At 48.0% G+C, this 63,570-nt stretch overlaps 2 protein-coding genes and 1 non-coding gene across 3 annotated transcripts; 2 read left to right on the top strand and 1 right to left on the bottom strand.

The window, feature by feature from the left end:
* Nucleotides 1-3,137: 3,137 nt before the first annotated feature.
* On the top strand, nucleotides 3,138-13,061 carry MPO (myeloperoxidase). Its single transcript, XM_052658309.1, has 12 exons — nucleotides 3,138-3,213; nucleotides 3,363-3,456; nucleotides 3,758-3,933; nucleotides 4,122-4,245; nucleotides 4,343-4,472; nucleotides 4,544-4,750; nucleotides 5,590-5,908; nucleotides 7,995-8,155; nucleotides 10,117-10,372; nucleotides 10,821-10,991; nucleotides 11,892-12,129; nucleotides 12,854-13,061. Exons 1-12 carry the CDS (start codon nucleotides 3,138-3,140, stop codon nucleotides 13,059-13,061), a joined length of 2,160 nt encoding a protein of 719 aa, XP_052514269.1.
* Nucleotides 13,062-15,706: 2,645 nt separating this feature from the next.
* Nucleotides 15,707-44,839, bottom strand: LPO (lactoperoxidase). Its single transcript, XM_052658342.1, has 13 exons — nucleotides 44,803-44,839; nucleotides 40,234-40,311; nucleotides 38,808-38,895; nucleotides 34,003-34,163; nucleotides 32,344-32,461; nucleotides 31,803-31,932; nucleotides 30,856-31,062; nucleotides 29,080-29,404; nucleotides 27,316-27,476; nucleotides 18,776-19,028; nucleotides 16,956-17,129; nucleotides 16,102-16,339; nucleotides 15,707-15,914 (listed from the first exon to the last, which is right to left on the bottom strand). The coding sequence occupies exons 1-13, from the start codon at nucleotides 44,837-44,839 to the stop codon at nucleotides 15,707-15,709; spliced, it is 2,178 nt and encodes a 725-aa protein (XP_052514302.1).
* LOC128065799 (U6 spliceosomal RNA) lies at nucleotides 36,210-36,316 on the top strand. The gene has a single exon (XR_008201169.1). It is a non-coding gene; the product is annotated as a U6 spliceosomal RNA (small nuclear RNA).
* Nucleotides 44,840-63,570: the final 18,731 nt, after the last annotated feature.

Here is a 63,570-nt window from a genome sequence, read left to right as displayed (position 1 = left end):
AAAATGCTTCAGTTTTTCAAAATTCACTGACTCATCGCCACGTGTGTGTGAGAAATCAGGGCAGGTCTCTTGATGTCTATGAATCACTGCAATGCCTCAGGCTTGGCACTGGGCCTCTGGGCTGGTCCCTGAAGTGCCCATGTGAGCTTTCTAAAATGAACCCTGACCAGGCACTTCAGGGCCTCCATGGCTCCCTGGAGCCTTCAGAACAAGGACTTCTCAGGAGGTCAGCAAGAGTGTTGTGTCCTAGACCTGCTTCATCAGCCTCTGCCTGCCCCAAACTCTCCCCATGTTGGAACCGTCTGGATGAAGCCCACCAGTGTCAGGGCTTTGCTGTGTCATTCTCAGGGGCCAGAGCACTCTTCCTTCCTGTGTCCAGCTTCTAAACATTCTTCAAGACAATCTCAAATACTAATTCCTCAGAAAGGCCTTCTCTGATGCTCCTGAAGAATTCTGCCCAGGGTTGTCGGGGTACTGTTGGTCCGCATCCTCCTGTGCTCTTGGAGGTCAGGGTCTTTGCTCACTAGAGGGCACGGTACCTGGCATGTGCAGTGGCTTGGTAACTACTCATTGAACAATCCTGGGTGAAAGATCAGAAGTAAACCTTCAGAGGCCACTGGGTAAAGAGCACTTGTTTGTAAGTCAAGAGATCTGACCAGTAGATTATTCCGAGCTGTCACATTGCTGCTATCGGCAAAGTCATTTCCTTCCCAGACCTCCGTCTTCCTCATCTGTGCTAAGAGGAGCTTGTATTAAATGTCTCTCCCCTCTTGGGCTCTGACCATTCCCTTAAAAGGGTAAAAGGACACTAACTGTCAGGGCTAAGGAGGGTGATGGGGTGCTTCCACGCACGACTGGAAGGGTGAACGCTTTAAAAATGTGGCTACCCAGGTATGCGGCGATTTTACTTTCAGGACTTTTTACCTAAGGAAATAATTGAAGAGGTGACTGGAGATTTACATGGATCATGATTCTAGTACTGCTTCTAACAGTGAAAATAGGAAATGACCCAAGTATCTTAACAAGAGAGGATTAGTGAATAAGACATAGCATCTCTTACAAAATATTATGCAGACATAAAAGAATGAAATAAATCCGTTTGTTGACACAGATGTCCAGGCTAAATTAAGTATTGAAAGTCACATTATAAAATAATATTTAAAGTGTGTTCTTTTTTTTTTTTTTTTGATTATACCTTGCATCTTGCAGAATCTTAGTTCCCTGACCCGGGGTTGAACCCAGGGCACAGCAGTGAAAATGCCAAGTGCTAACCGCTGGACCATTAGGGATAAGTAAGTTCTTATCACTGTCTGAAATACATATTGGACTTCCCTGTGGTCCAGTGGTTAAGAATCCACCTGCCAATGCAGGAGACATGGGCTCCACCCCTGGTTTGGGAGGATTTCACATGCCAAGGGGCAACAAAGCCCCAAAGCCACGATTACTAAGCCTGAGCTCTGGAGCCTGTGTTTCACAAGTACTAAGCCCACGTGCTGCAACTACTGAGGCCTGCACGCCTAGAACCCATGCTCTACAACAAGAGAAGCCACTGCAGTGAGAAGCCTGTGCAACGCAACTGGAGAGTAGCCCCTGTTTGCCGCAAGCAGAGAAAGCCCACAAGCAGCAACAAAGACCCAGTGCAGCCAAAATGAAGTAACAAATAAATAAAATACACATTATATCTACATATAAATATCAAATTATGAAATGGGATGATTAGTCAGTGCTAGGAATATGGGAAATTATTTTCCTTCTTGTTTCTTATTTATGGGAAAGATGACAAAGCTGGAAAGAAAAAAATTACCCTAATCTCACCTGTCTGTAAATAGTTTATTTCTTTATTCTATAACATTTCAAGAATGGAAATACATTACAGGATTTTTAAAAAAAGTATTTTTCAAAAGCCTATAAAATGCTAGAACCTGACTCACAAAGAGCCACCTGTCCAAGTTCACACATAGCAAGCCCTGGAAGAACAAGGCTGGAAGAACTTCCTGGCAGGTGGGGAAGGAACACCGGGAAGATGTCGCTATCCCTTGTTCCTCGGCCAAGAGGTGGTCTGGGGATAGATGGCAAGAGTGAGTGCAGGAGGGTGTCTGGAGGTAGGATGTGTGGGTAGACCGAACAGGACATGGGGGCCATGGTTGGCATGTGCCCAGCCTGATGAGGGCACAGGAAGGCGGATGAACACCGTCATGAGTTGTAGGGCACCTTTCCCACTGGCACTCCCTTTGCCAGCCGTCCTCTGGGTCTGGGCTGCGTCACCCAGCTGACCACTAACCACAGACAGCTCTGTTCTCTCCTGGTTCCTGAAATCTGGGAGCAGATGGAGGGGGTGTTGGAGGTAGTCCCCTACCAAGAGCCAAGAGGAAAGGCGATGAGGAGAGGGATAGAGGAAGTTAACTTGGTCCTCAGCCCGTAGCCCCCATGTTCCTCTTTCCTGTAAAGCTCAACGATCTCCAGTCAGATTTCCTGTCCTCTTAGCCTGCTCCAAGAATGAGGGGCTGCCCACCACGGTTGGCCCCAGGGGCCTGGTTACTGTTGAGCGTGGGGGAACAGTGTCTGGAGGCAGATCGGGCCATCATCACTCCAATTTGTTTCCCGTTATTCCCTGGGCTGTCGGTTCCTAACTTCCATCCCTTGCAAAGGAACCCTGGATACTTAGTTGAACCAGAATTTTGGAGAGGGGAGATAAAATTTTACACGCTTTGGGGACAGCACTGGTCTAGCACACATGGGGAGCTGAGATTCTCCGGAGGAGTGCCAAGGTCACGGGCTGGAGATGGTTTTGGTCCCTCCTCCACTGCCTGTTTCTCCCATACGAGGGGGCTCTTTCTGTGCTCCCTGGGCCCAGTGGGGGAGGAGAGAGACTTGAGTCTCCAGGGGCGGGACCCACCTGCCTCAGCCCTCCCCCAGCCTGGAGAACATAAAAGCCCAGGTTCAGCTAAGAGGTGATGCCAATGCCAGGTGGAGCCCTGGAACTTCAGAGGTAGGGTCCTAGACTCTGTAGGCAGAACCCACTGTGGGGGCACTGGGTGAGAAGGAGGGGGCCTGGGTGGAGGTGGCTGTGGGGCGCTCGTCTCCCCAGTGCACTGTGGGCTTTGCACACTTCACGGGCACGCAGTCTTGTTGCAGAGATGAAGCTGCTCCTGGGCCTGGCGGGACTCCTGGCAGTTCTGATCATGCTCCAGCCCTCGGAGGGTGCCCCTCCAGGTAACAGTTCAGAAAGAAGGGAAAAGGTGGCGTGTTAAGGGTAGTTCTGAGTCCCCGGGATTCCTTTCCTCCTTGTAAGCCACCCGGGCTCTGGGGTCTGATGGGGACTTTGGGTCCATTCCTGACCTCCTGACCTCTGTTCTGGGCAGCTGTCCCAGGGGAAGTGGAGACCTCAGTGGTGTTGACCTGCATGGAGGAAGCCAAGCGGCTAGTGGACAAAGCCTACAAGGAGCGGCGGGAAAGGTGGGGCTTCTGAGTGAGACCGTCCCCGGCATTTCAGAGAAAGAACAGGCAGCAGGGAACGTGCGGCTGGAGGCTGGAGGGGGGGCCCTCTGCCGGGTGGTCTTTCTGTCTTCGGGTGTGAAAACATCTTCAAGACCACACCTCCCACTTGTCTTTGGACTCCCAGGTCCAAACCTTTGGTGTTTACAAAGACAAACCTGCTTCCCGGCTCTGGGTCCTTCGAGCCCACAGCTCTGGGCTGGGGCCCTGCTGAGCGTCTCCCCCTTCTTCCTCTGGGCTCACCCCTCCTTCCCTCAAGCAGCATCAAGCAGCGGCTTCACAGCGGCTTGGCCAGCCCCATGGAACTCCTGTCCTACTTCAAGCAGCCAGTGGCGGCCACCCGGACCGCTGTGAGGGCGGCTGACTACCTGCACGTGGCCCTCAGCCTGCTGGAGAGGAAGCTGAGGGCCCTGTGGCCAGGCCGCTTCAATGTCACAGGTACAGTTCCCGCTACTCTTCCAGTGCCTCACTCAGTCTCTGTGGGTCTCCCAGTCCCTCCTTCCGGGGGGTATCCTAGCATCCCCCCGCTATGTCCTCACTCCACATCCCCCAAGCAGGTCTCCCCAGCAGTGGGTGGAAAACAGGGGCTCAGCTCCCACTTGCCTCCTACTTTGCCCGGCCCACAGACGTGCTGACCCCGGCCCAGCTGAACCTGCTGTCCAAGACCAGCGGCTGCGCCCACCAGGACCTGGGGGTGAGCTGCCCAGAGAAGGACAAGTACCGAACCATCACCGGGCAGTGCAACAACAGGTGCGGCCGCTGGGGGCCGGCCCTCGATGCGCGGGCGGTGGCTGGAGGCTGGGGACTCTACCAAGGGGTGTCAGCGGCCGTGTTCTCGCCCCTGCAGGCGCAGCCCCACGCTGGGGGCTTCCAACCGCGCCTTTGCACGCTGGCTGCCGGCGGAGTACGAGGACGGCTTCTCGCTGCCCTTCGGCTGGACGCCCGGGGTCAAGCGCAGCGGCTTCCCAGTGCCCCTGGTGAGCCCCGGCCGGGCGGAGAGGGAGCAGCCCGGCCAAGACCGCGGCCCCTGACGCCCGGTGTCCCACAGGCTCGCGCCGTGTCCAATGAGATCGTGCGCTTCCCCACGGAGAAGCTGACTCCGGACCAGGAGCGCTCACTCATGTTCATGCAGTGGGGCCAGCTGCTCGACCACGACCTCGACCTCACCCCCGAGCCGGCCGCCCGCGCCTCCTTCCTCACCGGCATCAACTGTGAGACCAGCTGCCTGCAGCAGCCGCCGTGCTTCCCGCTCAAGGTGCTTCCTCCCGGCCCCGCCCTGCAGCCCGCCGGGTCGGGGGCGGGGGGCATCGTTCCTCGAAGAGGCCACCTCCCTTCCTGCCCAGCGTTTCTTCTCCGGGTCCCAGCAAGCCTGCCCTGACCGCTCCCCACGCCTCCACCACCCAGCATCTCCCACCCTGTCTGTGCTGACGACCTTCCCGCTGCCCCTCAGACTTCTGTGTGCAAGCGCCGGGGGGCTCAGTCGTCTTCCCTCCCCACTCGGGGGGCCCCGACCCCCAGCGCACATCACACACAGCCTGGTAGTGGGGTTGGAGCGGGGGTGAGGGTGGACACGTGCTGAGTAGCAGGGGAAGGAAGGAAGGAAGGAGGGTCCCAGAGAGAGGCGGACAGAGGCAGATAGGGCACGGAGGGAGGGACAGAGAGACGAGGGGGAAGGGAAAGAAGAGAGGCCGCCGGGGAGGACAGAGAGCCAGCCAGGGACCCGAGCAGAGAGGAACAGAGTCAGAGGAGAGGAGAGAAGGGAGGTTGAGGGGGAGGGTCGGAGGACCGGCCAGCGCACCTCCAGGGGGCCCAGGTCCTCCATGCCAGCCCTCCAGCCACCGCCCCTCCTGCTCAGAGGCGCTCTGCCGGTGGGACCTTAGGCTCATCCCTCGGGGGCCTTGGGAAACCTTCCTGTCAGCTGAGGGGCCCCGAGAGGCTTTGTTTACCGTCTGGGTTGCCCGCTCTGGTCCTCGGTTCTAGACGGCTTCCCTGGCGGGAATTCAGGGCCTAAAACGGCGGGTGGACCAGGGCGAGCCACTCCTGACCTCTGTCCCTGGCCGCGGCGAGCCCGCGGGGCCTCTCTCTGCACCTCAGATCCCGCCCAATGACCCCCGCATCAAGAACCAGCAGGACTGCATCCCTTTCTTCCGCTCCTCCCCTGCCTGCACCCACAGCAACATCACCATCCGCAACCAGATCAACGCGCTCACCTCCTTCGTGGACGCCAGCATGGTCTACGGCAGCGAGGACCCCTTGGCCATGAGGCTGCGCAACCTGACCAACCAGCTGGGGCTGCTGGCCGTCAACACCCGCTTCCAGGACAACGGCCGAGCCCTGCTGCCCTTCGACAACCTGCACGATGACCCCTGCCTCCTCACCAACCGCTCGGCGAACATCCCCTGTTTCCTGGCAGGTCAGTCCTGGGCAGGGACCTGGACTGATGCAGGGCGCCCCCTACTGGAGCCATGGCGAGCCTATTGCAGAGCCCGTTGGGTTAGCATTGAGAGAGACTGCCCTCACCAACTTACAGGATGTGAATCGAGTTGCCTTGGTAACAAGTTGGATGGAGCTGGAAAGGCAAAACAAAAACAAACCCCCAAAACGACAAGAACAAAACCCCCAAATTTAAGAAGGAGACTCAGGGATGGCCAAGGCGCCTGGCTCCATCCATCTAGCCCTTTCTCTGTTGCTCCCTTTCCATCTGGGCTCTGCGAGAGGGGAAAGCTGAATCCTCCAGGGACAGGAAACCAAAGAGAGAGCAGCATGGCGCCCTCAACGCTCTAGAACAACAGTATCCAATATGGCAGACACTAGGCACACGTGGCTATTTTCATTTATATGTAATTTAGCTTAAATTAAAAACAAGCTTGCTCCACTGTGCCAGCTACCTTTCAAGTGCTCATTTCAAGTGTTCAGTAGCCCCATAGGCTAATGGCTTCTATACAGGACAGCTCAAATGTAGAACGTTTTCATCAGTGCAGAATTTCTGTGGGACAGAGCTGCTCCAGAACATTGCCACCTACCCACCTTGATTTCCTGTAATAAAAGAGGGTGGGATTTTCGATTTAGACAACTGGCAGTCCTGGGGATAAAGTTGGGGCAGTGATGGTGGCCATGCCCAGAAATTTTACTTGATACAGTGTTTTTAACTATGAACCCAACAGTGGGTCTGGCCCTTCTCTCTGGCCTCTCAGCCTCTCCTCATGATGGCTCTGCTGGCTGGGCCCTGGGGAAGAGAATCAAGGTCAGCCCCACTGTGGACTTTTCTGGGCTAGAGGAGAAGGAGCAGCAGTCCTCCGCCTCCACATGGTGTTGAGTCACGTGTCCCCGGCCCGGATGGTCTTGACCTCTTGTCAAGTAATGAGAAGGAAAGGCTACTCTCAGGGAATTTCCTTGCCACCGACTTTTAGAGCTGGGGAGGACGGAACCCAGTGTCTTGCAGAAATGGGCCTGGTCCTGATCCTCCAGAGCAGGGTTAGGGGAGGACTAGAGGGATCAGAGGGTCACTCCTGGTTCTTTTGAACAGTCTCAGGTGTGGCCTTCAAACATCCTGTGCCCTGACTCCCTCTCCCAAGCAGGCTGCAGAATTAGCATGTAGTAAGGTGGGCATGGCAGCTCTGAGCAGGTGGTAGTGGCTTTCTAGAGTCCTGTGGTAAGAAGGATTCTGAGGTTGCATCCAATTTCTGCTTTTATATTAATTTTTAATTTTAATTTTTGGCTGTGCTGGGTCTTCAGTGCTTCACTGCTATGTGCAGGCTTTCTCTAGTGGCAAGTGGAAACTACTCTAATCACAGTGCGTCGGCTTCTCACTGTGGTGGCTTCTTTTGTTGTGAAGCACAGGCTCTAGGGCATGCAGACCTCAGTAGTTGTGGCACACGGGCTTAGTTGCTCCATGGCACGTGGGATCTTCCCAGACCAGGGATCACACCCAAGTCCCCTGCATTGGCAGGCAGATTCTTAACCACTGGACCACCAGGGAAGTCTGCATCTAATTTTATCAGGAGTAAAGGCTGTGATCATTTGCTGTGTCTGACATGGGCAGGAAAACAGGGAGAGCCAACATGCATGCTACTTTTTTGGCCTTCCCTGAATCAAGAAAATGTCAATCAAGCAGTGCTCATGGGTCTCCTATTTTGTCCCAGGCAGTGTTAAACCCCATGTGTTTGTGTGTACGTTGGGTGGGAGGGTCAGATACAAAAAGGCACAATCCATGGTCCTTGTCCTCCAGGTGCCAGCAGTCTCAGGTATGGGAAGGTGGCAAGTCTTGTGTCAGGTCTGATGCTTAGTAAATGAGCATCCCCGGCCAGCACTGAAGAGCTGCTAAGGCGGACCAGGGAATCAAGGGAGGCCTCCTAGATGGGGTGCAGACTGAGCATGGCATGAAAAGTTGAGTGGAGATAAACAGCATTTGAGGCCTTGGCCCCAGAGGGAGTTTCAGTGGAGCAAGTCCTTTCCAGGAGGGAGGTCTTAAGAATGACAGTAGCTTTTGCTTCCCCAAGGGGACTCCCGTGCGAGTGAGATGCCTGAGCTCGCCTCCATGCACACACTCTTTGTGAGGGAGCACAACCGGCTGGCCACAGAGCTCAAGCGCCTGAACGCCCGCTGGGATGGAGAGAGGCTCTATCAGGAAGCCCGAAAAATCGTGGGAGCCATGGTCCAGGTAGGCAGTCCTGGGCATCTGTGATGCCAGAGGTCGGCAGACTTGGGATGCCAAAGTTCCTCTGCTGCATGTTGCTTGCTTGCTTGCTTGCTAAGTCACTTCAGTCGTGTCCGACTCTCTGTGACCCCATAGACAGCAGCCCACCAGGCTCCCCCGTCCCTGGGATTCTCCAGCAAGAACACTGGAGTGGGTTGCCATTTCCTTCTCCAATGCGTGAGAATGAAAAGTGAAAGTGAAGTCACTCAGTCGTGTCCGATTCTTGGTGATCCCATGGACTGCAGCCCACCAGGCTCCTCTATCCATGGGATTTTCCAGGCAAGAGTACTGGAGTGGGGTGCCATTGCCTTCTCTGCTGCTGCATGTTAGCTGTGCAAATTAACCCTCATGAGCTATGTGAAAACACCTGGCAGAGACTAAGTGCCTGACAAGGGTCACTTGCCTTTCATTCCCTCTTTCCCAGGCTTGCTCTCCTTTCGACTTTCCTGTCTACCAGGAATGATACTGACAGGTTTAAACAGGTGGATCTAAAATGCTTGGTGCCCAGTGAAAGTGGAATTTGCTCAGTCGTGTCCGATTCTTTGTGACTCCATGGACTATACAGTCCGTGGAATTCCAGGCCAGAATACCGGAGTGGGTAACCTTTCCCTTCTCCAGGGGATCGTCCCAACCCAGGGATCAAACCTAGGTTTCCTGCATTGCAGGCGGATTCTTTAGCAGCTGAGCCACCAGGCGTACAGTAGGTGTTCAGTAAATTCTTCTTTCCTTCATCACATTGTCACTCTTGGCTCCTTTACACACTCCCTCTTTTTCACGGCTGTATCCCAGCCCACCCACTCTTCTTATCCTCGCTTAAAGGGGTGTTCTCCCAATTTGGGGGGAAATATTTAAATGCTTTATTTATTTCTTGGCTGCGCTATTTAGCTTTTGGGATCTTAGTCCCCCAACCAGGGATTGAACCTGTACCCCCTGCAGTGGAAACGCCGAGTCCAAATCACTGGACTGCCAGGGGATTTCCTTTCTCCCAAGTTTTGACACTCCAGCATCCTCATCCTCTCCCAGGTCATGAACACGCACTCAAGTGCACACACCACACACACACACACACACACACACACACACACACACACACACACTGCTTGTTAATACTCCTCAGCTTTGAAGTGGAGAGAGTTGCTGGTGCTGAGGGTGACCAGGGTGACCAGTTGTCCATTGGCACTAAGAACTTAAATGAGATTTGTTTAATTAACTCTGAGAGGAGATTCCAGAGTCTAGAATCTAGAGTGTGTCTGTTCCCTCTCCTCTCTTTTCACTGCGAGAAATCACCTAGGGTGGCCCTTTTCCATTTTGCCTCCCCTCTGTCTACAGACACTAGATTGAACCCTACTGTGAGCCAGGCACTTTGTTGCCTACTGAGTAATTTCAAGAGAAATGAGATCCAACCCTTGCCCTCAAGGAGTATGCTAGTTAAGAGAAATGCTGCTGCTGCTGCTGCTAAATCGCATCAGTTGTGTCCGACTCCTAGCCACCCCATGGACTGCAGCCCACAAGGCTCTTCCCCGTCCATGGGATTCTCCAGGCAAGAGTACTGGAGTGGGTTGCCATTGCCTTCTCCCTGTAAGAGAAATGAGACAGGAATAACTCAAGGGCAAGGGAGCTATGAAAGGACTCACAAAACCTTTTATTATTTAATCCTCTAAGGCGGAGTGCAGCATAATTACCTGTAATTTACATTTGAGGAACTGGGGCTCAGAGAGGTTAATAACTGGCCTAGGGTCACACAGCAGGCAAGCACTCGAGCCCTGTTCATGCCACTTGGTCCCACTCTGTGGGACCCAGGTCCAGTACTGTGGAAGGCAAATCCTTGGCCTTAGGCGAGGGAGGGATCCCTCCGAGTCAGGAACAGGTGAAGAATCCGCAGGGAGGGGTGAGTGGAGAGGCCACTCTGAGTGACTTTCCTTTAGATCATCACTTACCGGGATTACCTGCCCCTGGTGCTGGGGCGGGAGGCCATGCGGAAGTACCTGCCCCGGTACCGCTGCTACAACGACTCGGTGGACCCGCGCATCGCCAACGTCTTCACCAACGCCTTCCGCTACGGCCACACCCTCATCCAACCCTTCATGTTCCGCCTGAACAGTCGATACCAACCTATGCAGCCCAACCCCCGCGTGCCGCTCAGCAGGGTTTTTTTTGCCAGCTGGAGGGTTGTGCTCGAAGGTGAGCAAGACCCTGTCCGGGAGTGAGGGAGTGAACTGGCAGCCGAAGGTGGGGTGGGCGTGGACTTGGTCGCAGGGAGCTAGGGCGGAATAAATTGTCTTTCCTTCGGTCTTCGGGGCATCTGATTTCCGGCCTGGTTCACTTGACTCTGCTTGCACATCCAACAACAGAGAGTGGGGTGAGACAGCTTCTAGGGAGCTGGCTCCTTCCTGTGCATTGGGATCCTCAGGGACCTAGGAGGGCTGGGAGCATCTGAGCCTGACGAGTTTGAATGGCTTTATCCCCGAGGCCGCAAGAGCCTCAGTGAGGATCTGCCCACCCGGGGACCTTGGCGCCAGGAGCCACATGCGCTCAGCGCTCTTCGCCACTGCCCCCGGGTCTGGCTCGCTGCAGTCTGAGCTCCGATACCGAGCTGGACCCTTCCCCCGGCGTGCTCCTCTTGCTCCAGGTGGCATCGACCCCATCCTGCGGGGCCTCATGGCCACCCCTGCGAAGCTGAACCGCCAGAACCAAATCGCGGTGGACGAGATCCGGGAGCGGCTGTTTGAGCAGGTCATGAGGATCGGGCTGGACCTGCCCGCGCTCAACATGCAGCGCAGCCGCGACCACGGCCTTCCTGGTGAGGGGGCTGCCCTGGCCTCCCGGGCCCACCCACCTCCCAGTCCAGTGCCTGTCCTCTCCAGTGCCCCCAGCTACCGGGGCACCAACCCCCCCCCCCCCCCCCCCCCCAACGCCAACCCTCAGAACCTTGCTCTTAGGGTGCGGCCTGAGGTCAGGACCTGGGCCCCTCTGCCCCGTTTCCAGCACCTTCTACCTACTTTGTGTTGCTGGAACCCCCCCAGTTTTAGTGCATCGCCATAATAACGAGCCCCTACTGCCCTGAAAACCTACCTCCAATCCATTTTGCTTCATTTTATGTGGATTCTGAGGCGGAGAGATTATTATCACTTCCATTTTACTGATGTGGAGAAAGAAATGGCAACCCACTCCAGTATTCTCACCTGGAGAATCCCATGGACAGAGGAGCCTGGCGGGCTACAGTCCATGGGGTCGCAAGAGTTGGACACAACTTAGGGACTAAACCACCACCATTTTACTGATGAGGAAACTGAGGCTTGGAGAAATTCAGAACCTGCCTGGGTTCTCCAGCCAAGTCAGGGACAGAGCCAGAATGGGAGCCCAGATCAGCCTACCATCCTGCTGATGCCTGTACTGTGGGACAGCTGGTATGGGGCTGATCCTTCCAGACACACTGCACCCATCACAGGTCTGAGATCTCCACAGGCGGAAGGAGATGCCCCTGTTCTTGGACCCAGCGGGAGTGATGACAATTTAGGATTTACCTTAGAGTGGGAAGGGTAGGGGAAGACAGAGAGGCTCCTGGAGAGACCCAGCTGCACCTGGAGAGACCCCTTCATGCCCTGCTTTCCTGCATGAACCTCTGTATGTGGCCTCACTGTGTTGGGAGGGTGGCCTTTCTGCGACCCACCCACAACCACCCTCCGCTCCTCCCATACAGGGTACAACGCCTGGAGGCGCTTCTGTGGGCTCCCAGAGCCCAACACGGTGGGTGAGCTGGGCACAGTCCTGAGGAACCTGAACCTGGCAAGAAGGCTGATGGCCCTGTACCGCACACCCAACAACATTGACATCTGGATGGGTGGTGTGGCTGAGCCCTTGAACAAAAATGGCCGCGTGGGCCCGCTGCTCGCCTGTCTCATTGGGACCCAGTTCAGGAAGCTCCGTGATGGCGACCGGTGAGGACGGAGGCCTCGCAGCTCTGGCCCTGCCCCTCGGGTGACCCCCGCTTCCTCCTGCTAGAAGGAGTCTGTGGTTTTCCAGTGTGTTCTGGGGAGCCTCAAGGTCGTCACTGATGTACCCTGAAGCTGTTGAGGGTGCAAAAAGGAGGGAATCTGTGGTTGTCAAGGAGAGGGACGAGAGAAAATGCTACCCTAGGTCATGCTTCTCCAGGTCCCGGGTGTGGTCACGGGGCCACCAGTCTCCATTAGAAGGTCCCATCCTTGCTTCCCCCCGGCCGCCGCTCCTGTTTTCATTCCACTGTGGGCCTGACCTCTGTCACACCCAGTTCTCACCTGGCCCGAACTGTGCCTTGGGGAAACTCTTAACAAGGTGTCCCTCTCTGGGTGGACAAATGAGACACACTCCCTAGATCCCATCTTCCCACCTGAACATAGCCCTGTCCAGGGCCCAGGGTCTCATGGGAGAGTGGGCCCGTCTGTCATTAGTGATGCCTGGAGGCTGCTGGGGTGGGAGCGGGTTGTGGGGGGCACCTGGGCAGCTGTGAGTGGGGCTCTATTTGTTTGAATCCCCCCTTGGGCTACCCGAGGGCCTGGAGCTCTCCTGTGCTGTGGGGCCGCTGTCCACTGTGGTCCTCTGTCACCCAGGAGCAGCTCCAGCCAGTGGGTGTCCTCCCAGCCTAGGAGGGCCTCAGGCACAGTGGCCGTGGGTGTTCCCGTGCAGGTTCTGGTGGCAGAAGAAGGGCGTGTTCAGCAAGCGGCAGCAGCGGGCCCTGGCCAAGATCTCCTTGTCCCGCATCATCTGTGACAACACAGGCATCACCGTCGTGTCCAAGAACAACATCTTCATGTCCAACACATTCCCTCGGGACTTTGTCCGCTGCAGTAGTCTCCCGGCATTGGACTTGGCTCCCTGGAGGGAAAAGAGCTAGAGACAGGGTAAGGGGGGCAGCGGGCAAGTGACGGCTGGGCATCTCTGGGCTGGCCGGTTGGGCCCACAGAGCCCTCCCTTCTCTAGCTGAGCCCCTCCCTAAAGACACCACTAACAACTGGACATTTGTGTGTGTGTGTGTGTGCGTGTACAGTGAATCGAAATTGCATTTTGTGTGTGTTGCATGTGAACGTGGGTAGTGTTTTGTGTGCTGTGTATACATGAGTGTGTATTTGCTGATACTAGGTGTGTGGAAGGCAGCAGAGTGGATTGGTGAGACGCACAGGCTAAGGAGCCAGACTGCTTGGGTTCAGATCCTGCAGCCTACCAGCTGTGTGACCTTGAACAAGTTCCTCAACCTTGCTCAGCCTGAATTTCCTTTGCAAATAACTGCTGTCATGGCTCCTTAGAGGGTCTGTTGCATCCTCTAGTATTGGGTTGATTGAGCACCTGCCAGGCAGTGTGGCCCGCATGGGAAACACACAGAAAAAGTCAGACACCATTTCTGCCCTTGTGGAGCTTACACCTTGACTGTGTCCTGTTAACAGAGGTGAAGCAGCGACCCTGGAGGAGTGACGACCCCGGAGGAGTGGCTATTAGAAGTGGGCTGCACGTGGGTTGAGTTACAGGCCCAGGCTCGCCAGGCTCAGTCCGTGGCCCCCCTTTTTCTTCCTTACTCTGTTGTCTTACTTATTCAGAGGAGCTGCTTGGAGAGGAACTTGGCCCTTTTATACCATTCGTTTATATCTGATGATTATGATAATAAAGCACCACAGATGGGGATCTTTGCTCTGTGTCTGCAGTGGGGCTGGACCCTCAGCAAGAGGCTTGCTCTGGGCTCTGAACCTGAACCAGAGTGGTCTGTGCTTCAGGGCCCTTTCTAAACTGGGGGTCAGGATGTCCAGGCGTTCTCCTTGGGCTGATTCATACACGGAAGGCTGTCATCCTTGGTCAGCCAAACCGAGCAGACCCTCTTCCCTCACCTTCCCCAGAGAGCGCGAACCGTGGGCACCAAGCCCTTCTGTTGGCGCCCTGCCCCGGGAAGTATTATGCTTGCTGCATGCTCACTCTGCATCGGGCCTGTGCCAAGTGTTGGGAAACAGAGGGCACTCAGGAGAGGAAAGAGCAGGAGGTTGGTGGGAAGGTGGTTCCCTCCCCAGGTGACAAGACACCTGGGGACCCTGTCAGCCGGCCCGGTGGGTCAGAGGCCCCAGGACGGTAGATGCCTCCTCAGTCTTGCCTTCGCCGGGGGTCCAGACCAGGACAGCAGGTGGGGCTGAGGGAGGGGAAGGAGCAGGCTCCCCTGATGAGCGTGCCTGCAACTTGATCCCTCTGCCTGCGTGGTGGATTCCCTCCCATTCTCTCCCTTCTTCCCACATTTGGGGAGGGGGGCACCCACAGCTGGGGCCTGAAAGGATGTGAGGCTCAGGTACCCACGGGAGCCCCAGACATTAGCACCTCCCCCAAGAGCGAGAAACCCTGCTCAACCCCCTCTTATGGCTCCCAGGCTTTCCTGTAGAATGGCTGCAGGTCTCCTGCCCCCGCCGTGCCAGTCAGGGGGCCTGGGGGTCCCCACTGGGCTGACCTTACCCAGGAGGGTCTCTGAGGAAGAACTCATGAGTGTGTATTGGGTGGCAAACTAGGAATATTCTGGAGCTGCTGGTCACAGGCCTCACAGGCTCCCCAGCCTAACCTAGAAAAGAGGGTATTTCCCTAAAGGACTCCTGGAAAAGAAATTAACTTTTTTTTTAAACTGCACATCATGGTATGTGGGCATCTTAGTTTCCTGACCAGGGATTGAACCTGTGTCCCCTGCAGTGGAAGTGTGGAGTCCTAATCACTGGACCACCAGGGAATTCCCCCAAATTAGCTCTGGGGGAAATCCAGGCTTGGATCTCTCTGCCTCTGTGGTGATGCCCTGAAAGTTCTCCTGCCACCCCACGGCCATGCCTTCTTTGTGCAGGAGCCCCTTCCCTCCTTTTCTTTGGGAGCGCTTTGAAGCTGAGAGCACCAAACTGGGCCCTCTCACTGCCTAGACTCATGCACGTGACCCCTTTGTGGTGAGACACGTCCGAACTGTAAACACCGTTGCTCATTTGGCAGTGATTCCAAGGCCTGCCTTCCAGAGGGGAACAAGGTCATCGCCAGCATCTGTAGTCAATCATCAGGTGTTTATTGAGCATTCACTGTGTGCCAAGTACTACGCTGGGGGCCCCAGGACACACTTGGAAGCATGCTGAAGGCCGAGCTCAAGAAGTTTACAATCTACTTCAAGGGGAGGAGAGATACGGGTGTCAAGGCCGCAGCCTCAGCCAAGACTTTTTTGGGGAAAGGATGGGTGACATCTGGCAAGCAAGATCGGAAAGCATTTTGGAGGGTGTAAGTCTTGACAGAAGGAGGGTTTCCAAAGATGGAGAGGATGGGGGTGGAGAGGTGGGATTCAACAGAAAGAGCTGGAGTGGCAAGGAGGCTGCCTTGGGCTTGAGCAAGGTGTGCTTGGGGGGCGTGCAGAGAGACTCGGCTGGGCAGAAGGCCTGGGATGGGGTAGGGAGCCCGAAGGGGCCGGGTCACTGAGTCTACTTGAAATGGCATCGTGGCCAAGGGGAGCTCTACTGCACAGTGTGGGGGGCTGTGGAGCCCAGGCCCCTAATTCTCCCTGGAGGCCCAGGGTGAGAGATCCAGCTTATCAACAGCTGAGCAATCCACAAAGTCACGTGGGTAGTTGTTGGCCTGGAAGGCATGCAGCGGGACCTTCGTGATGTGGGTGTTGTCACAGATGAGGCGCGAGAAGGATACTTTCTGTAGAGAGTCCCGCTGCTTCTCAGTGAAGACCCCAGGGTTCTCCCACCAGAACCTACAGAGACACAAGCAGGGTCTCCAAACAGCCCAGCTGCTGGCCCCTTCCCACTCTGCCAAAAGGGAAGGGAGGAGGTCCCCGGGAACATGCCGAGGTCTGGCATCGGTCCTGCAGGACGCCCACCCCAATGCCCACCTCTGAGAAGGGCCTCCCCCGCCGCCCTCCCCGCGGAGGTCTCACTCACCTGTCCCCATCACGTATCTGCTGGAATTGCCTCCCTAGGAGGCAGGCCAGGAGAGGCCCCACCCGGCCCCTTTCTACCATGGGCTCGGCGTTGCCTCCGATCCAGATGTCAATGTTGTCGGGGGTCTTGTAGAGATCCAGTAACTTCTTAGCCAGTATCTTGTTCTTCAGCACGGCCTGCAGCCCCTTCAGCGTCTTGGGCTGTGAGAGGCCACAGAAGCCCCTCCAGGAGTTGTACCCTAGGGCAGAGAGGTGGAGGCTGTCTAATGCCCTTTGAGGACATGCCCACTCCAGCTCCATCAGCCCTAGGCAGTCTGCTTTCCCAGCCTCTGGGAATGGGGAGGCAGTGAGCCACTGTTTCACCCTGTGGCACTTGGGCTTCAAGGGAGCTAGCAGTATATGTGGTGCTTACTGTGGGCCCAGGCACTGCTCTAAGCCCTGCACACATATGTAAACTGAAGAACAGAGATGCTAAATCACTTGTCTAAGGTCACACAGCTAGAATTTGAACCCAGACAGTCTGGCCCTCAAAGTTCTACATTTAGGAAGGTCCAGTAGCCATTGCTTTCTCTCTATTCTCCTTTTCTTAATATTTTCTGGATTTTTAAACTGCTTTCACAAGTCAGTGGTTGATCGCTTTCATTTGAGGAGCCCAGGCATAGTACCAAATATGTTCTCTGGTCTCTGTCTTAGGGAGACTGGAAGATGCCATTTCACAGGTGTGTTTTAAAACAGGCATCTCGGCCTTCTGTTTTAGAATTGATCAGCTCCTCGGGGCTATAGAGGAGAGTCCCTGAGAACCCCAGAAAGTGGTGAAACATTCCCCAGGCCTGGCTGGACCCTGGGCCCACTCACCAGGCATCCCATGGTCCCGGCAACGCTGTAAATTGATAGCAGCCAGGTCAAAGCCGTGGATTTTGTGAGTAGGCTGGAAGAGCTTGTTGCGCAGCTCACTCGTCAGCATTTTATTCTGATTCATCAGTTTGGACTTCTTGGCCAGCAGACCCCGCACCAGGGGGTCAATTCCACCTGCAACGGAGACCCAGAGGCCATGCTGGGGGTGGGGCAGCTGGGGACATCTTCCATTGCTGGGCACGCCCTCCTCCTGACAGTTTCTCTTTCTCAGCTGAAAGATGGGCCAACTGCCCCTCTGGGGCTGGAACTGGGGAAAGAAGAACACAGCGCAGCCCACAGGGTGTGCTGGGGGTTGGAAGCCCATCCGCACCACCTGCCATCCTGTGGGGATGCATGAGCATAAGCTTCAGGGTTTCTTCCAAGCTCCAGTTCAGAGAGCTGGCTCCTTCTCCTCCATATGGTCCCCCAAGGAACTGTGCACCATGAGAAGAGATGGCAGAAATCTCTAGAAAAATGCCCTGACTTGTCAGGCCTTAAGAAAAAGCCAGTTTCAACACAGCCCAGCTCAGGATAAAGGGGAACAGGGGTCCAATCTTTGGCACTTAATGGAGGTGGAAAGCTGTAGAGAAGAGCAGAAAAGAGCAATTTATTTACTGTGTGTGTGAGTCAGCTGCTCAGCCATGTCTGACTCTCTGCGACCCCGTGGACTGTAGCCCCCCAGGCTCCTCTGTCCATGGGATTCTCCAGGCAAGAACACTGGAGTGGGTTGTCATTGCCCTTCTCCAGGGGATCTTCCCGACCCAGGGATCAAACCCAGGTCTCCTGCACAGCAGGCAGATTCTTTACCTTTTGAGCTGATTTATTAGACACAGGAATTCTTTCTGCAAGGGTTAGGGAAGCCTGAGGGAGGGAAGGGAAGCAGGGAAAACTCAGCACCTTAAAGGACAGTGGAAGAAAGAAAGAATAATAACTAATATTTAGTGATCACCTCCTGTGTGTCAGGAACTACTGTATATATGTCTTTCATTTTTTTTTGGAACAATCTTCCTATAAAATTAGTTTATTGGCCATATCCAAACAAGCACATACATATTTCATTTTATATGAATAAAATACAATATTAATGTTTCAAACATAGTTGATACTCAGGAACTAATGGCCAAACTTTTGAAAAACCTAGATTTTAATGTCAATTAATTTCAATATATTAAATACAATTAAATTGCATAAGTGCACTATTAATTTTCCTAGCATTATGATTTGGTAAACAGATTACTTATAATCTTACAAGTATAATCAAGGCTGTAATGAGTACCGTTGAGTTTACATATACATTCGAACACTCCTTATTATGTCCTATAGGTAAATTTCTAAATATAAAATTGCTTGTCAAAATGTGCTAATTTCCATCTAATACATATTTTCACTGTCTTTTGGACAGACTAACACACAAGGAGTTCCAAGTTCTCCATAGTTTGCTAATAAATGTACCATTAATCTAATAGGTGAAAAAAGTAATTGCTGATTTATTTGTGTGTTTGTGACTATGTTTAAAGAGATACACAAATATTAATTTCATTATATATTTATAATAGTTGATAATTATTTAGTATATAGTTATTTCATTTTAATATCCTAGTGAGAGAGATATTATTAGTGCCCCCATTTTACAAATGAAGAAACTGAGGCTCAGTGAGGTGAAGTCACTTGCCCAGGGTTGCATAGGAAGTGGCAGGAGCCTGACTTCCACGCCAGGTTTTTCTAGAAGCAGGCTGCAGAGTGAGACAGCCAGGTGATAGTGCATCCCCAAAAGGACATACCATCTTTGATTATCCTCCAGGTGTTGAAGAAGAGGGTGTGCAGGGGGAGCTCTGCTTCCGGACCCCACGGCTGGTAATTCTCATCCAGGCGGGACACAGTGGAGGGAACCTCCATGTGGCCAAAGCGGAGGGCAAAGATGAAGACATTGGAAATTCGGGGATCCACAGAGTTGTTATAGCCTTGGTAGGGCGGGATCCACTTCTGCATCTCACTACCTAGCACAATGGGTAGGTAGTCCCTAAAGGTGATAATCTGCAAGGAAACACAAGTTATGAAAAAAAGGCATGAGAAGACTCAAACCTTTGTGGAGTGAGGTTGGAGCCAAGGAGGAGTGGTCAAAAATCAAGGATGGCAAATGGACTGCATATGTGTCCTACGCGTTGCATGTGTCCAATTCTCCTTCCCATAACCCTAGCAGACATTACTGATTGATCATGACATAGTTTCTGCTGATCTTCCATGATCTGTCTCAATATAGGCTCTACTGATCAGTCCCTTGAATTTGACATTTGAAATGTACTCTCTTGGCCATCTTTGCTCTAAATTTATGATGAAGCTAACATCACAGTCTCCGTGTATCACTTTAACCTAAAATTATACTATTAAACTTTTTCCCACAGGCCAGGGCAAGAGGAATGGAGAACCACAGGAATGAGTCACAGGGTAACCAAGGGGAGTTCATTCAGTCCCCCATTCTGAAAGAAGTGCTGCTCCATGGAGAGGTCAGTTTCTCGTTTGTTTTGCTCAGAAGAGTGAACTAACATAAACTGAGAAAATTTTGAAAAAATATAAAGTCATGCCATCCCACAACACGATAATTATGTTAATTGTTTATTCTCTCTAATTTTTATGGTATACATATTGTAACTTGGTCGTAATCCTAGAGAACACGTCGTGAAATGCATTCTGCTTTTTTACCTAATATCTCTCATGTTTCTACCTAGCTCACGATTATGCCACTGACCGTGTATAATATTCTCTTGCCCTCAGGGGTCCTTCCCATTCCTTCAGCAGCACAGACTCTGGAGACGCCATCCTTGGAGCGGGCCGCCTGCTCCTCAGGCTCTGGGAGGCAGCAGGAGACGGAACCCTGCCCCTGGCCACAGTGGACGGGCTTGACCGGGGCCCCAGACTAAGCTGGTTAGTCAGAGTCTCTTGCTCAGGAATTTAGATTTCAGATGCAGCTATCCTAGACTGTTTCTGATGGTGCTCGATAGAGGGGACAGATGGATTGTCATTTTCTACCGTGAGCAGAAATGCAGAGAAAACCCGTCTACAGAGAAAGAGAGATGTGAGGGGAGGAGAAGAGGGGAGGGAGAGACAGTGAAAATGACTTGCCTCAATTCCAAAGGATTTTCAGCCTCTGGCAGTCACCCTTGCTGAGGCCCGACTGCGTTACAGTCACTGCCCTGGGGTTCCAGGAGAAACCCTTAGGAGCTTCCATGTGATACATGTGTAGGGTGAACCAATACTGAACATCTTAATTATCCCGAGTGGGTTTCTTTTTCTTGTAGTCCAAGAAACCCTATGCTGGAGCTCTAACTCTCTCATGGGACTGTATTTGGAGATAGGGCCTGTAATTAAGGTTAAATGATGTCATAAGGGTGGAGCCCTAATCCAGTAAGACTAGTGTCCTTATAAGAGAGAGACGCACACACGTGCGTGAAAACCACGTGAGAAAAACATACAGCGAAGGTGGCCAAGCCAAGGAGAAAGGCTTCGGGAGAAATCAAACCTGCTAACTCCTTTAAGCTTGGATTTCCAGTCTCCAGAACTGTGAGAAAATACCCTTCTGTTGTGTAAGCCTCCCAGTCTGCGTTACTCTGTTATGGCAGCCCAAGTAAACTAATAAAAGGCTCAACTCAGATAGCCTTCAGGTAGATAATTTTTATCCTTTGATTTCCTATACACATCTCCAGCAGCAAGATTTATGGGTCTACATTTTCTTAAAAAATAAGTATTGAACTGTGGAGATTTTGCTAAGAAATGAATCGAAATAGTTCTCTTTGATGGTTAAAAATATGCACATGGGGCTTCTGGTTCCAAAACAAGATGTAATTCACTCAGTTTTCCTTACTGACTGTAACTAAATAAACCTAAATGTATCCTCCACTAAACAGAACTAAATGCCCTGGAAATTTTAGCCAACAGACAGCACTAAATAGACTCCAAAAGCTGGAAAGATGGACTAGCTAAAGACCTTGTCAAGGAATGACAAAATGGTGAGTTCCTACATACCCCAGACTAGGTCCATGAGAGGATGGCAGTCTTCAACCCTCAACAGAAATAGACAAAAGCAGTTAAGAAAAACCTTCTCTCTCATTCTCCAGAGGACCTGGCTAGGGGGAAGTTCAGCAAAAACCTAGTAAAGAGTCCCCACATCTGCTTCACAATTCAAGCCATTAGCCATCTCAACCCTTGATCCGCAACCCAACCCACGATCTGCCTGCAGCAGTGAAGCCCTGTGTCTCTGTTCTTCACCCAGTGGCATAGAGACTCAGGCATAGTGGCTTCTATAACTCTAGAAGGTTAACCCATAACTCTAGAAGGTTACTCAGCAACAGAAGGCAGCCAGGAGAGTACCTTCCAGCCCTGCAGACAGAGTCAGCAGGGATTGGGTGGGGACCCCAGAAGAATGAAGAAAAATGAAGCAGACCAGAATAGCATTGCAAGGGCTCAGAAAGCTAAACTCTCATTGGAACTAAAGCTTGCAAAAGCATGTCAGAACCTATAACCAAACCTACACAGGGTAACTTATTATTGAATAGTATGTGCCTAAATAGAAGATTAAAATAGGATCAGGAGTCTCCTAACATAATAACTAAACTGTCCAGGATAAAATCGAAAATCACCCATAATACCAAGAACCAGGAAAGCCAAAGCTGAATGAGAAAAGATAATAAACTGATGCCAATACTGGCATGAATCAGATGCTGGAATCATCTGATGAAGATCTGAAAGCAGCTGTCATTAAAATGCCTCAATAATCAATTTTAAGTTGTTTTAAATGGAAAAACATTGCATAAAAGGAGTGCTAAGTCACTTCAGTCATGTTCAACTCTTTGTGACTCCATGGACTGTAGCCCGCCAGGCTGCTCTGTCCAGGGGATTCTCCAGGCAAGAATACTGGAGTGGGTTGCCATGTCCTTCTCCAATAAAAGAAGTAGAATTTACATAAAAAAGGAACAAATTGAAACTATATAACTGAGAATATCCTAACTCAAATAAAAACTTGTTGACTAGACTCAGTAGTAAGGTGGACATGGCAGGATAGAATTGAAGACAGATCAATAGAAATGAGTCAATCTGAAAAACAGAAAGAAAATAGACTTAAAAAAAAAAGCAAAAGCAAACAAAAAAAAAGTCAAACAAACCACAGCCTCCGTGTTCTGTGGCACAATAACAAAAAGTCTAATGTTCATAGTAATGGAATTCCAGAATTAGAAGAGAAATTGGATAGGACTGAAAAAGTATTTGAAGAAATAATGCCTGAAACTGGCCCCCCCAAATTAGTGACAGACATACATTAACATATATAAGAAACTGAATTTCAAACAGAATAAACCCAAAGAAATCTATTGTAAGATACATCATAATTAAGTTTGTGAAAACTAAACACAAAAATTCTTAAAAACAGCCAAGGAGAAATGATATATTACCTACAAAGGAACACCAACTTGAATAGCTTCCCTCATAGCTCAGTGGGTAAAGAATTCGCCTGCAATACAGGAGACCCTGGTTCCATTCCTGGGTTGGGAAGATCCCCTGGAGGGGATAGGCTACCTACTCCAGTTTTTTTGGGCTTCCCTGGTGGCTCAGCTGGTAAAGAATCCTGCAATGTGGGAGACCTGGGTTCGATCCCTGGGCTGGAAGATCCCCTGGAGAAGGGAAAGGCTACCCACTCCGGTATTCTGGCCCAGAGAATTCCATGGACTGTATAGTCCATGGGGTCACAAAAAGTAGGACACAACTGAGCGAGCTTCCCTTTCAATTTGAATAGCAGTGAATTTCTCATTTGAAACCATGGAGGCAAGAGGGGAGTGGCACAACATTTTTCAAGTGCTGAAAGAAAAGAACTGCCAACCTTGAAGCTAGTATCTGGTAATACGATTCCTCTGGAATAAAAGGGAAATAAAGACATTCTCAGATGAAGGAAAGGAAGAGCATTTACTGCGAGCAGACCTATCCTCAGAGAATGGCTAAAAGAAACTCTTTAAATATAAAGAAATGATACCAGAAGGAGGCTAGGACCTTCAGAAAGGAAGGGACAATGTAACAGGTAACATTCCACCCATAGCAGGATGCACAAGCACTTCTTAAGGATCCGTGGAACATTCAACAAGATAACTGTACCAGAGTTATAAAGCAAACCTTAACAAACTTGAAAGAATTGAGATCATATAGAGTATATTATCTGACAATGATGGAATCAAACTAGAAATCAGTAACAGAAAGGCAGCAGCAAAATCTCTGAACATTTGGAAATAAAATAATAGACTTCTAAATAACCTACAGGTCAAAGAGAAAGGAAGTAACAGCAACAACAAAACATACATACTGAATTAAAACGAAAACACAGGGTTATCAACATTTGCGGGATACAACTAACAGTGCCAAGAGGGAAATTTATATCACTTCTAACAGTGGAAACAGTGTCGGACTTTATTTTTGGGGCTCCAAAATCACTGCAGATGGTGACTGCAGCCATGAAATTAAAAGATGCTTACTCCTTGGAAGGAAAGTTATGACCAACCTAGATAGTATATTCAAAAGCAGAGACATTACTTGGCTGACAAAGGTCCGTTTAGTCAAGGCTATGGTTTTTCCTGTGGTCATGTATGGATGTGAGAGTTGGACTGTGAAGAAAGCTGAGCGCCGAAGAATTGATGCTTTTGAACTGTGGTGTTGGAGAAGACTCTTGAGAGTCCCTTGGCCTGCAAGGAGATCCAACCAGTCCATTCTGAAGGAGATCAGCCCTGGGATTTCTTTGGAAGGAATGATGCTGAAGCTGAAACTCCAGTACTTTGGCCACCTTATGCGAAGAGTTCACTCATTGGAAAAGACTCTGATGCTGGGAGGGATTGGGGGCAGGAGGAGAAGGGGACGACAGAGGATGAGATGGCTGGATGGCATCACTGACTCGATGGATGTGAGTCTGAGTGAACTCCGGGAGTTGGTGATGGACAGGGAGGCCTGGTGTGCTGCTATTCATGGGGTCGCAAAGAGTCGGACACGATTGAGCGACTGAACTGAACTGAACTGAATACTTATATTAGAAAAGACAAAAGCTCTCAAGTCAATAATCTAAGTTCCCACCTCAATAAACTAGCAGTAAGGACAAAATAAACCTAAAGCAACCAGAATAGACTAAAGAAGAAAAGTCATATAATTATATGAGTCTATGCAGAAAAACCACCTGACAAAACTCCACATCTATTCATTTAAAACCTTTCAGTACACTAGGAGAGGAGCAGAACTTCCTCAGCTTCATATAGAGCACTTACAAAAAAATTCACAATCAACATACTTAATGGAAAGCCTTGAATGCGTTTCTTTTACCGCTGGGAAGATGAGCCTGTCTGCTGTCACCACTCTTATTCTGTATAGTAGTGAAGGCATACCTTTCTTGCCTGTAATAAGGCAAGATAAAGAAATGAAAAACACACAAATTAGAAAAGAAGGAATACAACTAATTATTTATAGATGACACAACTATGTGTAGAAAATCCCAAGGAATCTACAGATTCCTAGAACTGAGTTTAGCAAGGTCCTAGGATACAGAATCAACACATAAAAATCAATTATATTTTTACACACTGATAATGAATAAGTGGAAACTGAAATAAGAGATGTAATACCATTTACAATTCTTCCAAAGGAAGTTAATATTCAGGTATGTAACAAGCATGTACAGGATCTGTATGATTAAAATGATAAAATGCTGATGAAATAAATCAAGGAAAATCTAAATATTTGGAGAGACATACTATGTTTATGGGCTTCCCTGATAGTAAAGAATCTGCCTGCAGTGCGGGAGACCTGGGTTCGATCCCTGGGTTGGGAAGATCCCCTGGAGGAGGGCATGCCAACCCACTCCAGTATTCTTGCCTGGAGAATCCCCATGAACAGAGGAGCCTGGTGGGCTACAGTCCATGGGGTCACAGAGTCAGACATGACTGAAGGACTAACACACAGACATACACACTGTTTATATATTGGAAAACTCAACATAGTAAGGATGTCAATTGTCCCTAAATTGATCAAAGGTTTAATACAATTCTTATCAAAATCTCAGCAAGACTTCTTTCTAGACATAGATAAGCATGTTTTAAAATGTTACGGAAAGGTAAAGACCCTACGATGGCCGAAGTGATTTCGAAAAAGAAGAGTAAAGTGAGAAGAGTCATTTTTCCTAATGTTAAGTCTTATCATATAACTGCAGCTATTGAACACGGGTACGGGTACAGGGATAGGCGTATAGATTAGTGGAGTAGAATGGGCAATCTAGAAATAGATTTATATGAATATGGCCAAATATTAATAATTTTTGACAAAAGAGCAAAAGCAATTCAAAAGGAGAAAGATAGCTTTTCTGTAAGTTGTGCTGGAGCCATCAGAAATCCATAGTCACCCTGCCCCTCAATGAACCCTGACCTAAACCCTATGCTTTATACAAAAATTAACCTCAAATGGATCATGAACTTAAATGTAAAAGATAAAACCATAAAACGTCTAGAAAAATAAAACCAGGAGATAGATCTTTGGGATCTAAGACTTAGGGAAAGAATTGAGACTTAACACCAAAAGTGTTAAGGATTTCACAGTATGTGAAAAGAAAAAAACTGATAAATTGACCTCATTAAAATTAAAGCCCTTACTCTGAAAAGAACCCTATTAAGAGAATGAAAAGACAAAGTACAGACTTGGGAGAAAATATATCGGACAAAAGACTCATACCTAGAATGGTATGAGAACTGGCTTCCTTGATGGTTCAGATAGTAAAGAATCTTCATGCAATGCAAGAGACCCAGGTTTGATCCCTGGGTTAGGAAGATCCCCTGGAGGAGGGAATGGTAACCCACTCCAGTATTCTTGCCTGGGGAATTCCATGGACAGAGGAGCCTGGCAGGTTATAGTCCATGGGGTTGCAAAGAGTCAGACACGACTGAGTGACTAACACACACTGAAAACTCAACATCAAAAAACAAACTCGAATTTGAAAATGGGAAAAATAGGGACTTCCCTGGTGGTCTGGTGGTTAAGAATCCACCTTCCAATGCTTCCAGTGCAGGTGCCTCGGGTTCCAGTCCTGGTCTGTGCACTAAGCTCCCACTGCGGACAACTACCCCGGTGCACCGAAACTGCTGAGCTCATAGGCCACAGTGAAAGAGCTCATGTGCCGCAACTAAGACCCAAGGCAGCCAAAAAACAAACAAATTAAAAGCAAAAAAAGAAAGAAAGAAAACGGGCAAAATACATGAACCAAAGTTTTACTGAAGAGGATATGCAGATGGCAAAAAAAAAAAAAAGCATGTGAAAAGATGTTCAGTGTGATCAGCCATCAGGTAAATGCAAAGTAAAACCACATGCAATATCATTACGTACCTATCAGGAAGGGTGAGTGAAGTGAAAGTCGTTCAGTCACGTTCGACTCTTTCTGATCCCATGGACTATACAGTCCATGGAATTCTCCAGGCCGGAACACTGGAGTGGGTAGCCTTTCCCTTCTCCAGGGGATCTTTCCAACCCAGGGATCGAACCCAGGTCTCCCGAACTGCAGGCAGATTCTTTACCAGCTGAGCTACAGCTGGCAAAAAAGTAGCAGAAGGGAGTCCTGTGGTGATGGAAGAGCTAAGTGTCTTTATTGTGGTGGTGGTTACATGAAACTACACATTTTTCATGATACAACTGCATGAAGCTACACACACACACACACACACACACACACACATACACACCACACACAAATTGACTGCATTTATTATTGGTGAAATCCGATTAAACTTTATGGTTCATAGCAATGTTAACTTCAGGCTTTTGCAATTGTACCATAGCTTTGCAAAATGTTAGCACTGGGGGGAGACTAGGTGCATGCACATTTTGGGGGTTACAACTCCCTAAGCGTCTACAAGAATTTTTAAATAAAATGTTTTTTAAAACTACATGTATGGTTCATGTCAACATATCCACCTTTCTAAGTGTATTCTAGTCAGTCAGTTGATCAACAATAGCAATTGACTCGTGCCTGTGACCTTTGGCTTAGGTGTGGGATTAACAGATAATCCAATCCAAACAATCAAAATAATGGCGATGTAATCATCCCAGGAGTGATGGCACCTGAGGGGGCACACTGAGTGACCAACATATGAATGACCTGCTGACACCCCGAATCCAGGGATTCATTTTGGGGCAGAGAAGCTGAAGAAACAGAAGGGAGGGTTTACAAGAGTGAGACAGTGGGAAGGAAGCAGGAGAGGAGAGGATGGAGGTCTGGCAGCAGGCAGAAGGCAGAGCCGGGTGAGCAAGCCGGGCTTCTCACCTGTATGAAGGCTCCCAGGATTTTCCGGGCTTCCTGGTAGAGCTTCTCTCCATCCCAGTGAGGGTTGAGTCGCTTTAGTTCTCTGGCCAGCCGGTTGTGCTCCCGGAGAAGGAGGGTGTGGACAGTGGCCAGCAGGATCTGCTCTGAGGCTCGGGAATCTCCTGAAAGCCCAGAAGGCAGGAAGGTGGGTTCACCCCGAGCAGCCCCTGAACCCAGTAACCTACACAAAGAAATACATGATGGTGCCCCAGCAGGAAGCTCTCTTAAGTCCCTCCTCCTAGTTAATTTAAGCTGGAAAGAGATCTGAGTTGTGATTCACAGATTTGAATCCCAGCTCTGCACACACACCTTTTAGTTCTGTGACTTTGGACAAGTTACCTAATGTTTCTAAGCCTCAGTCTTCATATCTGTGAAAATGGGGATGATAAGGTTGACCCCCCACTAGACTGTGGTAAAGACTACAGATGACATTAAGAAGTAAAATTTTGCTAATTAAATCCAGATTGCCTTCTAAGACAGGGCCTACAAATGAGCGAGGGGCTTTTTACTGTTCAGAGCAACTCTGACGGTTTTAGGAATGCAAGTTTGAGGGTAGGAACCTGGGAAGGGTTAAATTATTCCATGTAATAAGGAGAAGAATCTAGAGATGGGGGCTGTCGGGAGGAGAGGGTCATGCAGATGGTGAAAGACCAGGTGCTTTACAGGGGGCTTCTCTTTGTGTCCTCTGATCTTCAGGAAAGTCTGTGAAAGTCACAAATGCTTGGTCTTAGTGGATATTTTTATAGAAAACAGGAAGGGCTTGGCTTTGTGTCTAGACTGATGTGAGATGTGTGTGGACACAGAATCCAAGGGATCTAGCAAGAGACCTGGGCCTTCTGCCATGTCTGAGTGGGCTTCATCCTAGAAGACTGGATTTTTGGAAGAGATAAGACCTCTGGAAGCCAGAGGCAGAGAGGATCAGGAGGGCATGAGTCTCTAGAATGAGAATTGGAGGGCTTCAGCTGCACAGGCTGCATGGAGTAGGGGCTCTGTGCCAAGATTATAAAAAGCCTTAAAAATATACATTCCTTTTGATTTATATAGAACTTCCTCCTCTAGGAAGTTATCTTAGTAAACGTATTGAAAATCAGCACAAGGATTCATCAACAAGGATGCTCACGACCTTAAAAACAGCAACAAAATCACAGCAAAGCTAAAAATGACTTAAACATCGCCAAATAGGGTTGGTAAAATAAATTATGGTAAACATATGCCGTGGAATGCCAGGTAACCATTAAAGATCATGACGTAGAAGAAAAAATATTTAAAGACGTGATAGGTGAAGAGAAAACATTGGATTGCAGAGCCACACTCTAGTGTGACCCCAATTGTGTAAAACAATGTAGAACAAGATCTATGATAGGAAAAGAGCTGGAAAGACAGGCCTTAAAATGTCAACGATGACTATCTGTGAGTAGTGGGATTTTGTGGATTTTTTCTTTGTGCTTTTCTGGATTTCCATAATTCTCTTTTTTACATACACTGAACACATGTTCCTAGATCCTGCATTCATCTGGGCCCTTCTGCCAGTCCCGGACCAGTGCCTGCAGCAGTGGTGGCTTTCAGTGTGTATTTTTCCAGAAGACGGTGAGAAGAAGCAAGGGTCACTTCCAGTGCTTGGAAGCCACCCAGCACCCTCGCGAAGCTTTTCCGGCCTCCCTCTGCTCTCAGTCCCCAGGATAATCCCTTTGTCCTTGGGCCCCTCTATTCCCAGCCTAGACTCACCCGTTTGGAAGCAGGGCACTCGGGCAGTGGTGTTGATGAACTCACAGGGGCTTGGCTTCTTGTTGTTAAAGGGCGGGTAGGCCAGCCCGTGGTCCCAGGCTTCTTGGTTGACAGCCATGAGGCCCAGCGGGCTGCTGAGGTTCCGGAGACGGCTGGCCAGACTGGGCTCAGAGCCGTACACTAAGCTGGCGTCCAGGAAGGAGGTCATAGCATTGATCTGATCTCGGGCCAACGACTGGTAAGGTGGAGTGGGGCAGACAAACCCGGCTCGGAAGAAAGGCATGCATTTCCCTTGAGTCTTCAACTTGGGATCGTTTTTTGGGAACTGCAGAGAGATGCGGGTGGGTGACTGCAGAGGTGGTACAGCCGGCAGCCTCTCCCCAGGGTAGGTCTGGATGCAGCTGGCAAAGATGCTGATGGTGCCCTCCTGGGACCCTGGTGCCAGACACTGGCTCCAGAGGCCTCGTGCTGACGCTACATCCTGGACCCCCAGGACCCTGAAGTTCACTACCTCCTGCTGTGTAAAAGGGCCAAGAGGAAAAGCTCCAAATTTTTGGTTGTGAGGGAGTCCTGAGATCCGGGCACAGGGAAGCAGGACATGAGGCAGGAAAGAGTTTGTTAATAATTACTACTAACAACAGCTACCATTTACTTATTTTGGACCTACCACGTGCTTGCTATTGTGTGTAACTTTATTTCACTTTGGTCCTCATAAAACCCTGTAAGGTAGGTAATTCTGTCCCACTTTACATGCGAGAAAACTGAGGCTCCAAAAGGTTAAGTATTGCCCAAGAACTTACAAACTGAAAGGGAAAGATGTGGGACTCAGATCTAGGTTGACCTTACTCCACAGCTTATGTTCTTCACGTGCTGTGCTGTGCTAAGTCGCTTCAGTTGTGTCTGCCTCTTTTTGACCCTATGGACAGTAGCCTTCAGGCTTCTCTGTTCATGGGATTCTCCAGATAAGAAAACTGGAGTGGGCTGCCATGCCCTTCTTCAGGGGATCTTCCCAATCCAGGGATCGATCCCATGTCTCTTATGTCTCCTGCATTGGCAGGTGGGTTCTTTACCACTAGTGCCACCTGGGAAGCCCATGTTCTTTCTACCACAACACATATTCTTGATATGCTTGAGTGAATAATCACGCTCTCGCTGTAAAACCCACGAATAAGAAGAAAGGTGCACCACTGCAAATTCCTTTCCCTTTCTGCTGGAAATTCCCATAAGTCCCTGCTGCTCATTCTGACTCATCCATCACGTTTCAGCTCTTTCTGAGAGTAGCCTTCCTGGACGCCATGATGACTCACGGTGGCATTCCACACATTTACTGGGTATACAATGACTCTCCTGGGGATCTGAATAAAATGTAGATTCTGCTTATCTTTGGGGTATGGTTTGAGATTTTACATTTCTAATAAGACCCCCGGTGACATCAGTGTTGCTGGGCCAGGGATGAAGAAAACTCTCTCCAGAGCTTCCCAGGTTTGCCACTAGTGATTACTTGTCTATTTCCCACACAGGTCCTCTGCCCTCGAGGGAAGGGATGCTGTCTCCACCTTTGAATCTCAGGTGCTTAGTGTGTTGCCTGATGATGGCAGATGATGGATGTCTATTTACTAAATAAGTGGGCGAATGAATGAATAGAATGTGAGAGGCTTGGGAAGCTGTCAGATCAGCATTCAAGGTCTCCAGGAGGTCCTGGCTGATGGGCTGGGAACACCTGCTACACCAGGGATGCAAGCAGTTTGCCAGGGGCCCCCCACTGCAGGGGCCTACCATGATGGGGAAGCAGTTGTCTCCCTGGATACAGTACTCCTCACACTGGGCTTTGGAGTGCTCACTGCTCCCCAGTTCCGTCTCCGGGGCGAAGTCCAGGTCGTGGTCCACAATTTGACCCCACTGCATGAAGAGCAGGGACCTGTTTTGGTCTAGAACACCCTCTTCGTCCAGGTAGCCTACAATTTTGTTGGATACCTCACGGGCCTACAAGATGGAGACAGAAGGAGAGGGAAGAAAAGGGGCTTTGAAGATTCAGATTGAACGCAGTATACTGAGTACCCAGGACGTAACAGGTACACTTCCTCTTCAGGACAAGCTGTGAAGTGGGTGGCATTACTCCCATTCTGAGTCCAAGAAGGGTGAGAGCAACTCACCCACCGCCTGCCGCTACAAAGGGCCAGGTCTGTACGACTTGATGGTTTCAAGGCCAGTGCCCTTTCCACTCAAAGAGGGAAAAAAAGACAGGCTGTCCCTTAAGTAAATGCCACGGAGGAGGTGCCAGGTGTCTGGAAACAGGAACAGAGGGGCTCTGGGGAGGGCCTGCCAACTCAGATGAGGCCAATAGATGGGACCTCCAGGCAAACAACAGCTGATGCACTCCAGGGGCTGCGGTTGGACAAGCGCCAGCAGGATGGCGCAGGGAGGCCATCTGCCTGGGAGACCCCGGGGTACCTGGCTTGATGGCGACTGGGCCATGCCCACCACGTGGCTGGGCTCGGGACGCGGGATCTGCAGCCCTCTAGTGGCGTTTTCCGGAACACCTCGAGTGAGCGAGTCCCCATCTCCGTGTCTCCCCGGGTGTGGTTCTGCCGCGCGCGTCTGTCTCTCCTCGCGCCTGTGTCTGCGTCCTCGCCTCGGGTACTTAGGGGGCCGCCTCCCTTCCCCTCTGACTGCACGTCCCCGCGCCGGCTCGGGGCTCGCCCCCTTCCCACGGCCGCGCTCACCAGCGGGACGCGGAAGCCGTTGCGCGTCTTCCTCTGCGTCCAGCCGAAGGGCGCGGCGAGCCCGTCCTCGTACTCCGCCGGCAGCCAGCGCGCCAGCGCCCTGTTGGCGGCGCCCAGCGCGGGGCTCCTCCTGAAACGGCAAGGCTGGCCCTCAGCCTCGGCCGGCTGGCTCCCGGGTCTGCTTCTCCGCACAGCCCACGGGGATCCCCCGGGGAAGGACGGGAGCCTCTGCCCCAGGGAGACAGGATGCGGAGGAGGTGCCTCTCAAGGGTGAGGTGGTTCGGACCACTCCCGTCCCCGAGGGCTCGGGGCTCCTCCGCCCTCGGGAAAGGCGCTCCTTCCAGCCGGATCTACGGTGGTCTCTTTAGACAAGTTGGGAAAGTGAGGCGGGTTCCAACAGAACGGATTCCAGCGGGACGCTGGCCCGGGAGGGTGAGGCCGTGGGAGTCCTGCCCGTAGTGCCCAAGGGGCCAAGGCCCTGGCTGGGCTGGGCGGGGCAGGGGGGCCACCCTGCCCACTACACACCCCCACTGCCGCTCACCCGTTATTACAGTCTCCCGTGATGGTGCGGTAAGGGCTGTTTTCATCACATTTCACCAGAGGAACCGGGGCACCGCAGCCCACCTCCCAGGAGAGTGCAGTCAAGTCCAGGCTAGGGTCTGAAAGAGAAGAGACGCCACAGGGCAAGGTGGTGTCAGAAAACCCTCTATTCTTTCTGGGCCTGGGTTCTTCCTCCATTCCGAGGCCCGGAGGGGAGGTTCATCTTTTGAACTTGATTTTTGGAAGAATACATTTTACATTCTAAGCAAGCGTTTCTCAGGGGGTTTCACCTTTAACCCTGACAACTCGTTGCGGTAAAACTTTTAATTCTCACTTTACAGAGAAGAAACGGAGACCATAGGGTTCCCAAGACTTGCCCAAGGCGGCACAGATTAGTAATCTCTCCAGAACTGTTAGTAATTCTTGGTCTATCAGATCATTTGAATCAACGGGGTTTTCTTTTAGAATAAAAGTACCCCCTGAGAGGTTAGGTGCATGTTAGTATAAGTTAGTTTGATAAGATTGCTTTTCTTCTAAAGCTCCGCTGATGGGTATGTCCCTGGTGGTCCAGTGGTTTAGACTCCACACTTCCACCATAGGGGGTGAGAGTTCAACCGCTGTTTGGGGAACTAAGATCTCAGATGCCACATGGCATTGCGAAAAAAGAAAAAAGTTCCACTGACCTCTAAAGTACTAAGCACACAGGAATCTAAATGGGAAAGATATTGGGAAGGGATAGGCCATTTTTAAGTGAGGAGCGGTGTGGTCTTGGGGGGGGGCGTAACACTGGGGAGTTTTAGGCATCAGAGGCCTTCATGAGGCCTCAGAAGAGCCAGCCAAGTCCTAGAGCAGCCTGTACTCCATCCTGGTACCTGCAGGGAAAAGGAGTCAGGGGGATCCAGCCCTGGGGGGCTTCTTCAGGGGGCTCATCTGCAGAAATGGGCAGGGGCCAAGGTTCAAGCCCCAGCACCTTTTGAGTCTCATCGAGTTCAAAGCGCTCCCTTCTCCTCCCTACCTTGTCCTGGTTTCCTTCCTTCCTTTGGGAACTTTGGAATTTGCCCATGTCCTAGGCCAGGTATCTTCCCTCACTTGAAGTTTTCCCAGCAAGAACCTGCAGTCTCTTCCTTCCGTCAAGATCAACCCCCTTCCTCCATGACGGTCCATGAACTGTGACATTTGGCCAGGGGTGGGGTGGAGGGGTTGAGGAGCTCATGATCAATTGGCAAGCCCATTGTTTCAGCTCCACAGTACCCAGAACAAGAGGGACAGTTCCTCACCCGTGACATAATCCCAGTAAATCTCCCCTGACACAGGTGGCTTAAATGTCCTTTTCACAGGCGGAAGTGGTGCACTGTGGTTTGAGACAGGGAGCCCGTGTTTACTGACTTTAGTCCTTCCTCTGGACAGAGGCCTTACAGCTGGTATTATGCCAAAGGGCACGAATGTCGCCTCATTTGGAGCTGGCAGTGTGATCTTTCTGGGCCCGAGTCCCTTTCTCTGCCGAAAGAGCACTGACCTGGCTGTCCTCCCAGCCCCTCCTTGCTCTGAGGGAGAGTTGAGGGCTCTCAACAGGAACTGCAGTCTTGATGGCTTCTGCTCTTTCCCGCAGGGAGAAAGAAGAGTCCTTCCTGCCCTTGGGGGGCTGGTGGGATTTCCGTACCTGTGACGTTGGTCAGGGTTGTGTCCCGCCTCAGCCTCTTTAAGGACTCCTCCCACACCTGCCCGTTGCGAATGGCCGTGCGGGTGCGGCCCTTGGCGTGCTTGAAGTACTCTGAGAGCTGTCGGGTGGTGGGTGCCTCAGAGCTCAAGGCCGTCTTCAGCCTACAGTGGAGAGCAGTGGGGGAGACATGGGGGTGTGGGCAGCAAGCAGGAGCCCCCCACGTCTGTGCTCTCGGTATCTTTACTCAGCTCTCCTCGGATGCCTCTGGAAAACCGCCTCTGGGAGGAGGAAGCTGCAGTGTGTCTTTAAGCTTGGTTAAGTCTGGTTCTAAGGGAAGGCAGGCAGATGGACCTGAGAACTTCCTGAATTAGAATCAGAGAGTTGCCGCTGTATTGGCGGCTTCCGGCTCAGTTGGGGGAAACCAAATACGCCTAAGTCCCCGGATGTACGATTCCGACTGAGGAGCCCCTGACTGTGGAACCCTCCCCTCACTGAGCCTTGGGGGCAACCAACTGATGCCAATACTGGCGTGAACCAGATGCTGGAGACATCTGATAAAGATTTTAAAATGATTTAAAATCCGCTGTCATTAAAATGGTTCAATAATCAATTTTAAGTTTTTCTTAAATGGAAAAAAAAAAAAAAAAACCCAGACCATTTCATAAAAGTAGAATTTACTATGTATGGCTGAGTCCCTTTGCGGTTCATCTGAAACGACCACGACATGGTTAATTGGCTATATACCCCAGTACAAAATAAAAAGTTTCAAGTTTGAAAAAAAGAGTAGAATTTATTAAAAGAAAACAACAAGTCGAAATTATAGACCTGCAAACACCCTAACTGAAATTAAAAGCTTGTTGGCTAGACCCAGCAGTCAGGTGGACATAAGAAGACAGAATCAAAGACAGGTCAATAGAATGTAGTCAGTCTGGAAAAACAGAGGAAATAGACTTTTACTACTAAACAGGTGAGGTGGGTGAAGACCTGCATGAGAGCCCTCTCCCCACTCCTGTGTGAGATGAGGGGTCCTGTGAGATGATCTTTACGGCTCGAAGACTCTGAAATTTTGAAAGTGGCTCAAACTCTCAGGAAGACAACCTTGCTTTTGGGATACACTTCACAGGCTGTGACTCCTGGCCTGTCCCTGTGGATCAAGTCGTTAACTCTACTTCTAGCACGCAGGGGCCTGGTGTCTCAGCCGGAGGGGTGACTTGGACAAGCAGGCCGACCTGGGCTCCAGGGGAGCAGGCAGGGCTGTGGAGGAACTCTTTTTCCATCTCCAGGCCTCTGCCCTCGTCCTAGTCGTCACCCTCCCCCATCTGGATGCTTGCAGCAGACTACTGCCTCCCCTCCTGTCCTCCTCCCATCCATTCTCCACCTGGCTGCAGGAGGGAGCTTTTTCGAATGAAAAGCAGACCAGGCTACTCTGATTTAAGCACTTTCTTGGCTCACCCTGTGGCGTACCTGAATCCATGGTCTTATAGCGTACATGCTCATGGCATTATGTGAGCTTTGCCTCTGTCTAGCTCCCAGACATTTTCATCACCTGCAAAGGAGAGCCCACACCCATGAACTGTCATGCCTGATCCCTCCCCTTCTCCCCCAGCCCCTCCAAGGCGCTGCTCTGCCTCTGACCCTGTGCCTCTCAGGCTCCACCTGTGTGTCCTCTTTTCCTACCGCCACCACCAGCATGGCCTTCTTTCCGTGTCCTCTGCACCCAAAGCTCTTTCCTGCACTGCCCCCAGGCCCTGTAATGCTAGCCCCTGGCTCGCTACATGGCCTGTTCCTTCTCATCCTCCATCAGGCTTCCCTGCTCCCTGCAGCTAGAGTAGCAGCCACTGCTCTGTTTATTTCCTTCATTGTCCTCATCACAGTTTGTGGGGCGCTGGATTGTTTGTTTGCTTGTGAACAAAATGTTTAAATGTGATTATGTCTCCATGAGGTCCCCAAATCCAGGAACTAACCAGTGGGGATGAGTTCCAAGGCAGGGCTGCTCATCCTGGCCAGCATGACTCAAAAAGGAGGTGCTGAACACGGATTTTGTGGCTTTTAGTGTACCCCCACCTTGGGCTATAAAAGGGTTGACGTTAGGGAGAGACAAGGTTCATTGGGAGACAGTGGCTGAAATACCGGACATTTCCCTCCCACCACTGTGGGGCTTCCTCTTTGCTCTCAGTCCCATGATAAGGTCCTTACAAGGAGGACAGGTGCTCACTTTGGCAGCACATATCCTAAAATTGGGACTATACAGAAAGGATTAGCATGGCCCCTGCACAAGGATGACAAGCAAATTTGTGAAAGGTTCCATATTTTTACCTAGAGACAGATTTTTACCCTTGTCATACAGAGCGAGGTAAATCAGAAAGAGGGAAAACAAATATTGTATAATATCACTTACATGTGGAATCTAGAAAAACAGCACAGATGAGCTTATTGGCAAAGCAGAAACAGAGTCAAGATGTAGAGAACAAACTTATGGATACCAAGGGGGAGGAGGTTACAAATTGGAAGACTGGGACTGATATATATACACCTTATGTATAAAATAGGTAACTAATGAGAACGAAGGGCATAGCACAGGGAACTCTACTCAATGACGTGTGGTGACCTAATTGGGAAGGAAATCCAGAAAGGAGTGGATAGATGACACATATAGCTGATTCACTGTGCTATACAGCAGAAACTAACACAACATTGTAAAGCAACTATACGCCAATAAAAATTAATTTTAAAAAAAGTGAAAAAGAAGAGGGTGCTGCGGTGTGTCCTGGAGTTGTGGCTGGTGGCTGACACCTGCCCAAAGAGCCAAAAGAAAACAAGAAAAGAGGAGGTGGCTGGCACTGTGCACCTAACAGCAGAGTAAGCCAGACAGGCCGGCGCTGGGCCCTGAATCCACACAGCCTCCAGCGGCAGGGCAAAGCTTTCAGCCCTCTGCGCGTACCTGTGTGTGCGTGCTCAGTTATATCTGACTCTTGGTGACCCATGGACTGTAGCCCACCAGGCTCTGTTTGTTTTTTTTTGGTCCATGGGATTCTCCAGGCAAGAATACTGGAGTGGGTTGCCATTTCCTTCTTCAGGGGATCTTCCTGACCCAGGGATGGAACCAGCGTCTCCTGCATTGGCAGGTAGATTCCTTACCATTGAGCCACCTGGGAAGCCCCTCTCTGTACAGTGGTCCCAAATCAAATCCCGGAGACAGTTTTGGGTAAAGTAGAAAAGGGTAATTTTATTGCTTTGCCAGGCAAAGGGAGACACACCAGGGTCCTGCATTGAAAAACTGTTTGGTCTTCTGGAGCCTCTTTAAAGAGGACCTGGGTCAAGGTGATACGCGAGGGACTAGGGAGGGAGCCACAAGCTCCCGGGCTGCAGCTTGGAGCTGTGAGCTACTGGTCAGATACTTCTCTGGGTCAGAGGCTTGGCAGCAGAGTGTATGAGAGCCGAAAGTGCCCAAGGAGGGAAGGACTTCTGATCTCCCCACCCCACCTCCAGGCACTACATTATCCAAGTGATTTAGGCTTTGTCATCCTATATCTCTCCTTCCTCCCCTCAGCTTAACCCCTAAGTCAGAAACCTAGGCTGGGGGATGGCAAGAAGCCCAGGAAAAAGGGACGACAGATCGTGGACCCTTCCTTCCCTCTGAAGTCTACAACAGCTCTGAGCAGAGGAAAGTGAGAGTCTTGGGGCTTCATCTTCTTCTGCTGATATTCGAGTTCTTGAAAGGATGCTGTTCTTGGGACTAGAAGAGATCAGAGCATATCTTGTCCTCTAAAAGTCAGCCAAGAAGTTGGGGGACCTCTTGAGAGTTGATGCAAGAGCCAAGGGGGAGTGAAACCCCAAGTTCAGTAAAGAGACAGCAAGAGGGATGAGCAAGGTGGTTTTCAGCTCCGTGAAGTGATCGCCTGGTTTGTCTGCCTCTCTGGCTCCAGCGTGTGCTTCCTGAGGGCAGGGACGCAGTCTGCACTGCTTATTCTGGGAAGCCCAGCCCCTGCACGGGGTTGGGAGGTAGCTGACTCTGCCGGTGTCCCGTATGTTCCCTGAGTGCCTTTGGGCCCCTCCGCTGGCTGCTGTGGGTGCAGCTGCTGCTGATGGCTCCTGCCTCTAACTTTCTTGGGCAATGGCTTCTGAGTCAGGGGAGCTGCCGGTCTGGAATGCCTGGGAGTCACACAGTGTGCGACATCCTCTAGCCGCCCCCACCCCAGCCCCAGTACCAAGCTTGCAGCACATCTGGCTGAGCCAAGGACACCTTTGGCAGGTGAATGCTCTGCTCCCTTGCTCGAGGTAGGACAGGCTCTGAGATACAGCCCACACTCTGGATCTCCCTGCAGGGTCAGCTGGGGCTGGACCTTAAACCGCATCCCTGCTTATTGGCCTTCTTTTTACCCATCTGGCCTCACTCCTTCGCTCCACTAGAGCTTCCTGAGAGTGCTTCCCAGTAAGTCACCTGTATGTGAATGCAGATCTCAGTTTCTGTTCCTAAGGACTTGATCTAAGTCATGCTGAACGAACGAAAAACGACTGACCGGTTTTCTGAGACCCTGGAAGGCATGACCCAAGGAATCCCTCAACTACAGGAAAGAAAGTGCTCATGGGATCAGATGAGACATCCCCTTCAAGGAAACTTCGAGGCTGAGGACTTTAGGAGCTGTGGGCTCTTGCTCCTGCTTGGCCCCTGCTCGCAGGTGAGGGGTGGGAAGGCAGGCTGTATAATTGCTTTGGCTTACTGGCCTGTCAGGGCTGGTCTAGATGCACTTGTCCTTAACAGGAAGCCCAGGAAGGAACGCGCGTGGTGTGTGTGTCTCACCCACCTGGTCCGGGAATCCAGGAAGGCCTTGTTGACCTGGGTCTTGACCTTACTCACAGCATCAGAGATGGTGGTGGTGCTGGCGGCCTGTGCTTGGAGCAGGGAAACAAGGAGCAAGGTATCAGACGCCACTCTTTGGAGAAGCCCTTTGCTCTGGCCCCCTCTTTCTCTGCTGTTATCCCCACTCCTCAAATCTTAGCAGGAAGAGATCAAGATTAGGAAACATCCCCCAGTTGGAAAAGCCAAGAATGAGAAGAATACTCTCTGATCCTCCTCAGTAGGGTATTAATATCGCTCTTTAGGAGTCCACTAAAATACAGTCATCCCTCAGTATCCACAGGGGATTTGTTCCAGGAACCCCCAGAATGCTCATGTCCTTTATATAAAATGTATTTGTAAATCTATCATATCATCCTATATACTTTAAATCATAAGTTATCATTTCTAGATAACTTATAATACTTAATGCAATGTAAATAGCTGCCAGAGTGCATTTTTTTTTGAAGGGGTGTTTTCTAGAATCTTTTTAAAAAAATTAATTTATTTGGCTGTGCTGGTTGCAACCTGTAGCGTCTTTAGTTGCGGCATGTGAACTTCTAGCTGCGGCATGTGGGATCTAGTTCCTTGAGCAGTGATCAAACCCAGATCCCCAGCGCTGGGAGCATGGAATCTTAGCCACTGGATCACCAGGGAAGTCCTTGGAATCTTAAAAATAAAATACTTTCAATCTACTGATAATTGAATCTGCTGACGCAGAACCTGCGGATATAGAGGGCTCCCTGGATCCAGTGACGGGATTAAGGTGTGTGACCACTCAGATTGGATCTGGATACTGGACTGTGGGATTTGTTTGGTTCTTGGTGACGTGGACCCATAAGCAAGTCCCTCAAAGGGCTTAGCTGATCATCAGGATCCCGAGGTAGGGAAGGAGACGGCTTAGAGTAGAGGTGGGTTTCCTTGTTTTCGTTCATATTAGGGTCCGGAGTGGTGGGGGAATCAGGATGAAGTCTTTGAACAAGGGGAGTGTAGTGGCTTAAATAGTGTCCCTCCAAAATACATGTCCAGCTAAAACCTTAGAATGTGACTTTAAGAAGAAGTAATAAGGGCCCGGGATTAGAGGGTGCTCTATGTCCGCTGACTAGTGGCTTTATCACAAGGGGCAAGGACACACGAGAGGACCCCCCAGAGAAGCAGGCTGGAGTTGGAGTCATGCAGCTGTAAGTCAAGGATGGCTGGGAGCCACCAGAGGCTGGAAGAGGCAAGGAAGGATTCTCCCCTTGAGCCTTTAGAGCAGCATGGGCCACTAACACCTTGATTTTGGACTTCTAGCCTCCTGAACTGGAGGAGACGAAATTCTCTTGTCGTAAACCACCCAGATTGTGGTCCTCTGTAACCGCAGCCCCGGGAAACCAATGCAGGGTGGCACTTACCAATTGTGTCAGATGCTGCAACCTCGAATAAGGCCACGGAAGCCAAAAAGACTTGAAGATTGAGACAGACCAACATCGCTGAAACAAGACCCCGGATGAGGGTGTGAGCCTTGCAGAATCCCTGTGGGTAGGACTGACTCAGAGAAAGAGGATGAGAAAGCGGGGAAAACCCAGAGAATACCAGACACCATAACATGAGAGCAAAGGAGGGGAAACCACAGCAACTAACTAAGCATCTACCATGTGTGCAGACCATGCTGGTGGTGTTTTAGTCACTAGTCATGTCCAACTCTTGTGACCCCACGGACTGTAGCCCACCAGGCTCCCCTGTCGATGGGGTTTCCCAGGCAAGAATACTGGAGTAAGTTGCCATTTCCTTCTCCAGGGGATCCTCCCAACCCAGAGATCAAACCCTCATCTCTTTCATCTTCTTCATTGGGAGGCAGTTTCTTTACACTCGTGCTGCCTGGGAAGCCGATATGTGCAGACCCATGCTTGGGCTTCCCTGGTGGCTCAGACGGTAAAGAACCTGCCTGCAGTACGGGAGACCTGGGTTCAATCCCTTGGTTGGGAAGATCCCCTGGAGAAGGGCATGGTAACCCACTCCAGTATTCTTGCCTGGAGAATCCCATAGACGGAGAAGCCTGGCGGGCTACAGTCCATGGGGTTGCAAAGAGTCGGACTCAACTGAGTGACTAAGCACAGCCCAGCACATGCTTAGGTACTGGGAGATAAAAGGGGCCATGGTAGAAGGAAAAGGACTCAGGCTTTGGGGTCAGAAGGGCCTGAGTCGTAGTTATGCATCGCCCTACTAGCTCTGTGATATTGGGCAGATTACTTAACACCTCTGGGCCCCTGGCCCGATTGAGTGAGAGGGTTGGACCAGGTGATCCAGGACGTCTGATTCTGACCCAAGATCCTGACCTTGTCTTGTGACCAGTGACAAATGCTGTTACCAAACCTGAAACACATCTTTGGGGTCCCCTTCCTCTGTCCCCTCAGGATATATTGCTCCCTGGAAGCCATCCTGCTCTGACCCAGCCCCAGGGGAGTGAGCCTCAGAGGCAGACACCCAATTCCTTCCCTCAGGACCTGGCAGGGCTTCACCCTCCCTCAGGAACTGACTTGATGGAACAAGAAAATGAAAGTTGAGGCAGAGCTCACAGCTGTGTCCCAGGTTGCCTGGAGAGATTCCTGCTCTTAGGTCAATGCCTTCATCATGAACTTTAACTCGTGATTTAAACTAAGTCATCAGATTAAAATTGGGCAGCTTTGTTTGCTGATGAGGGGCTTTGGGGCTCAGAGTGTTCATTAGGTTTGGTGGAACAGACCCCAAAAGCATCTTTTGGGGAGATTCTAGCTCCAGCCTGGGAGGCACCCACGTGTCCAGATGGAACAATCACGTATCTAGACTGTTCATAAGAGCGCACAAGTTCTCCCTGTAGTCTGCATTCAATAGATACAATAGATAGACTCCAGAAACGACCTCAGATGGGCTGCTCCGTGTCTACTCAAGGCTCCCCAGGAGAAACTGTGGCTCTGGGGCTTTGCCTGAGAGACCACCTAGGCGGTCTTCCAGACACTCTCCAGATAATCTCCAGAAAAGGTGAACCGTGTCTCTAAGGTAGTTTCAGCCTCCATTACACTCTGTCACTTTTTCTCTGACCTTGGATGATCCCCTGAATGATTTTTATCTTGTTGGATGTGCTTTTTGTAAGCTAACTGTAGGAAAAGAAAGGGCAAAGTATGACTAAATACCTCTCTGGCCAGGATTCTCCCTGGCACAGTTTTCCACCCAAGAGAAAAACAGTTTGACTCCTCAGTGAGCTCCTGTCCTTACACCTCTGTGGGCTTGAGAAGAAATACAGTCCTCCTCTTTGTGATTCAGGGACACCACTGAGCCAGCAGAAATCTGCCTTTTCAGGCAAACACAGGTGATGATTTGGAATTAAAGCGTCATTGATTTTAAATTGTGGTGAAAACACATAGCATAAAATGTACCACCTTAATCATTTTAACCAGACAGTACAGTAGTGATTAAGTGTATTCACATTGTTGTACAACAGATCTTTAGAACTATTTCATCTTGCAAAACTGAATCTCTGTACCCACTAAACACCAACTCCCCCATCCCCCTTTCTCCCAGGCCCTGGCAGCCACCATATCATTGATTTTTAAAGAGAGCTGAGGCACATACAAGTATTCATTATATTATCCTTTCAATGACTAACGTATTTCATGATATCAAAAACAAAAAGTGAAAGGTTAGTCTATGGAAAAGGGCATCAGCTGAGATAGACTGAGGAAGAACTATATCGTAGGCCAAGAAATAAAAGTCGAGAAATCTGAACAGGGAAAAGTCCTCGGAGACTCATTTCTCCTCTCCTTTCCTTGAAACCCCCTTTATATTCCCCTCACTGAAAAGTGATGGGAGGGAACCTCAAAGCCAAAGCTAAATTATTTTTCATCTCTGGATCATCTTTCCTGGTGGGTGTGAAGGAAGCACGAGGGAGAGAACACCAGGCTGAGCAAACACAAGGTCATGCCATTGGGAAACGGGTGTGCAGAAAGATCCCAGAGGAACACTGTCTGCAGCCAGATCCAAGAGGCTTCTGGGACATCTGGATATTTACCCACGTTCTTATCATCATGCTCAAGGAAGAAATCATTTTCCAGGCCCTTTGGGTTGCATCAAAGCTTAAAGTTTTTCCTGATAGATGAAACATTATCTGGAGACAAAACCACAGCCTCTGCCTCTCAAATGCCAGGCTCTTCTACAGTCCTCTGCCTCTTACTCACAGTCTTTCCTATGCAAAGTCTTCTTGGCCAAATAAACTATTCATCCTTCGAAACCCAGGCCCAAAGCCATGTTCTCTGTGAAGAGTACCAGATTTGTCCAGGCAAAGTGAGGTCATTCTTTTTTCTGTCTTCCCAGAGTACTTTATTCACAGTTGCTGTCACTGTTTTCATGCATTTCCCCTACCAGACCTTGAGCTCCTCAAGAACCGTCTGCTGTTTTTTCAGTGCCCAAGCCTAATGTTGACACACAATAGGCGTTGCGTACACACTGAATGAATGAAATTCCCAGGGCAGAGGAGTTCAGCATATGGATGGTACAGAGAGAGAGGGTGGTGGTGGTCCCTTAATAGGCTTCTCCCCACCTTAATGTGGCTACTAATCACTGGGGGACCTTGTTAAATGCAGATTCTAACTCAGAAGGGGCCTGAGAGCCTGCACTTCCAACAAGCACGGAGGTGATGTCAATGCTGCTGGTATACAGACCACACTGAGCACCATGACCTCCCAGAGCTGGCCTCTCAGACCTTGCTGGGAAGTCACCAAAAGGGCTGCAGGAAGCCCTGAGAAAGGAATGGCGAGTGCTCTGTTGATGGTGGTGGGATGAGCCAGAAGGGAAACCAACAGACTCTCCATCACCCCCAGGAACACTCTATTTGATCTTTCGAGCAGCTCCAGTATCAAGAGGAAAATGGAAAAAAGAGACCTCTATCAAGCTCTCTACAGCAGGAAAAAATCCCCCTGAGCCATAGGGTTATGTACCTGCCTGCTTAGTCACTCTTTCGACTGAGCAACCCCATGGACTGTGGCCCACCAGGCTCCTCTGTCCTTGGAATTTCCCAGGCAAGAAAACTGGAGTGGGTGGCCATTTCCTACTCCAGGGGAGCTTTCTGACCCAGGGATTGAACCTGCATCTCCTGCATTGGCAGGTGGATTCTATACCACTGAGCCACCTGGGAAGTCCAGGGTTACCCAATTCCATAAAAAAAAAAAACAACCATGATTCAATCACTCTGTATTCTCCTCAGATGAAACACATTTAAATACTGCTGCAATTTATAAATCTGATTAAGAACCAAGGGTCCACAAGACATTGGAGACACCTAGAACTAGACATTCAGGGTTAACTAGATGTTCAGGTCTTCTGTAGATAGCATGAGATAATACTGATAGAAACAAGATGAAGGTATGATATGCCTGGCTATGATAGACAACACTTTAAACACCACAAAATTTTCACTATAGATCATATTGTTTTGTATCAGTCTCAAGAACACCATATGGAGCATCATTCTGTATTATTTTCCCCCAACTTTCTGAGTGTGTGGAACACATGGTCTCTCTTAGGCTTTATTTCCCAAACAGGATGGATGAGACTAATATGGTACCTTCAAGCCCTAAGAGTTTACAATTCTATGACTCTTTTTTTAGATTCAGAAAGGCCTCTTTTGCCCACAATGAATTCAATAATATTCTCCCTTACACTAAACAGGGATGACCTTCCAGGGTGGCAGCTGAATCTGGCACTAGAAAGTGCTGGATGATGACAAGTCCAAATCCAGTACTGTAAGCCCCCTATATGTGAATGAGTTCCATTCTGAGAGCATATTTGTAAGTCCAATTTGTTCATAAGCCCCACAAAGTTAGCCTAGGTACCCAACTAACACAATCAGCTACATAATACTGTACTATAATAGGTTTATAAGACTGTTCACACAAATAACACATAAAAAGCACATACCATAGAACGTCTGAAATCTTACAGTACAGTACCTTGAAAAGTACAGTGGGACAGTACAACAGCTGGCATACAGTGACTGGCACCTAGTGAACAGGCAAGAAGAGTTACTCACTGGAGCAGGGAGAGGAGGTGGGAGACGGTAGAGCTGAAGGACTGTCAGCATAAAGGAGATAGAGGGCAAGGTGCAATTTCGCTAACACCTGATGTTGATAGCACGCACCTTCCCATCTTTGAAAGTTCAGAACTTGAAGGTTCCTATGTAGGAGACTTACTGTATCAAGCTTTCTGAGAAGGCTTTAGGAAATTTCATCATCAACTTTGCAGACACCAGGAAAAATTTAAGTCAATGAGTCTTACCTATTGAGTGCCTTGGCCTCCTGTGGCAGCCAGGGGGAGTTTCTCTCCTTGGAGGAGCTGGCCTTATATACCGTCTGTCAAGAGTTAGTTTCGGAGAAAAGCCCAGAAAGAAAGATTTTGAATGGCTGATGTGGGTTGCAGGAGACTCAGGTTCAGCAGGAAACACCCTGTGACTCTGGGCACACGCAGGAGGAAACTGCTGAGTGGCAGGGATTGGCTGGTACACTGTCACTGACCCTGGATAAGACAAATCCTCGTCTTCTCATTTTCCAGTTTGACTACGTGGTCCTGCTGCAGTCATGAAAGGCAAAACTCCAGTCTCTGAGCCGGCTTGTCACTCTAGCTCTTAAAATTAGGAACAAATAAATGGCTTCTTCCCCATTCCTTTAGGAGAAGGCAATGGCAACCCACTCCAGTACTCTTGCCTGGAAAATCCCAGGGACAGGGGAGCCTGGTGGGCTGCCGTCTATGGGGTCACACAGAGTCGGACACGACTGAAGTGACTTAGCCATTCCTTTATCCACTTCCTTTAGATTTCTCTTTTAGTTTTCATCCTGTCACTGTGGAAGCCAAGAGATTCATCTCTGAGGTTTACAATAGTTTTCAAATGTTCCCTTTTTGGATGATCAAAATTTCAAAATACAGTCCCATTTTGGCCACCAGAGATATGACAAGAGCCCTGGACTTGTCAGGGGTAGATTAAATTCCTGTCTCTGTTGCTGTGTGGCTCTGGACTAGTCACTTCACCTCCTGTTTCCTTGTATACTCTAGTTGCAAAACCAGTGGTTGGCTTAGATGATTCCTAGGATTCTATGACTTCATACCTTCTATAGGCTGAGCCATTAAAAAACACCAATATTCAAGACCTTATTGATTTAAAGCCCGATTATAATGTTATACACCATCAAGTTCATTAGATCATTATAGGAAGGAAACAGGAAGGTTCAAAGAATACAAAATTTCATGAAGATGGATTTTACAGACAGATTAAAATATAAACTTCTTTATAAAATTATACTTTGCACTGGAAATACTCTGGGGGACTGTCAGGAATTCATCACCCCCCAACCAGTCCCCTGAATTTACCTTCCAAAAAGTGGTATTCCTTTTCTCTGGCTGATGCAAGGTAGTTAGAAGCTGCTTCTCTTGTGATGAATACAGGCAAATGAGCTGGGCATCTCAAAAGAAGGCAGCTGTCCAGGAAAGGCGAGTGAGGGACTGCAGGCTCTTCTTGTTTTCTTTGAAAGACATTTCTGCTTCTCAGCCAAGTTTTTCTTTGTCTGACCATTCCCTGAACTTTGGTGCATGATTCTCAAGGCTCTCAACTCTGGGTTTCATGCTTTATGAGTTAATGAAGCTGTATCTTTAGGTGAATCTTGACATAGTTGGTTCTGAACAATTACAAGATGGAAATTCCTTCTGGAAGACTGTGTAGGATAACACTGTCTTCCTATGTGCATATAGTGAGCTACTGGAGTCAGGGTTATAGGTCTGACTGTCCCTGGCTCTTGGTCAAGTTATGATGCGATATATCTCAGGTTTGAATTTTTTTGGAATGGGCAGCTGCGGCACTGTCAGCTCCAGACTGGGCTGGTCCTCCTTTTGCTCTGGGTGTGAAGCAGACCCGGAAGCATCACAGTGGACATGTAACTGTCCTAAGGCTAATTAGTGTTTTCAGAGCTTTGCTGACATGTGTTCATGGACTTATCTCAGTCTAGTTATACCTGTTTAGCGCAGTTAGATGCCTCCCCATTAGGGAACTGGCCTGAGAAATAGAGACTGGAAGACAAGTAGTCCAGTCTGAAAAGGCCAACAGTTTCTTATACGTCAGCACAGAGAGTTCAAGACATTTTAGTAATAGCAGCATCAGGAAACACCTGATGCCGAACGCTCAGCTTCTCTGTACAGCTGTGGCAAATCAAATCTCAGAGATGGAGTTTGGGGTGAAGTGTAAAAGGATAGCTTTACTGTTTTGTCAAGCAAAGGGGGCCACAGTGGGCTAATGCTCTCCAAACCATGTGTCCGCACTTGGGGAAGATAGTAAGAAGTATCATAGCAATTGCTCGAAGAGGGCGTGATCAGCTCATGGACGTTCTTCTGATGGGTTGGTAGTGAGGTAAGTAGCAGTCCACATTGTCATTCTTTAGGTTCAACTGATCTGGGGTCTACATGCCAAAGGGCAGCTTACTATTTTAAACCATTACCCGCAGAGGGTTTCAGTATTGCAAAATAGGTCAAAGATATTGTGTGTATCCAGTGATGGGGAACCAGGACTTTGCCCCAAGGCTGCTCTTGACTGTTTATTTCTCTCATCCCCTTTCACAGTGCTAAGAATGCTTATTCCCAGGTCTGGCAAAGATTTCACTGACAGGCCACTCAGTATGCTGCTAATATTAGACTAGGTCTCATTAACACTGTCAAAAGGCTCCAGACCACCTGTCTCACTAGCCTCTTGTGGTCCAGGAAAATATTCCCTCTTGTTCCTTCTTCCTATGTCCAGAGTTACACTATTACAATCATTGATCTCATATGGAACTATATGTCATCATTCTATCAAAAGCTCAGTCACATGTGTGGTTATGCAATAAGCAATAATTTTGTAAAACAGGCAAAACAGAGACTGAGCCAGGCCTGTCTTTGTGTGTTTGAGAGTCTCCTGTGGAGGCACAGGTCAGAGGCAGCCTGTTGCAGGGACTGGGGCTCTGGCACAGCAGTCCTGGGAGACACAGTGAGTGGCATGAGTCCTCTACAGTGACCCAGTTGGTCCCTGGCCATATGACTGAATCTGTTGAGCTGATGTGATTTGCTATTATTGCTTGATTACATAAAGGCTTTGGTAAGAATCCTAAAGGTTAGTACTGTCAGGATATAACTTGGTATGATTATTTTGTCCCCAACAAATGGGAGCTATTTTTATTAACTGTCCCTTTTCTGGAGTTATCCACATATCCTGGTGCCAAATTTGGTATATCTGTTGGGCAGTATATTGTGTAGTTTTAATTTCTCTGCTAGTATTGGTTGTTTCTTTTATATAATAGCTATAGGTATCTCTTTCTGTTTGATCATAATCAAAATGTAAATTGTGTCCCAGTCCACTCACATCATTACACCAAGTCAATAAAGTCATGTTAAGGACATGTAAATCTTTGGCTTGATCTTCTTGAGTAGAATGACATACCTTTGAAAATCGGGTCTCTCTAAGGATGACAGTACCCAAAGCAGTCTGTGAATGGAGGATAATGGTAGGGCTCCACAGACCCAACAGTCTGACCAGTTTTGGAACATTGCGCAATAATGTGCCCATGAAATGAGAACATTAGCCTGTGTCCAATCTAAAGGCACTTGAGAGGTCATTATTACATTGAGAAGAACTAAATAGAGCAGTGTGCGTCTGAGCATGTTGCGTTAAAAGAGTTATCTGGGCCCTTTGGACACCATCTTGGTTCCACCATAACTACCTAGCTGCAATATTTGTGCCATCACTTGGCACCACTGACATAATGCTCAAAGTAGAAGCCTTGACTAATTTTACAAGACAAGCTTTAAATGATAGTACAATGGTGATTGCCGCCTTAAATTCAGAACAAGCTTTACTGCGCAAAGCTGTACTCCAAAATAGAATGGCATTAGATATATTAATGGCTGCACAGGGAGGAGCCTGTGCCATAATTCATACAGAATGCTGTGTACATATACATGATTCTTACAGAATGTGTCTGATTCTCTTCAAGATATGAAAAGTCAAGTCCAGGAGATGGCTGATTCTGCTCCTCCTTTTGGGACTGGCTTATGGAGCTGGATATCAGCCTCCATCTTGTGGAAACCCCTGGTCCTCACTGGAAGCCTTATTTTGCTCTTATTGCCTTTTGGCCCTTATATTCTAAATCGTCTCTCTTGCTTTGTAATGTCCTGCATAGAAGCTATCAAACTTCAAATGGTTATGGAAATGGAGCCTAAGATGATATATCGAGATCCGCTGGATCGCCGCACTGGTGGAAAACCTAACTGCCATCCCCTTGTCCCTACATAGCTCGAAGAAGCCAGATCAGTCATCACCCCTTGCCCCATAATGGCAGTTAGAGTCTCCATCTCTAGAAGAGTGGGTTGAGATAGAAGTTGCTAGGCAGTCAGTGTAGAACTCTGAGACCTCTGTCTTGTTTTCAGTAAACGTTTCAATTCATTAGCCTAGTTCAGTTCAGTTCAGTCGCTCAGTCATGTCCGACTCTTTGCGACCCCATGAATCGCAGCACGCCAGGCCTCCCTGTCCATCACCAACTCCTGGAGTTCACTCAGACTCACGTTCATCGAGCCCGTGATGCCATCCAGCCATCTCATCCTCTGTCGTCCCCTTCTCCTCCTGCCCCAATCCCTCCCAGCATCAGAGTTTTTTCCAATGAGTCAACTCTTCACATGAGGTGGCCAAAGTACTGGAGTTTCAGCTTCAGCATCATTCCCTCCAAAGAAATCCCAGGGTTGATCTCCTTCAGAATGGACTGGTTGGATCTCCTTGCAGTCCAAGGGACTCTCAAGAGTCTTCTCCAACACCACAGTTCAAAAGCATCAGTTCTTCAGTGCTCAGCCTTCTTCACATTCCAGCTCTCACATCCATACATGACTACTGGAAAAATCATAGCCTTGAGTACACGGACCTTAGTCAGCAAAGTAATGTCTGTGCTTTTGAATATGCTATCTAGGTTAGTCATAACTTTCCTTCCAAGGAGTAAGCGTCTTTTAATTTCATGGTTGCAGTCACCATCTGCAGTGATTTTGGAGCCCCCCAAAATAACGTCTGACACTGTTCCCACATTTCCCCATCAATTTCCCATGAAGTGATGGGACCAGATGCCATGATTTTGTTTTCTGAATGTTGAGCTTTAAGCCAAAATTTTCACTCTCTACTTTCACTTTCATCAAGAGGCTTTTTAGTTCCTCTCCACTTTCTGCCATAAGGGTGGTGTCATCTGCATATCTGAGGTTATTGGTATTTCTCCTGGCAATCTTGATTCCAGCTTGTTTTTCTTCCAGCTCAGCGTTTCTCATGATGTACTCTGCATAGAAGTTAAATAAGCAGGGTGACAATATACAGCCTTGACGTACTCCTTTTCCTATTTGGAACCAGTCTGTTGTTCCATGTCCAGTTCTAACTGTTGCTTCCTGACCTGCATACAGATTTCTCAAGAGGTAGGTCAGGCTGTCTGGTATTCCCATCTCTTGAAGAATTTTCCACAGTTTATTGTGATCCACACAGTCAAAGGCTTTGGCATAGTCAATAAAGCAGAAATAGATGTTTTTCTGGAACCCTCTTGCTTTTTCCATGATCCAGTGGATGTTGGCAATTTGATCTCTGGTTCCTCTGCCTTTTCTAAAACCAACTTGAACATCTGGAAGTTCACGGTTCACATATTGCTGAAGCCTGGCTTGGAGAATTTTGAGCATTACTCTACTAGCGTGTGAGATGAGTGCAATTGTGTGGTAGTTTGAGCATTCTTTGGCATTGCCTTTCTTTGGGATTGGAATGAAAACTGACCTTTTCCAGTCCTGTGGCCACTGCTGAGTTTTCCAAATTTGCTGGCATATTGAGTGCAGCACTTTCACAGCATCATCTTTCAGGATTTGAAATAGCTCAACTGGAATTCCATCACCTCCACTAGCTTTATTCAGAGTGATGCTTCCTAAGGCCCACTTGACTTCACACAGCAGGATGTTTGGCTCTAGGTGAGTGGTCACACCATTGTGATTATCTGGGTCGTGAAGCTCTTTTTTGTACAGTTCTTCTGTGTATTCTTGCCACTTCTTCTTAATATCTTCTGCTTCTGTTAGGTCCATACCATTTCTGTCCTTTATCGAGCCCATCTTTGCATGAAATGTTCCCTTGGTATGTCTAATTTTCTTGAAGAGATCTCTAGTCTTTCCCATTCTGTTGTTTCCCTCTATTTCTTTGCATTGATCACTGAGGAAGGCTTTCTTATCTCTCCTTGCTATTCTTTGGAACTCTTCATTCAGATGCTTGTATCTTTCCTTTTCTCCTTTGCTTTTCACCTCTCTTCTTTTCACAGCTATTCGTAAGGCTTCCCCAGACAGCCATTTTGCTTTTTTGCATTTCTTTTCCATGGGGATGGTCTTGATCCCTGTCTCCTGTACAATGTCATGAACCTCTGTCCATAGTTCATCAGGCAGTCTGTCTATCAGATCTAGGCCCTTAAATCTATTTCTCACTTCCACTGTATAATCATAAGGGATTTGATTTAGGTCATACCTGAATGGTCTAGCGGTTTTCCCCACTTTCTTCAATTTAAGTCTGAATTTGGCAATAAGAAGTTCATGATCTGAGCCACACTCAGCTCCCGGGCTTGTTTTTGCTGACTGTATATCATTTGTCTTGAATTCCTGGAATGTGTCCCTGGTTTGCTAAGTTATCAGCACTCAGATCCAGGGAAGGACAGTAATTAACTTTTGCTCCATATGCCTGAAGGAAAAACAACTGGTGATCATTAATCTTAAGCCTAGCAGGGCAAAGACTAATAGAGTTTTGCAAAGAAAATGCACTGGTCATAGCAAACACCCTCTTCCAACAACACAAGAGAAGACTCTACACATGGACATCACTGGATGGTCAACACCGAAATCAGATTGATTATATTTTTTGCAGCCAAACATGGAGAGGCTCTATACAGTCAACAAAAACAAGACCAGGAGCTGACTGCATCTGAATGCAGAGTTCCAAAGAATAGCAAGAAGAGATAAGAAAGCCTTCCTCAGTGATCAATGCAAAGAAATAGAGGGAAACAACAGAATGGGAAAGACTAGAGATCTCTTCAAGAAAATTAGACATACCAAGGGAACATTTCATGCAAAGATGGGCTCGATAAAGGACAGAAATGGTATGGACCTAACAGAAGCAGAAGATATTAAGAAGAAGTGGCAAGAATACACAGAAGAACTGTACAAAAAAGATCTTCAAGACCCAGATAATCATGATGATTTGATCACTAATCTAGAGCCAGACATCCTGCTGCGTGAAGCCAAGTGGGCCTTAGAAAGCATCACTACCAACAAAGCTAGTGGAGGTGATGGAAATCCAATTGAGCTGTTTGAAATCCTGAAAGATGATGCTGTGAAAGTGCTGCACTCAATACACTAGCAAATTTGGAAAACTCAGCAGTGGCCATAGGACTGGAAAAGGTCAGTTTTCATTCTAATCCCAAAGAAAAGCAATGCAAAAGAATGCTCAAACTACCACACAATTGCACTCATCTCACATGCTAGTAAAGTAATGCTCAAAACTCTCCAAGCCAGGCTTCAGCAATACGTGAACTGTGAACTCCCTGATGTTCAAGCTGGTTTTAGAAAAGGCAGAGGAACCAGAGATCAAATTGCCAACATCCACTGGATCATGGAAAAAGCAAGAGGGTTCCAGAAAAACATCTATTTCTGCTTTATTGACTATGCCAAAGCCTTTGACTGTGTGGATCACAATAAACTGTGGAAAATTCTTCAAGAGATGGGAATACCAGACCACCTGACCTGCCTCTTGAGAAATCTGTATGCAGGTCAGGAAGCAACAGTTAGAACTGGACATGGAACAACAGACTGGTTCCAAATAGGAAAAGGAGTGCAGTACTGATACATTTGGCCCATTATAAAATGGCCTGGGGGCATCAAAAAGGGTGGTGACTTAATCCGAGTATCAAGAGAAGCCACATTTCAGTTCAGTTCAGTCGCTCAGTCGTGTCCTAACCTTTGCGACCCCATGAATCACAGTACGCCAGGCCTCCTTGTCCATCACCAACTCCCGGAGTTCACTCAGACTCACGTCCATCCAGTCAGTGACACCATCCAGCCATCTCATCCTCAGTCGTCCCCTTCTCCTCCTGCCCCCAATCCCTCCCAGCATCAGAGTCTTTTCCAATGAGTCAACTCTTCTCATGAGGTGGCCAAAGTACTGGAGTTTCAGCTTCAGTATCATTCCCTCCAAAGAAATCCCAGGGCTGATCTCCTTCAGAATGGACTGGTTGGATCTCCTTGCAGTCCAAGGGACTCCCAAGAGTTCTCCAACACCACAGTTCAAAAGCATCAATTCTTCGGCCCTCGGCTTTCTTCACAGTCCAACTCTCACATTCATACATGACCACTGGAAAAACTGTTGCAGAAAGAGGGACCCCTTCCAGGGCCCGAAACTGAGCTCTTGTCTAATGCTTGGAAATGAATTGTCCGAGGAGACACATGTGCTGACAAAGCAAGAGATTTTATTGGGAAAGGGCACCCGGGTGGAGAGCAGTAGGGTAAGGAAACCCAGGAGAACTGCTCTGCCGCGTGTCTCACAGTCTCGGGTTTTATGGTAATGGGATTAGTTTCCAGGTGGTCTTTGGCCAATCATTCTAATTCAGAGTCTTTCCTGGTGGCACATGCATTGCTCAGCCAAGATGGATGCTACTGAGAGGGATTCTGTGAAGTGGATGGACACGCGGTGTCTCCTTTAGACCTTTCCCTAACTCTTCCAGTTGGTGGTGGCTTATTAGTTCCGTATTCGTTATCAGGATCTCCTGTCATAAAACAACTCATGCAAATGGTTACTATGGTGCTTGGCCAGTGTGGGCGGTTTCAATCAGTGTGCTTCCCCTAACAAAACCATAGCCTTGACTAGACGGACCTTTGTTGACAAAGCAATGCCTCTGCTTTTGAATATGCTATCTAGGTTGGTCATAACTTTCCTTCCAAGGAGTAAGCGTCTTTTAATTTCATGGCTGCAGTCACCATCTGCAGTGATTTTGGAGCCCCCAAAAATAACGTCTGACACTGTTTCTACTGTTTCCCCATCTATTTCCCATGAAGTGATGGGACCAGATGCCATGATCTTCATTTTCTGAATGTTGAGCTTTAAGCCAACTTTTTCACTCTCTACTTTCACTTTCATCAAGAGGCTTTTTAGCTCCTCTTCACTTTCTGCCATAAGGGTGGTGTCATCTGCATATCTGAGGTTATTGGTATTTCTCCTGGCAATCTTGATTCCAGCTTGTGCTTCTTCCAGCCCAGCATTTCTCATGATGTACTCTGCATAGAAGTTAAATAAGCAGGGTGACAATATACAGCCTTGACGTACTCCTTTTCCTATTTGGAACCAGTCTATTGTTCCATGTCCAGTTCTAACTGTTGCTTCCTGACCTGCATACAGATTTCTCAAGAGGCAGGTCAGGCTGTCTGGTATTTCCATCTCTTTCAGAATTTTCCACAGTTTATTATGATCCACACAGTCAAAGGCTTTGGCATAGTCAATAAAGCAGAAATAGATGTTTTTCTGGAACTCTCTTGCCTTTTCAATGACCCAGTGGATGTTGGCAATTTGATCTCTGGTTCCTCTGTCTTTTCTAAAACGAGCTTGAACATCAGAGAGTTCACAGTCACATATTGCTGAAGCCTGGCTTGGAGAATTTTGAGCATTACTCTACTAGCGTGTGAGATGAGTGCAATTGTGTGGTAGTTTGAGCATTCTTTGGCATTGCCTTTCTTTGGGATTGGAATGAAAACGGACCTTTTCCAGTCCTGTGGCCACTGCTGAGTTTTCCAAATTTGCTGGCATATTGAGTGCAGCACTTTCACAGCATTATCTTTCAGGATTTGAAATAGCTCAACTGGAATTCCATCACCTCCACTAGCTTTATTCGTAGTGATGCTTTCTAAGGCTCACTTGACTTCACATTCCAGCATGTCGTTGTAGCCGCCTGCGCTCTGCAGGTCGTCGAAGCCGCCCAAGAGAAGCCACAGAGATGCTTAACTTAAGCATCTTGACCTTTAGAAATAACATGATTTAAGGACAGGAGCCAACCAAAAATGTACAGATTGAAGCTATAAAAATTGCTGTAAGTTCCACCTTTGGGGAATCCCCTGTTAGCATCGTTGCCAAGATCTTTGTACTTTCCTCCCTCTAATAAATTCTTTTCACTTGATACAGTGAGTGTTTGGGTGTTCATGGATTCCATTCTTCAGCTCTGCAAACAAGAACTGGGATTCCTGTTTCAGTCTTGGAGGAGGTTGCCATCAGCCCCTGTATAGCGCCACCAAACAGGTGACCCACAAACTGGAGAACAATTATACCAAAGAAGTTATGGCATTGTTGTGAAAGTTCCAGGGCCCACCCCAGATTTCCCAACCTGGGCATCCAAAAGGGACTGAGAACCCCCAGGGAATTTGACTTTCAAATCCAGTGGGATTTGATCACAGAACTTCCATAGGACTGGGGAAACAGACTTGGAGGGCACACACAAAGCCTTGTGCATACCAGGACCCAGGAAAAAGGAGCAGTGACCCCACAAGAGAGAGAGCCAGACTTGCCTGTGAGTATTTGGGATTCTCCAGCCGAGGCATGGTCACCAGTGGCCTGCTTAGGGGTCAGGGACACTGACTGCAGTACTGGAAGGTGCTGGCATAAGTCCTTTTGGAGGTCACCATTATCCCTACCACAGTTTGGCCTTAGGCCAAACTACAGGGAAGGAACACAGTCCCACTCATCAGCAGAAAATGGGATTAAAGAGTTACTGAGCATGGCCTTGCCCACTAGAGCAAGATCTAGTTTTCCCCATAGCCAGTCCCTCTCATTAGGAAGCTTCCATAAGTCTCTTATCCTCATCTATCTGAGGGCAGACAGAATGAAAACCACAATCACAGAAAACTAACCAAACTGATCACATTGACCACAGCCTTTTCTGGCGGCCACTCAAGATGGACAGGTCATGATGGAGAGTTCTGACAAAACGTGGTCCACTGGAGAAGGAAATGGTAAACCACTTCAGCATTCTTGCCCTAAGAACCACACGAACAGTGTGAAAAGGCAAAAAGATATGACACTGAAACATGAACTCCCCAGGTCGGTAGGTGCCCAATATGCTACTGGAGAAGAGGGGAGAAATTGCTCCAGAAGGAATGAAGAGGCTGAGTCAAAGTGGAAGGAATGCCCAGTTGTGGATGTGTCCAGTGGTGGAAGTAAAGTCCGACGCTATAAAGAACAACATTACCTGAATCAAGGAATGTTAGGTCCGTGAATCAAGGCAAATTGGAAGTGGTCAAACAGGAGATGGCAAGAGTGAACGTCGACATTTTAGGAATCAGTGAACTAAAATGGACGGGAATGGGCGAATTTAATTCAGATGACCATTATATCTATGACTGTGGTCAAGAATCCCTTTGAAAAAAATGGAATGACTTCATCAAAAACAAAAGAGTCCAAAATGCAGTACTTGGGTTTGATCTCAAAAACAACAGAAAGATTTTTTTGTCAATTCATTTCCAAGGAAAACCATTCAATATCACAGAAATCTAAGTCTATGCCCCAACTACTAATGCCAAAGAAGCTGAAGTTGAATGGTTCTGTGAATACAAGACCTTCTAGAACTAACACTAAAAAAAGATGTCCTTTTCATTATAGGGGACTGGAATGCAAAAGCAGGAAGTCAAGAAATACCTGGAGTAACAGGCAAGGTTAGCCTTGGAGTACGAAATAAAGCAGGGCAAAGGCTAACAGAGTTTTGCCAAGAGAATGCACTGGTCATAGCAAACACCCTCTTCCAACAACACAAGAGAAGACTCTATACATGAACATCACCAGATGGTCAATGTCAAAATCAGATTGATTACATTCTTTGTAGCTGAAGATGGAGAAGCTCTATACAGTCAGCAAAAACAAGACAAGGAGCTGACTGTGACTCAGATCAAGAACTCCTTATTGCAAAATTCAGATTTAAGTTGAAGGAAGTAGGGAAAACCACTAGCCCATTCAGGTATGACCTAAGTCAAATCCTTTGCAATTATACAATGGACATGATAAACAGATTCAAGGGATTAGATCTGATAGAGTTCCTAATGAACTATGGATGGAGGTTCATAACATTGTACAGGAGGCTGTGATCAAAACCATCCCTAAGAAAAAGAAAGGGAAAACAATTGACTGAGGATGACTTACAAACAGCTGAGAAAAGAAGAGAAGTGAAAGACAAAGGAAAGATATACCCATCTGAATGCAGAGTTCCAAAGATTAGCAAGTAGAGATAAGAATACCTTCCTAAGTGAACAATGCAAAAAAAAATAGAGGAAAACAGTAGAATGGGAAAGATTAGAGATCTCTTCAAGAAAATTAGAGATACCAAAGGAACATTTCATGCAAAGACAGGCTCAATAAAGGACAGAAATGGTATGGACCTATCAGAAGAAGAGATTAAGAAGAAATGGCAAGAATACACAGACGAGCTATTAAAAAAAAAAAAAAAGATCTTAATGACCCAGATAACCATGATGGTGTGATCAAAGGACATCATCCTGGAGTGTGAAGTCAAGTAGGACACATCACTACAAACAAAGCTAGTGGAGGTGATGAAATTCCAGTTGAGCTATTTCAAATGCTAGAAGATGATGCTGTGAAAGTGCTACATTTAATATGCCAGCAGATTTGGAAAACTCAGCAGTGGCCACAGGATTGGAAAAGGTCAGTCTTCATTCCAGTTGCAAAGAAAGGCAATGCCAAAGAATGCTCAAACTACTGGACAATTGCACTCATCTCACATGCTAGCAAAGGAATGCTCAAAATCCTTCAAGCTAGGCTTCAGCAGTACAACCAGATATACAACCCGGGTTTAGAAAAAGCAGAAGAACCAGAGATCAAATTGCCAGCATCTCTTGGATCATAGAAAAAGCAAAAGAATTTCAGAAAAATCTGCTTCATTGACTATGTTAAAGCCTTTGACTGTATTGATCACAACAGACTGGAAAATTCTGAGAGATGGGAATACCAGACCACCTTCCCTGCCTCCTGAGAAACCTGTCTGCAGTCAAGAAGCAACAGTTAGTACCTGACATGAAACAACAGACTGGTTACAAACTGGGAAAGGAGTACATCAAGGCTGTATGTTATCACTCTGCTTTTCTGTGCAGAGTATATCATGTGAAATGCTGGGCTGGATGAAGCACAAGCTGGAATCAAGATTGCTGGGAGAAATATCAGTATCCTCTTATAAGCAGATGATATCACCCTTATGGCAGAAAGCAAAGAGGAATTTTTAAAAATCTCTTGATGAAGGTGAAAAAGCAAACTGAAAAGACTGGCTTAAAAACTAAGCATTCAAAAAATGAAGATTATGGCATCCGGTCACATCACTTCATGGCAAATAGATGGAGAAACAATGGAAACAGTGACAGACTTTATTTTCTTGGGCTCCAAAATCACTGTGGACGGTGACTGCCGCCATGAAATTAAAAGATGCTTGCTCCTGGGAAGAAAAGCAATGACAAAACTAGACAGTGTATTAAAAAGCAGAGACAATACTTTGCTGACAAAGGTCCGTATAGTCAAAGCTATGGTGTTTTTTTCTAGTAGTCATGCATTAATGTGAGAGTTGGACTATAAAGAAGGCTGAGCACTGACGAATTGATGCTTTTGAACTGTGGTGTTGGAGAAGACTCCTGAGAGTCCCTTGGACTGCAAGGAGATCAAACCAGTCAATCCTAAAGGAAACCAATCCTGAATATTCATTGGAAGGACCGATGCTGAAATTGAAGCTCTAATACTTTGGCCACCTGATGAGCAGAGTCAACTCACGGGAAAGACCCTGATGCTGGGAAAGATAGAAGGCAGGAGGAGAAAGGATGACAGAGGAGGAGATGGTTGGATGGCATCACCAACTCAATGGATATGAGGTTGAGCAATCTCCAGGAGATGGTGAAACACAGGGAAGCCTGGCATGCGGCAGTCCATGGGGTCTCAAAGAGTTGGTCATGACTGAGTGACTGAACAATAACAATGATTTAATTGTCCCCAGCATAAGGGAGGCTTTAAATTTAGATGACCCTAACTTGGTGTTAATCTTCTGCAGCATCTGATTTTTTTCCAAAGATTGATTACAAAGTTAGGTTTCAGAAACAAACTTGGAGTGTTTTTCTGACAATTTAATAAAATCTTGTGACAGCATAACATAACAGCAAGGAACTATCTGGGAAGTGGGTCTTGGTAAACACAGAACTTTATTAACAAAACTAAAATTTAAAATTGTGAAACCTAGTTTTCCTAAAGTTATCCCCATTTTCATCAAATACCTGTGGGTGTGCTAAGTTGCTTCAGTTGTGTCTGACTCTGCAACCTTACGGACAGAGGAGTCTCCAGGCAAGAATACTGGAGTGGGTTGCCAGGATTTCTCCCAGAGGATCTTCTGGACCCAGGGATCTAACTTGCCTCTCTTAAGTCTCTTGGAATTGGCAGGAGGGTTCTTTATTATTAGCGCCACCTGGGAAGCCATTCATCAAGTACAGCCAAGACTAATTTGTTTTTAAAATACGTTTGGTCCATTGACTGCGTATGTTTTTCTACATTGACTCCAGTGTAATTCCTCTGAAGGAGTCTCAGACTAAATTTCCAAAAGGCATGCCATCAGATTTTGCCTAGGTGGATTTCTTTCTCCAGAAGTCCCCAAAATATCAAGATTCCTACACATGCCAGGAGATTGTCTTTCTCATTCTCCTGATAAGGCTGCTTGGAACCCATGAATCTCTAATTTTTGAAGGGAATAGACAGAGTGAAAAGAAAAACATCTCAATTTTACTCACAGAGGCCTAGCTTACCAAATTGTTGTAAATCATAATCAACTTGAGGGGAAGGGCTTCCCTATATATGAAAAACACAGATCAAAACCAGTAATGCTTCAGGCAAATCCATAAAATTATAACCATATTCACCAGTCCATTTAGTAACCAATGCTCTTAATCCTTTTGTTAACTTTTTTTAAAAAATGAAATTATCACATTTTTCCTTAATATTTTTTCTTCCTTACTTGTTCCCCAGCATAACCTGAGATTTTTAATAATACAACAATAGCTGTCTATAAATCATAGAAAGACTTAAAAAGTCACAGTTAAGCATTTAGTCACAATTTGACAAAAGAAAATGGGTTATTGTTGTTATGTGCAACATTTTAGAATAACTAGAATTATGACTGATAGCAATTTACTAGAGCATAGGTCACAGCCTTGTCATGGTGAAGAAGAGGCTTGCATAACTCAGTGAAGCTATGAACCATGCTGTGTAAGGCCACCCAAGATGGACAGGTCATAGTGAAGAGTTCTAACAAAACATGGTCTGCTGGAAGAGGGAATGGCAAACCATTCCAGTATTCTTCCGTGAAAATCCCATGAACAATATGAAAAAGCAAAAAGATATGACACCAGAAGCTGAGCCCCGCTAGGTGGAGGTGTCCAACACGCTGCTGGAGGAGAGTGGAGGGCAATTACTAATTGCTCCTGAAAGAAGGAATCAGTTGGGCTGAAGAGGAAATGACTCTCATTTGTGGATGTGTCTGGTGGTGAAAGTAAATTATGATGCTATGAAAAACAATATTCCATTGGAACCTGGAATGTTAGGTCGTGAATCAAAATAAATTGGAAGTGGTCAAACAGCTGATGGCAAAAATGAACATCAACATCTTAGGATTCCGTGAACTAAAAAGGAAGGGAATGGGTGAATTTAATTCAGATGATCATTATATCGACTACTGTGGGCAAGAATCCCTTAAAAGAAATGGAACTGCCTTCATGGTCAACAAAAGTGTGCAAACTGCAGTGCTTAGTTACAATCTCAAAAACGAGAGAATTGTCTTGGTTCATTTCCAAGGAAAACCATTCAACCTCACAGTAATCCAAATATATGCCCCAATCACTAATGCAGAAGAAGCTTAAGTTGACCAGTTTGATGAATCAAGACCTTCTAGAATTAACACCAAAAAAAGAGATGTCCTTTTCATCACAGGGGATTGGAATGCAAAAGTAGGAAGTCAAGAGATATCTGGAGTAACAGGCAAATTTGACCTTGAAATACAATATGAAACAGGTCAAAGGCTAACAGAGTTTTGTCAAGAGAACACATGGTTCATAGCAAACACCCTCTTCCAACAAAACAAGAGTCAACTCTACACATGGACATCACCAGATGGTCAATGCCCAAACCAGATTGATTATATTCTTTGTAACAGAAGATGGAGAAGCTCTATACAGCCAGCGAAAAAAAGACCTGGAGCTACCTGTGGCTCAGATCAAGAACTCCTTAGTGCAAATTCAGACTTAAATTGAAGAAAGTCGGGAAAACCACTAGCCCATTCAGGTATGACCTAAATCAAATCCATTATGATTATACAGTGGAAGTAATGAATAGATTCAAGGGATTGAAGGCAATGGCACCCCACTCCAGTACTCTTGCCTGGAAAATCCCATGGACGGAGGAGCCTGGTAAGCTGCAGTCCGTGGGGTCGCTAAGAGTCGGACACGACTGAGCAACTTCACTTTCACTTTTCACTTTCATGCATTGGAGAAGGAAATGGCAACCCACTCCAGTGTTCTTGCCTGAAGAATCCCAGGGACGGTGGAGCCTGTTGGGCTGCCGTCTATGGGGTCGCATAGAGTTGGACACGACTGAACTGATGAAGCAGCAAGCATAAGCAGGCCTGATAGACAGAGTGCCTGAAGAACCATGGATGGATGTTCATAACATCATATAGGAGGCAGTGACCAAAACCATCCCAAAGAGAAAGAAATGCAAGAAGGCAAAGTGATTATCTGAAGAGGACTTACAAAGGGCTGGGAAAAGAAGAGAAGTGAAAGGCAAGGGAGAAAGGGAATACAGAGTTCCAGAGAACAGCAGAGAGAGATAGAAAGACATTTTTAAACTAACAATGCAAAGAAATAGAGGAAAATGATAGAATGGGAAAGACAAGAGATCTCTTCAAGAAAACTGGAGATACCAAGGAAACATTTCATGCAAAGATGGGCACCTACAGGACAGAAATGGTGAGAACCTAACAATAGCAGAAGAGATTAAGAAGAGGTGACAAGAATACACAGAAAGTAAACGTGAAAGTGAAGGTTTCTCAGCTGTGTCTGACTCTTTGTGACTCTGTGGACTATACAGTCCATGGAATTCTCCAAGCCAGAATACTGGAGTGTGTAGTTCCCTTCTCCAGGGGATCTTCCCAACCCAGGGATCAAACCCAGGTCTCCTGCATTGCAGGTGGATTCTTTACCAGCTGAGCCAAAAGGGAAGCCCAGAATACACAGAAGAACTATACAAAAAAGGTCTTAATGACCCAGAAAACCACGGTGGTGTGATCATTCACCTAGAGCCAGACATCCTGGAGTATGAGGTTAAGTGGGCCTTAGGAAGCATTACTACAAACAAAGCTAGTGGAGATAATGGAATTCCAGATGAGTTATTTAAAATCCTAAAAGATGATACTATTAAAGTGCTGCACTCAATATGTTATCAGATTTGGAAAATCCAGGAGTAGCCACAGGACTGGAAAAGTTCAGTTTTCATCCCAATTCCAAAGAAGAGCAGTGGTAAAGAATATTTCAAACTATCTGACAATTGCGCTCACTTCCATGCTAGTATGGTTACTCTCAAAATCCTTCAAGCTAGGAGTCAGCAATACTTGAATTGAAAACTTCCTGATGTACAAGCTGGGTTTAGAAAAGGCAGAGGAATAGAGATCAAGTTGCCAATATTCGCTGGATCATAGAGAAAGCAAGGGAATTCCAGAGAAACATCTACTTCTGTTTCATTGACTTTGCCAAGGCCTTTGACCGTGTGGATCACAACAAAGTGTGGAAAATTCTTAAAGAAATGGGAATACCAGATCATCTTCCCTGACTCCTCAGAAACCTGTATGTGGGTCAAGAATCAAGAGGTAGAACGTTACATGGAACAATGGCTTGGTTCCAAATTAGGAAAGAGTACGACAAGGCTGTATATTGTCACCCTGATTATTTAACTTATATGCAGAGTTCAGTTCAGTTCAGTCACTCAGTTGTGTCCGACTCTTTGCGACCCCATGGACTGCAGCACACTGGGCTTCCCTGTCCATCACCAACTCCTGGACCTTGCTCAGACTCATATGTGCATATGTACTCATGTATGCAGAGTACATCCTGCAAAGTGCTGGGCTGGATGAAGCACAAGCTGGAATCAAGATTCCAGGGAGAAATAGCAATAATCTCAGATGTGCAGATGATACCATTCTAACGGCAGAAAGTGAAGCTGAAGCAGAAGCTCCAATACTTTGGCCACCTGATGCAAAAAGCTGACTCATTGGAAAAGACCCTGATGCTGGGAAAGATTGAGGGCAGGAGGAGAAGAGGGAGGCAGAGGATGAGATTGTTGGATAGCATCACCAATTCAATGGACATGAACTTGGGCAAACTCTGGGAAATAGTGAGGGACAAGAAGGCCTGGTGTGCTACAGTTCACGGGTTCACAAAGAGTCAGACACAACTTAGCAACTGAACAACAACAACAAGAAAATTCTGATCATGCACAACTCTAAAAACACAGGCTTTCTTACGGAGAATATCTCAGTGTGGCACCAAACTCTTTGTTTCCTAAATACAATACCTTAGTCTCTCTCTGCCAAGGACTGGTGCAC

The sequence above is a fragment of the Budorcas taxicolor genome, chromosome 19 (assembly GCF_023091745.1).
Source record: "Budorcas taxicolor isolate Tak-1 chromosome 19, Takin1.1, whole genome shotgun sequence".
NCBI lineage: Eukaryota > Metazoa > Chordata > Mammalia > Artiodactyla > Bovidae > Budorcas > Budorcas taxicolor.
This window is presented reverse-complemented; position numbering and strand designations above follow the sequence as displayed.

Coding starts and splice junctions, on each gene's coding strand:
- MPO (XM_052658309.1), top strand. CDS start 3,138: ATGAAGCTGCTCCTGGGCCTGGCGGGACTCCTGGCAGTTCTGATCATG. Junction 3,934..4,121: donor AGGCCGCTTCAATGTCACAG/GTACAGTTCCCG, acceptor CCCGGCCCACAG/ACGTGCTGACCCCGGCCCAG. Junction 12,130..12,853: donor AAGCTCCGTGATGGCGACCG/GTGAGGACGGAG, acceptor GTTCCCGTGCAG/GTTCTGGTGGCAGAAGAAGG.
- LPO (XM_052658342.1), bottom strand. CDS start 44,839: ATGCCAGCTGTTGTACTGTCCCACTGTACTTTTCAAG. Junction 38,896..40,233: donor TGCAGCATCTGACACAATTG/GTAAGTGCCACC, acceptor CCCTGCTCCAAG/CACAGGCCGCCAGCACCACC. Junction 27,477..29,079: donor AGTGCCCTGCTTCCAAACGG/GTGAGTCTAGGC, acceptor CTGGGCTTTCAG/GAGATTCCCGAGCCTCAGAG.